We start from the raw sequence: 72089 nt of genomic DNA on the forward strand, positions 1-72089 counted from the left end.
TGTGGGAAAAACATAGTATCTAGGCCGGATAGCTCTGTCCCTCACAGCACAGCCCCTCACGGCTTCCCTTGGCTGGGGGAGGGAGTTCCCCAGCCCCTTTCACTTCCCCGGATGAGGTGATGCCCCACGCTGCTTCTGCTCACCCTCCGTGTGCTGCACCCACTGTCTAACCAGTCCCAATGAGATGAACTGGGTGCCTCAGTTGGAAATGCAGAAATCACCCACCTTCTGTGTTGTCTTGCTTGGAGCTGTGGACTGGAGCTGTTCCTATTCGGCCATCTTTCCAGATCCCGTCTTCATTGTTTTATAAATTCTTTTTTCTTTGTTTTTGTTTGATTTTGTTAATTTGAAAGCCTTTGAGTTCTGAAGTTCTTACTTCTATTTTTTTGATGATATTGTTGAAACTTTCCAGTGTATTTTGCGTTTCTCTAAGTGTGTCTTTCACTTCCAGAAGTTGTGATTGCTTTTTATTTATGCTATCTATTTCTCTGGAGGTTTTTTTGTCCATATGCTGTATTATTTTTTAAAAATTTCTTTAAGTTGGTTTTCACCTTTCTATGATGCCTCCTTGAATAGCTTAATAATTGACCCTCTGAATTCTTTTTCTGGCAATTCAGAGATTTTTTTCTTGGTTTGGATCCATTGTTGTGAGCTAGTGTGATCTTTTGGGGGTGTTAAAGAACCTTGCTTTGTCATATTTCCAGAATTGTTTTTCTGGTTCTTTCTCATTTGGGTAGACTATGTCAGAGGAAAGATCTGGAGCTCAAGGGCTCCTGTTTGGGTTGTTTTGTCCCATGGAGTGATCCTGTGATGTGTTGCTCTCCCCCTTCCCCTAGGGATGGAGCTTCCTGAGAGGTGGGCTGCAGTGATTGTTACCTCTCTTGCGGGTCTAGTCACCCAGCAGAGCTACTGGGCTCTGGGCTGATACTGGGGAGTGTCTATAAACAGTCCTGTTATATGATCTGTCTTCAAGTCTCTCAACTGTTGATACCAGCACCTGCTCTAGTGGAGGTAGCAGGAGAGTGAAGTGGACTCTGTGAGGGTACTTGGTTGTAGTTTAGTTTAATGCTCGGGTTCTCTCAAATGCTGCTTGTGCTAGCAGTGGAGTTGTTGTGTGGACAGACTCAGGACCTCTGGTTAGCCAGGATGTTATAAGTGATGGAATTAGCTGTTGTTTTCTCCTTTCTTGGAGCAGGGTTGTTCTTTTTCTTTTATGAGTTGCTCTAATGATTTGAGTTGGTTGGCCTCCAGCCAGCAGGTGGCACTTTCAAGAAAGCATCAGCAGTAGTAGTACAGGAGAGACACAAGCTTACCACAAAGGTCACCTGGATAAGTATTTGGGTATCTCAGGTGATAGGCAAGGCCATAGAGCTCCCAAGAGATTATGTCCTTTTGTCTTTGGCTACTAGGGTAGGTAGAGAAAGACCTTGGAGTAGGGGCAGGGTTAGACATGTCTGAGCTGACTGTTTTTTGGTGGGGCTTGCTGAAGCCACTGTGGGGGATGGGGTTGTGGTTCTCAGGCCAATGGGGTTATGTTCCCAGGGGGATTGTGGCCACCTCTGCTGTATCATACAGGTTTCCAGGGAAGTGAGAGAAGGCCAGCAGTGATAGGCCTCACTCAGCTCTCACACAGTCAGCAACGCCACTCTCTTTCCCACCATGCCCCACCAACAGCATCAAGTTTATATACAGGCAGCGGGTGAGCAGGGCTGAGAACTTGCCCCAGACTACAAGCCTCCCTGTTGAGAAAGCAAGAAGAGCTTTCAGGCCCCAACCCTCTCTGCATGCTGTGGCTTCTGTGCTTGTATCTGCATTTCCCATTCACCCACCCCTGATTCTGCCCAGGAAAATTTATGCTTGGTCGAAATTTTTAGAAAGTTCAGCTTGAAGTTTCCTTCTTCCTGTGGTCCTTTTAGAATTTCACTGGCAGCGTCTCCCACCACCCGTTCCAAGGACCCCTGTGAGATAGTCTTCCCTGGGGACTGAGAGTGCCTACGGGGCTCTTCCTGCTGCTTTTTCTACTTTTATATTTCTCTCAGCTCTCTCAATCTGTTTCATCTCTAGGTAAGGTTAAGTTCTTATCCCACAATCTAGATTTTCAGGTTCCCCAGTGAGGATGTGTGTTTGGAGGTAGACTTTCTCCCTTCTCACACTTTGGACACTCACAGTTTTTTGGCTGTCTTGCAGAGTTTGCAGCAGCAAGCTGCTTCTTTCAAAGGGTCTGTGAATTATTTCAGTTTTCTTGGTATGTTCCTGCAGTAGTTCTTGGAGCAAAAGTTCATGATGTGAGTCTTCACATGCTGTTCTGTTCATTCCAGTGGGAGTTGCAAGTTAGTCCCTATACTTTCATGGTTACCTTTGATTCTAGGTTAAGTCTGCATCCTTGGCTTACCAAAGTTTAGTATAATCTATCAACTCCATTTCTTTATTTTTAACTTGCATTTTACTTTTAGGGGTATATTTACAGGTTCGTTACATAGACAAACTTGCATCATGCGGGTTTGTTGTACAGGGTATTTCATCACCCAGGTGTTAAGCCTAGTTCCCATTAGTTATTTTGATCACACTATACAGCCATAAAAAAGAATGAGAACCTCTCCTTTGCAAGGACGTGGATGGAGCAGGAGGCCATTATTCTTAGCAAACTAACGTAGGAACAGAAAACCAAATACCACATGTTCTCAATTATAAGTAGAAGCTAAATGATGAGAACACATATCTTTATCTCTAGTTGTTTACTTTTGTCTTCAGTCACATTGCCTTGTCAACTCATGTTTCTTGGTAATTTTGACTGAATGCTAAAGATTATGAAAAACTAGAGATAATATGTAGCTCTAGATGTTATCTCCCTCTCAGGGAAAATTTATATTTGCATTTATGTAGGCTAGGTACACTAGCAATCCCAGCTCTTCTTAATCAAATCAACATTTCAAATGATAAAAAGTTGAGTTTCAACCTCTGCTGATTTGTTTTTAGTTTATTCTTACTCATAGTGGGTAGGTCCTCAGGATCTCAACCAAATGTCAGCTGCTACCCACTTCCCAGTGGACTCTGAATTCCAGTTCTTGTCATCATAGTCCTGTGAGTCTGTTGAAACCTCTGATGAGCTTCTGAGCCTCTCAGCTGTTTCTCCTGGAACACTGGCAGAGTTCTTCGGTAGAAAAGCAGCTCCGAAGTCCTGGCCCACTTCTTGGGTTTCCTTATTCTTCTGTATGATGGCTATGCAATTCTTCAATGCTTTATTATCTCTCTGATGCCCTCAAACAGATTTTTAAAAATACTTATTCAGTTTTTCAAGTAGTTTTCAGCAACATGTTTGGTCTAATCACTGTATGCATTAATGAACTCTCTTTTCTATGCCTTTATTTCTCAAAGGACTATATTCTTTGTACTCAAGAATTTCTGGAGTAAGCACAGTGACAGCTTTAAATTATGATGAGAATATTTATTTAAATATGCTTGAGATTGAATAAAAAGATATGCCAATTTATAAAATAATTACTTTTTACAATTGAACTATCTCCTTATGTCACAAGTTCTCTTTTAAACTTGCCCCAATTATAGGCAAAATAACCCTAAATTTCTTTCCTTAGTCTTTTTTTTTTTTTAAAATGGGACATTTATTTTTGGCACAGTGTGAGTAAATCAAGTCCTTTCCTTAGTCTTTTAGCACATCTGAGATAGGATTTTAAATAAAACAGGACTTCTGAACGAACTACATAAGTCAGCTGGGATCAGGAAACTGTACTTCGTAACTTTAAATATTTTTAGGTTTCTTATGTTTTTTAATTCAACTTAGAAATTAACTTTTCTGGTCTGGGGACAAATGAAGTGGATTTTGGTTTTGTTCACATTTGAGCTACAGTATTAAAGAGGAAATAATATTCTCCTGAATGTCAGAGTGTTGACAACAAGATGGAATTGGAATAAGAGACTCTTCCAGAAAGAGATAGATGAAAGTCAACAGGAAATAAACGAGTTTCCTACAAATCTACTCACCACTAAGAATATTTCCTCCAAGAGCTTATTTCTGCTCCATTATCGTAAAGGTTTTGTCACCTTCATGCTGTTTCTCTCATTTAGTAGACAGAACTCACTGTGGATTATATCATTACTTATCATCATCTATGCCATGGTGTTATATCATCCCCACTTATTAGTTGCATTGTCCTAGCTAAGCATTGTACCACAATGTACCACCAAACCAAGGAAAACTGAACTGATTTAGTCATTCTTCCTGCTCCCCTGAACCTAGAACACTTGGGGTTTGACATTTTTTTTTGGACTGGGAAAACAGTGTAAATTTATGTAGGAAGCAACAATTCTCCAGAGATATGAGCGAGCCAAAATCAATTTCTTTTCATGTTACATAACTAGACTGAAAATGACTGAGTAAAATGGAAGGAAGTAAAGTGAAATATTCAAAGTGGGTTTCAATGGAAGAATTTTAATGTCACAGCTTATCACATATGGGTATATAACCCATAATATTTGGACAGCTATGGTTAGAAAGAAAAACAAGATGTTTCATATTCTATGGGGCAGAAAATGTGCTCACAGTATTTTTTTATTTAGTGAGGTTTGTCGCCTATTTTCTAGAAAATGTTCCTTTATTTAGTGATGTGTATATATGTGTAAAATCCTACACGTTACTTCTGATTATACTGGTTACTTACAACTTTTCATGTGGGGGTTATTATCATTTTGTAGTTTATATATGCACATTATATTAAATATTTCTTTAGTGTCAATGGGAAAATAAATCATTGGTACGAGAGAACACTGGCATTGTAAGGTATTCATCTGGAATTATTCAACCTTTCACAAACAAATGAGAAAGATTATAGGATTAGACCAAATCCTGGATTTCTTTCCCTCTCTGCCCATCTGTATTCATTATAGTTGAAAGACAGACAAATGAAGCTATTGGTAGCTCAGTCTTTAAAGCTTTATTACAATTTAAAAGCATTGAAAGAGAGAGAAAATGGAAAAATCTTATCAAAGGCTGGAAATGATCATCATATTAAGTAGTTGAATATTCCTGTTTAAAGACAATGAAGAATGAAGATAGGTGGTGTAAAGATATGACTTCCTTATTGGTATTACTCTATATTCTCCATTTCAAAGAGATTGAGCACAGAGCTGTTAAAGGCCTGTGCAGAATGTAGAACTTACAATTGGGCACATAAATGAAATGGGTCAGTGGTTTTCAGTTCCATATAGATTGCAAAGGCAAGCCCACAGCCTTGGCTAGAACTCACACCGGAACCCAAGACTTCTCTGGACTGTTGATCTGGCCATTGTTATCCTTCCTGGACCCCAAGAGAGTGGACAGAGAAAAGGACACAGCCAGGGAGCACAAAGTTGCCCCAGGAAATGCAAAAGCTATCATTAGTCCTCTCCCCTTTCCCCAAAGCACCCTCCTTTTAATACAAGAATCCAACGTTTGTCAACACAGTCCATGGGCGCTAGGGGAAGCTGAGCACATCCCTGTTTCCTGGAAATCCCTGAACGGCATCAACATAATTCTCTCTACTGCCACAGTGATTGATTCTGGAATAGACATGTGTCACAATAACAGATGCCTGCTGGGGATCTTGGATAAAGTGGTTTCTTTTTCTTTAAGAGGGGGCCTCCAGGAGAGATGCCTACTCTTCCTCTGGACATGTTTATGATATTAGGCCTGAAACTGCTGCGGCTAACTTTAAGAAGACATATGGAAAAAGAAGAAAGAGAAATGAACCAGAACCCTGACCAGACCATATCTGACCAATGCTTTTAGAGCTGTGAGCTAATAAATTTCTTTAATTGTTCATGCCAACTTAAGGGCTATTTACCTCAGCAAAGATTATCTCTCTTGATAGAGAAAGGAGGTCCACTTTAAACCCAAGTGGTTCCTTATCCAGAGGACCACCCAGAGGGTCTGTTTCAAGGATCCCTTGGCCTATTTGATCTAATAAGAGAGCTATAGAGATGCCCTCCTCTGGTCCAGATTTATTTTACAATTTCACCGTTTGTGGTCATGCTCTTCAAAGTTCTCTGGTTTATAAGCATAAAGTACACCTCCATAGGCCATCCCTGCTAGAATGGATCCTCTGTATGCAATCTGATCTAAATCCTCATGCCTGGGTCCAGAAATGCCTGCCATGGTCACCTCCAGGTTGTGGAATACAAATCAAATGGTTCTTCCGTCTAGTAGTTCCTTATTTCAACACAATGTCTAAGAAGAAAACCTGTTGGTGGAAGATGCATTCTCACTGATAGACTCCTTCCTGCCTTCTCTAATTTCCCATGCCACTTTTGTTTTTACAAAAATACTAGTCTAGGCACATCATCAGTTTCTGGAAGACCAGTTGAGTCCTTCTCATCTGAAAGTGGAAGCTATTGTGATAGAGGCAATTTGCCAGTGGAAAGGCTTGGATAGGTGTGATAATAAAGCTGGCACCTAAATGATCTCTAAGTAGGCCCAGTAAGAATAGCTGGGTTGCTCTCCAAAGGTAAAATATCTATATGGGGTTTTGATATGCTACAAATAAACTTTTACAGTGAGAGATCTGTGATATTCGTGTTGTAGTGTATTATAAGCTTGCAATTAGATAGGTATGTGTTTTGTACTTTAATAGTATTATCAAGTCAAGATCAGTGGTTTTCATGCTTTTTTTGGGAGTTGGGGGTAGAGTAGAACAGAGCATGTGGAAGTCATAATAATTTAGATATGACACCTTAAAGCATGGATGTATTTAATACCATTCTAAATACTAGACAGATTTCGCAGGTAGAATATCTAACTCTATTATGTATTTAATTCCAGTGGCACTGGGCTTCTTTGTTCTAACCATAGGGCCTTTCTCTGTTCATTGTTCTAGCCACAGAAGTACCAGTCTAACATCTAAAAACAATTGCAAAGCAATTACAATTTTTACTGTAATCTCTTCGATAATGCCAAATGGAGATGACATTTATAACACATTGCAAAACTTCTAAAAGCCTTTTACCTGTCTATCTTGCTAATGTCTCATGTATCAGGGTATGGTAGATGACTCTAATGACTCTTATTCTCCCCAAATTCCTTGGAACTTCAAAAGCAGAACTTACTGGCCTTTCTTTTCTTTTTCTTTCTTTCTTTCTTTCTTTCTTTTTTTTTTTAGATGGAGTCTGGCTCTGTCACCAGGCTGAAGTGCAGTGACGCGATCTCAGCTCACTGCTACCTCTGCCTCCTGGGTTCAAGTGATTCTCCTGCCTCAGCCTCCTGAGTAGCTGGAACTACAGGTGTGTGCCACCATGTCCAGCTAATTTTTTTGTATTTTTAGTAGAGAGGGGATTTCACCACGTTGGGCAAGGTGGTCTCGATCTCTTGACCTCGTAATCTGCCTGCCTCGGCCTCCAAAAGTGCTAGGATTACAGGCGAGAGCTACCGTGCCTGGCCTGGCCTTTATTTTCTTGTCCCTACTCTCTTACCTTCTGGATCTATTTTCCTAGAGTAAATTTTGGCCCTTTCCTATAAAAATCAGTCAAGCCAATACAGGATTTTCTGATTTCTCACTGTCATCCATTTTTAAGATCTGCATAGTGAGACCCAGGAATTGTGCATAAGAGGACGTAATTCTCCTTAGCATCACTTAAAAATTGTATTTATTCATTTTTATTTTTTAGCATCACTTTTGACGTGTCCAACATTTGCCTCTCCAACATCTCTTCCCGCCACAGCCCCATTGACATGGCACACTTCTGCCATCAAAGCGTTTTTGAGCGAAGGAGTGACATGATCATACTTGCATTTTAGAAACATTGCTCTGACTGCTATTTGAAGAATAAATTGGGGTTTTGTTGGAGTAGGGAGAAGGAGAAGAGTAGGGAAATCAATTAAGAAACCATAGGACTGTGCAGAAAAGAGATGTTGATAGTTTGGGCCAGGGTGGTACTAGGGGGGCAGCAAAGGAGGTAGAAATGAATTGAAAGGTTTGAGATATATTTTGGTAATTTCTGGCTAGGGAGGAAATAGGGCTGTTATCCAGAGTGGGGAATGTAGACAGAGAGCTAGTTTATAGGGTAAAATATTGAGATTGGTTTGGGGCATGTTGAGCCTGAGTTCTATGGGATATCTAGTTGAAGTGTTCATTCAGCATTTGACTTAAGTAAGTTCAGGGGTGAGGGCTAGAGATATGGTTTTGGGAGTCATCAAAGGCAGCTTTTAGATGGCTTTTGAGCCCATGAATTGTGATGGAGCTATCTTGAGAAGGCATACATACTACTGAGGGTATTAGAGGGCTGACAGCAGAACCCCTGGGAGCACTACCATCTAACAGGTGAACAAAGGAAACTTGAGGGAAAACTGGGAAAAAATAGGACAGACTCAGAACTCCTGGTTTAGACCAAGGGAAATAGAGTCCTTGGTCTGATCAATAAATAAATTAGACCACTGTAGGTACAGTGCTTTCTTCTGAGTGCCAGGCTTTTACAAGGGCAGCGATAACCACTGTGTGTCAGAAGGAAGGCCACCGGATGGTGGGGAATCTGGAACCCATGTCAAAACAGAGTGGCGAATACTTTCATATTGAGATGATATTTATCCTATTTGCTACGCAGGAAAGGGATTTAACTTTGTTTTTTTTTTAGTTTCAGAAGGAATAATGAGGGATTAAGGAAGCACATTTCAATCAATATAAATAATAGTTTTTACCAGCTGTTAAAAAATGGAATAGGTTGACTTGTTTGGAATGAGCACCCTTTAATAGAGGAAGTGGTTGGGCAGGACCTGGGTGACCCCCAATGAGGCATGGTGGAGCAGGGATTCCAGTCCTGAGTAAGAGATTTAACTATTGAGGTAGCTTCTCATTTTAGAAGTCAGTGATTCTGTTAAATTGTTGTCCTTCTATATATACATATTTAATGCATATATTGCAGGCCACCACACACACAGGGTCCGTGTTTGTGTCAGTCAGTAAGCTTAGGGTGAATAGAAGGAGTGACATTGTCTTCTTTGGAGACTAAGTGAAAGTGACATGAATCTTCACCACGTTCATATGGGCACTCATGAAATTTTGTTGAGAATTCCTCTGAGAGAGAACGTCTCAGTATTGAGTCAGTTTTGTGGCCTTGAACTGAGACAGTTGACGAGACATCTTATAATAAGAATAAGAGGGCAAGATGCCCTAAGGGCTTCACATACATTTATATCAAAATGCTGTGAAGGAAAATCAATGTTTTGCTTCTGGCAGTGAAAATCCAAACCTCACCAAATTACTAGGGATGAACATTTTGTTTTCAAACACTAGAGAGAAGAAAAAAGACCCCACTAACCTTAGCAAGAGCTTCACTATGTCTCTGGTTGTAACGTGGTGTGATAGGCTTGGCAATGACCCTGTTTTGGAACTAGAACTCATTCCTTATTTCATTCAAGTGTTTTTTCCTAAATCGCCCTGGTGAAACCCTTCTTGATCACCCAATGTAAAATCTCACATGATGCAGTATTTCATTTCTTCTTTCCCTGAATTGTTTGCCCTTAATATTTGTCCTCTCCAGAAAAAGGATCTTTTCTGCACAGCAAAAGAAACTATCATTAGAGTGAACAGACAACCTACAGAATGAGAGAATTTTTTTTTTTTTTCTAAATTATACTTTAAGTTCTGGGATCCATGGGCAGAATGTGCAGGTGTGTTATATAGGTATACATGTGCCATGGTGGTTCACTGCACCCATCAACCCGTCATCTGCGTTAGCCTTTTGGGAGAAAATTTTTGCAATCTATCTGTCTGACAAAGGTCTAATATCCAGAATCTACAAAGAACTTAAACAGATTTACAAGAAAAAACCCCATTAAAACGTTGGCAAAGGACATGAACAGATATTTCTCAAAAGAAGACATTTATGTAGCCAACAAACATATGAAAAAAAACTCAACATCACTGATCATTAGAGAAATGAAAATCAAAGCTACAATGAGAGACCATGTTGCACCAGTCAGAGTGGCAATTATTAAAAAGTAAAAAAAAAACAAAAACAAAAACAGATGTGGGCTGGGCACAGTAGCTCACACCTGTAATCCCAGCACTTTGGGAGGTCAAGGTGGGCGGATCATCTGAGGCCAGGAGTTCGAGACCAGCCTGGTGAAACCCCGTCTCTACTGAAAATACAAACAAATAAATAAAATAAAATGAAAATAAAAAATTAGCCGGGCGTGATTGTGGGTGCCTGTAATCACAGCTACTTGGGAGGCTGAGGCAGGAGAATCGCCTGAACCCAGGAGGCGGGGATTGCAGTGAGCTAAGATCATGCCACCGCACTCCAGGCTGGGCAACAGAGTGAGTGAGACTCTGTCTCAAAAACAAAAACAAAAAACAAAAAACAAAAACGCAGATGCTGGTGAGGTTGTGAAGAAAGAGGAATGATTTTACATTGTTGGTGGGAATCTAAATTAGTTCAGCCATTGTGGAAGACAGTGTGGCCTGTCTTCCACATACTGGGTCCTGTGGGGGAGGGGCATAAGGAAGGGCAGCATCAGGAAAAATATTATAGCTAATGCTTGCTGGGCTTAATACCTAGGTGATGGGTTGATAGGTGCAGCAAACCACCATGGCACATGTTTACCTATGTAACAAACCAGCACATCCTGCACATGTATTCCTGAACTTAATAAAATAAAATAAAATGAAATACAAAGAAGGATCTCTTTACAAGGGTTTGAGTGCAAGTGGTTTATTTGGGATGTGATTGCAGGAAGCCCAGTAGGGGAATGGGAGGGTGAGACAGGGAAAGGAAGGAAGCCAATTCAGGGTGTGTCAGTCAGCAGGTTACTGGACAGCTGGGATTCAGTCCTGCTGGGGATCTCTGGAAGCCTGCACAGTATGTCTTGGAGTTGCTACATGTGAGGCAAAAGGAAGCTGGAGTGTTTATCTACCCACTGTCATCACTCTGTGGTCAAAGGCTGCTGTGTGGGGGATAGGAGCTTTAAATGCCCAGTTCTTCCAGTCTCTGTGCTTGGATATGTGTCCTCCAGCTGTCAGAGAAAGCCTCCTGCTTTGCTTTGTAGTAGGAGCCCGGGGGTCAGGGTGGATGGGAATGGGGAGTCTCAAGGGAATTTGAGAAGGGCACTGATAGTATCTGCTAGAAAGCTTGTTATTCCCTAATGGACTGGGTGTTTTACTTGATTATCTCTATTGTGTCTGTCTCCCACTATCACATAAGCGTCACGAAGACAGACTTTTCTCTGTTTTGTTCACTGAGTAGTACTAGAAGCATGACCACTGGGTTATTCATTCAATATTTAATAATTATTATTTAGTGCCTACTCTGAGCCAGGCAAGAGTACTGCTCTCATACTCTTTGATGTTACGATCTCCAGCAGGCTAGGTAGATCTCTGCTGTTTTTGCAGCTAATTCTTAGCCTATATTGAGTCAAGAAATTAAAAGGGTAAAATGATAATTAGACAAATACTCTGCCATAATGCACATCTTTGGTAGCTAAATAAATAACCATGACAGCACGACCTCCTAGGCCAGAGAAAGATCAATAGGGTGTGGGAAAAATGCAAACAATAGGTTACAGTGCCTACTCTAACCCCAATTTGCATAGACAGTCTTCTTGCCGACAGGGTCTGGACACATGGAAACCCAAATCCAAAGCCTACCACTGGCCAATGACTGGATTCAGGTCTCAGGAAGTTGCAACCTTAGGATCATAATCAAGGGAAATACTTTTGCTTAAATTTGGCAAATTGCACAGATGAGTCATTGAGTTGTAATTAACACCTCTTCAAGTTCATTTTTAAAAACGATGTACAACTGTTAAATTACATTGCACTTGCCCTGAGCTTTTTTCCTGCTACTGATTTTTTTCCTATCTAAGTTTAGAATATTTATTTAAAAATATTTGGCCCACCTTTTCAGCTCATCAGTGTTCTCTTTCTGAGTCCCAGTTTTATCCCATCTAGCTTCCTATTATTTCTTAATTTACAAGCCAATGTTTAGTTCTCACTTATCTGCTCTATCCTTTGACTGTGATCCATCCAAAACTTACTCCACCCCATACCCATGCCCAAGCCCATATTCCTTACGAACACATTATAGATACAATTAATTATTGTTCTCAAAAACTATTGAGTCCTAGTGTATTTTAAAATTTCAATCAATAGGCAAATGAATTTTGATTACACATTATTTGTATGTAGCCATAACTCTTTTCTCTTCTATTAGTGGTGTTAATCAAGGATTGACCAGGCTGAAAACACTTTCAAGTTACATTTCTACAATTTCTACCTTTGAATTTTTTCTCTGTGGTCAAATCTGTAGGCTGTCAAAGGTATAGATAGACAGCCCATAGTTCTAGTAATCATTCTTGTTAACACTCTTTAGTGATGTTTCTAATGGGAGACTTTCCGGTATCCAGCACAAGAATATGTACTGTTTTTAAATCATTCATGGGAGCCTCTAGAGTGTTTCCCGAAGTGGGGGAGGAAATTTATTTATAAATGCAAATTTGAAACATTTTAAAGTTTAAAGCAGGGAGAAAAATTTAGAGATGTTTGTTTTATGTAAGCACATCTGGCTTGGTAATAAAACTTCAAGAAGAGGCAACTTAGGAGCTTTTGGTAAATTAGGTTATCATCTTTAAATAACATTTTCGAATATTATTTATCATGTGTTATTAAGCTAGGCATTGCATGAAGTAAGGTGGTCATAGCTAAATGCCTGCAGGAGAATTAAATGTGGTTTGGAAGCATCTGTACCCCAATATGTTAAAATTTACTAACAGCATCTGTGAGTACAATAACCAGTGTTACTGGGTCTCTTTTGTCCCAAAGATGGTATTTAGACCACAGCAATCAGCCAAATCATTAGGCCATGTGGGATCCACCAAGGCCTTGCCTGAGACCTTATTCTTTCCATTCCCAGAAGCAACCAACAGCAGTGGCACAAACATGCAAATGAACAAACCATGTGGTTCTGCAAACACTAAAAAATAGATTAGAAAAATAGAGAAAAAGCCTTTACATTATGTTAAAAATTAGGAACAACAAAATGTACATTTTAATGTATGAGCTCCCTTGGTATTCCATAAAGGTTTTCTCTCAAGTAAAATAATGCGCTTGCTGGTGTGATAAATTAGCAGACACCTTTTTCGGCGTGAAGTATTCCTGTATTGCAAATCACTGATTTTATTAGATGGTAGCACTAGCAGCAGTCTAATGCTGCCTCATGAAAAAATCCACAATAATTCAATCTAATTTTAATGATCCTGGAAAGTAATAGTAGATAGAAGAGTCTACTTGCTCATATTCCTAGTTTCTGGTCATGTCTGTGGAAGTGAATGTGATTCATAGACTTTTGTTGCTATTTTTTTTTTAACAATGGATAAAAACAACTCAGTTTATCTTCACCTGTCCAGTTCACACGTCATCTCTCTCCTCAGCATATTTCTTGCATCTTGTGTATGTTTACAGCTTGTTTACCTATTCATTTGGTTTCTAAGCTCGTTGGAGGAAGATCAAAACTAATTCAGTTGAACATTTAAGCCCTTTATAACTCTTCTGCATGGTAAAAATGCACATAATGGTTTACATTTTTGTTTTAGAGAATAATTGAAAACAATTGTAGAGAACATTCTCTTTGGGCATATAACTAGAAATATGAGGAGTCTCTAAGACAAATTAAAAAACGGATCGATGCCCGTCTTGGAGTAAACTGTAACTCTGTCTTATTTGCCTTCTCATTTCATTTGTTTACTGATATGTAAATATTTGTTCATGTGACACCTCCATTGTGTGAAAGTCATGCTATGTACCTGCTAGTGCAAACCCTCTGGGAATTCACAAGAGCTTAATGAGTTCTCTCAAATAGGTCTCTATCTTTTCTCTTTGACTGTAGGGAATGATTTATTCACCACAGGGTCAACATTGGAAAAGAACAGGACATTATTATATTTTTGTATGTTCTGATTCTTGTGTGTTGGGACCACTAGCTCCCCATCAATTAGACCATATGCATTTTTCAAATATCTCAGGATAAGAGAACATGCTACTTCTCAGGTTCCATAGTTGTTTAAATTACTTTTCTAGATACAGATAGTTATATTAGTTATATACAAAGTTATGTTATCAGAATATGTTCTTTGCCTGATTTTGCCCGTTTGAACTATCATTTACCAACAAAAACTGCAATTACTTTTGCACCAACCTAATATTTACTTTAATAAAATATTACTTGATCAGTTACCCATGTTTCTATTACTGTGCATTTTCTTGTACATATACTGTTAGTGTGATGTATATTTATTGGTGTACATTTTACCAGTATGAAGACTGGTATTATTCCTTTGTTTTGTTACATTTTATATTTATTTATTTATTTATTTAAGACAGAGTCTCGCTGTGTTACCCAGGCTGATATGCAGTGGCATGATCATGTCTCACTGCAGCCTCAACCTCCCAGGTTTAAGCAATCCTCCCACCTTAGCCTCCTGAGTAGCTGGAACTACAGGCACGTGCCACCACACCTGGCTAATTTTTGTATTTTTTTGTAGAGATGAGGTTTTGCCATGTTGTCCAGGCTGGGTTTGAATTCCTGGGCTCACACAATCTGCCTTCCTCAGCCTCCCAAAGTTCTGGGTTTACAGGCTTGAGCTCCTGTGCCCAGCCTGTTTTATTACATTTTAATGGCGTTAACCACCATTTGTGTCTGACGCAACTAAGAAATGTATCCTTTAATAGATATATAATACTTTGAAAGTAAGTGGTAACAAGAATTTCCTAAGAGAAAATCTGATTACTAGAATTGTAATAAAAAGGTCTGTTCAGTTTCCTCAGTGAGACTTAGAAAATACTCAGTCTGGAGAAACACAGATTGAAAGTAATGCAGAGTTTGCTTGTTACGTTTGCTTTATGGGTGTGCATACCTAGAACAGACTCTTTACCTGACTCATTGTTCTTGGAGGTTAGAGAGGCCACATTCTATTCTGATATATTGCATAATTACTGCTTCTACAGATATTGATGACCAGCCCTAGAAGTTTTTGTGTTTTCATGGGTCAGATTCCATCTATTTCTTTAGTCCTACATTCCTATACTTTTACAGTCAAATCTACTTGCTTCATCCCGTTGTTCCTCAGGTGGGTAAAAGACTTATTAATTCTCTAAAGATAGAGAGCATATTCCAGATATCCTGTTTATCTGCAAAATAACTGATTTGGACCATACCATATAATAATCTGCTCTCGAAAAACCAAAGAAGAAATAACTGTCTTAATTTATAAATTTTGGCTGATCTTTCTTGTGGCAGATGGAAATGTCAATAACCATTCGTAATCTCTCCAACTGAATTACAAAGAGTATTTTATTCTTAATTGGATTTTGCTTTCAAGTATGAAAATATCTTACTGCGGTACATGGTTTTTGCGGTTGTTGCTTTCCTCCTGAAATATCTGCTAGGACTTAGGCTTCAGGGTAGTTGACTCTTTATCTTCTCCAGCATATATCAGTACTGGTACTGATATCTCCAACACAGAGGCTCAGTCTCTCCAATCCCTAAGTCAAGCTTTAATTGATCCTGAGCAAGGTGGACCTTCTAATGGTGGACTTAGACTCTTGGGCAGGTGGGTAAAGAATTACTGGTGCAGCTGTAGTTTCTGTAACCTGTGTGGTTGGAGTATGCTTGAGTTGTCAGGTGGAGTTGGACTTTGGGGATATGCATGCTTTAATACACATACAATTCTTACCAAAATGGTTATTTCTTTTATAGGCTGATTTATCCTAATACTGGCATATTGCATTCTTCTGGACCACATTTTGAAATGCCCTCACTTGGATCCCTACTTCCAAGAGACCTAAGTTGCCTGGACATAAAGATAAGATAGAAGGAATCCAGTTGTCCAGAAGGTAGTAAAGACCATCTCTAGAGCATGTGGGGAAACTTTTTCTGGTTTGGCCTAGCCCATATCCACTCTCTGAATTCTTATACTCCTCCTTATACCTGTGATGTTTTCTAAATAATGAATAGCCTAACTTGGGAGGCAACTTGTACCCTACACTTGCTGTCTCTTTTCTATTTTTTAAAATAGAGGTGGGGTCTCACTATGTTGCCCAGGCTGGTCTCAAACTCCTGAGATCAAGTGATCCTCCTGCCTTGTCCCCCCAAAGTTCTAGGATTACAGGTGTGAGCCACCATGCCTGGGCATGTCTCTTAACTTTTCCTCAGTTTCTGAAGTTTTCCATAGCATTAGAGCAATACAGGCACTTTCCTGTCTATGATGTTGCGGTGGGAAGATGTTTAATAGCATTCCCAGGCATATATAAAACCACAAGGTAAGTTGGTTTAGTTTCCCAAAAGTCAAGCTATTATTTCCTAAAATTCTCCAGTTTAGCTTGGGCTCAGTGGGGGTAGTTCTGCTGCTCTACCTGGTGACCATTGGAGCTAGAGAGTATTTAAGATGGAGTGTTTGAGATGGATTCTTTCTAATATGTCTGTTGCCTCAGCTTCAAGGGCTGCGAAAGCTGGTGGTTAGCCAGGCATTTCTCTCTCTCTCCACATAGTCTCTCCATTAGGTAGCTGAATCTTTTTACGTGATGGCTCAGGACACCATCCTGAGCGTTCCAGGAGGACAAAACTCATTGTGAAAGTACTTACTAAACTTCTGTTTGCATGGTACTTGCTAATACCCCATTGGGCAAAGGAAGTCACATGCCCCAGCCTAAGGTCAATGTGGAAAGGACTTGAATACTGAAGACATGATTCTCTGGGAGTCACTAATGAAGTAATGTGTCATGAATTTTAAAGATGAAGCATGTAATTTCAAGATAACTTTACTCTTATGGTGGGGCCAGGACTCAACTATACTGGATAGTGCATTTCCTTTTTACTGTTGCTGAGAACCAGTCTAAGCCTGTTTAGTATGCACAACTATTAGCTTCTTTTTGGTATATCTTGGGAGTTGTTAATGATTGGAGGTAATGAGGGTTAATTACTCTCTCATAACCTTGTATCAGGTTACTAGGAAAGCAAGTCCCAGACCAAATTCTGCTATTCGCATAGAGTAGCATGTCTGAAAGCAGGCACAAAACAATCCTAAACTACTCTGTAAACATCATTTAGGGATCTAGCCTAGGGCTCTATTCCTAAGGATGTAGGTTCCAGAGCTCACTAGAATCTTACAACCTCTTTGTGTAAGCATGGAGAACATCCATAAAATATTTCTGATTTCCCAAATGAAAGCCGAATTTTTATCAATTAACCAGCCACAAATTCCACCAATAAAAACCAACATCTAACATTAGGCTGATTAGAAAAGCTCCAGCTTTGATGGAAGAAAATAATGACTAAAGACCTTTTAGTCTTTTCTAGTGTATGACCTTTCTAATAAAATTAGCTAATCATCCCTAGAGAGTAGATTTATGATCAGGGCAATATCCTGTAACAAGAGTGTAACTGTAACTGACACACAAAATCTATACTAAAGAATATTAAAATAAAGTGGGGATAAGTTGGTCAAAGGGTGCAAAGTTATAGTTACACATGATAAATAAATTCTGCTAATCTATTTTGCAGCAAGAGATTAGATACTAAATATTCTCCCCATAACAAGGATGATAAATATGTGAGGCAGTGCGTATATTAATTACTTTGATTTAATCATTTCACAATGTATACATATATCAAAACATCACTTTGTACACCATAAGCATATGCATTTTTAATTTGCCAATTATACCTTAATAAAGTTGGGGTAAAAAATTATAGATACCGTAATATGTGCCTTTAAGGATGCTTTGGTGGAAAAATTGGAGAAGCCTTCACCAACTTCACCAGAAAATTAGGACCTTGAGGATTATGCCTTGTGAATGAATTGCTTCCGAGAACAGATTGGAGGAGCCTTCACCAGCTTCACTAGAAAATTACGACCTTGAAGATTGTGTCTTATGGATGAATTGCTTCTGAGAACAGCAGCATCCCAGTTCTCAAGGAACTGTTTCCAAAACAAATCTAAGTTTCGTGCACATATGAAAAATCCATAATGTTAAAAACATTTTATAAAAATTTTCTTGTATTTTAATTGTTTATTTTCAAACACACACACAAGTAGAAGCTATACCCTTCACTCAGTTCAGTGACTATCAGTATATGACCACAATGCTTTATCTCTAACCCCCTGTCACTTTCCTCCCTGCTCTTTACACTAGATATGTTATTTAAAAGTAAATCCCAGATATAATGTCATTTCATCTCTAAGTACTTCAGTGTATATTTCTAACAAGGGATAAGAGTTCCCATTAGCCTAAGAATAATACTATTAATACACCTAAAAATGAACAATTCCTCCACGTTGTCAGTGTTCAAATGTCTCTGAATTATAAATGTGTATTCATAATTGCAGATGCTCCTTGACTTACAGCAGGGTTATGTCTTGGTAAATCCATCATACGTTGAAAATGTTTTAAGTCAAAAATGCATTTAATATACCTAATCTACTGAACATCATTGCTTAGCCTAGCTATGTGCTTAAATGTGCTTAGAACACTTACATAAGCCTGCAGTTGGGTAAAATCATTTAACACAAAACCTATTTTATAATGGTGTTTAATATCTCATGTAATTAATTGAGTACTGTTCTGAGAGTGAAAAACAGGATGGTTGTATGGGTACTGAAAGTATGGTTTCTACTCAATGCACACCAAAAAATCGTTAAGTCAGGGATCACCTGTAGTTTGATTCAGGACTCAAACAAGATTGCATTTGGTCGATATGTATCTTGGGCCCTTACACATCCTGCAAATTGGTAAATCCAGAGCAGGGTTTTTCAACCTCAGCACACTTATCAATTATTTGGATAATTATTTGTGGTTGGGGGACTGTTCTATATTCTAGGTTGTTTAGCAGCAACCCTGGCCTCTGTCTACTAGATGCCAATAGCACTGGCCTCCAGTGTGACAATGAAAAATGCCTTTAGACATTGCCTAATATGCCCTGGGGGCAAAATTGCCCCAGTTGAGAGCAACTGAATGGGATTTGATCCCATTTGTGTTTAATATTTTGTCAAAAATATTTCACCATTGATATTTCTTGTTGCATCACATTATAAGCACCTCTTTTTGATCATGGGTCCAAGTGCTGGCAACATGATTCATTCATGCCAAAGTTTCCCATTTATCTTTTTTTTTTTTTTTTTCCAGGCAGAGTCTCACTCTGTCACCCAGGCTGGAGTGCAGTGGCACGATCTCGGCTCACTGCAATCTCTGCTGCCCAGGTTCAAGTGATTTTCCTGCATTAGTCTCCCGAGTAGCTGAGATTACAGGCGCCTGCCACCATGCCCGACTAATTTTTGTAGTTTAGTAGAGATGGGATTTCACCATCTTGGCCAGGCTGGTCTTGAACTCCTGACCTCGTGATCCACCTGCCTCAGCCTCCCAAAGTGCTGGGATTACAGGCATGAACCACTGGGCCTGGCCAATTTCCCATTTATGCCAAAGGATTTAACAGCTGCTGATGATCATTGCCCAGATCGATTGTTTTATTAGGGATTTCAGGAGAGATTTTCTAATTTTATCTTCTTTCTTCACTTACTTTCTGAATTCTTCTATATAGAAGAACTTTTCTTCCTTAAGTATCTGATTACCATAAAATAATTTCTACAGGAGTGGGAGAATAAGTTTGGTTCATTCTCATTATTTATCATTTTTCTGAAAAATGAATTGGTGTCCAGTGAGTCTTTCTTTTAGTATAACTCTGAACTCATGGCTTTAAAAAATATATTTGATGCATTTTAATCCACTGTGATCATTATTTTTTTTTGATGCTCAAATTGCCCTGTGGGAAATAGGAGCCCCTTAAAGTTTGCTCTTGTCTCTTTGACAAGACCGTGGTCTTTAGTAAGTATTAAATTTTCTGGTATGACAAGGTGTTAGAGGATCATCTCACACAATTCACTTTTGTAGCCGTGAAGTCAGCTATTTTCCTAAGAAGTCTTGGTTTGTTTCACTGGGAGTTGTTATATAGAGATCATGATCTGTGTGCTAGGGGTGCTCGTTAATTTTGAGTTATTATTGCTTCTAGGTTTTTCTGGAGAATAGAGCTTGGAAGTAAGTTTTTCTTTAAAGGGAAAAATTCAATGAGTTCTCATTGATGTTTCTAATCAAATGTAGTATTGTAAAGATTTTTATTTAATTCCTTTGATATACCATTTGCATTTCATCTCTCTTACACTAAACATTTTATTTCTAACAACTTAATAATTACTTGTTTTTATTATAACAGATAAGTTTCAAAATAATATTATTATTAGTAACAATATAATTATTGAACATAGTTTAGGATTTCCTTGCAGTCATTTTTATTCTTAGGATATATACCTTTGGGGAGAGAGAGAGTGTTTCAAATTCATATGTTGAAACTTGATTACCAGTGTGATAATATTAAGGGTGGGACTATGTAAAGACACAGCGTTGATGTCCTCAGGAGGATGTAGCAACAGGGTGCCATCTTAGAAGTGAAGAGGAGCCCTCACCAGACACTGAACCTGTTGGCACCTTGATCATGAACTTCCCTGCCTTCCAAACTGTAAGAAATAAATTTCTATTATTTATAAATTACCCAGTCTCAGGTATTTTGTTACAGCAGCAGAAACAAACTAAGATAGCTTATCTGAGTTGGAGGGACACATTCAGACCATGGCAGAAGTCTCGCTTCCATCTCTGCCCCCTCCACTCTATTCCCTCCCTTTTCTTAAAGCATGCACCCTCCATGGAGGTGATACTCTTCCCAAGGGGGTAAAAGTTTGTTTGGGTGTTGTGTGAAAAACTTTTAGTAGTCATAATGGTTTGTGGCCCTCCAAATCTCAAAATTACCTAACGAAATCTTGTTTCTTAGTTTTTAATTTCTGTCATTAGAGAGAATTTAAACACTTCAGTTTTTCCTTCAGGAAGATGATAGAAGATTTAGAAGCACTGCTCTACAGGTGATCATCTTGTTATATTCAAGTATCCTTCCATTTAATCAAAATATGTTCATATAAGTAGGCATATGTACAAATATAAGGATTTGTATTTTTTTCTTTCTCAGATAAAAGGGACAAGCCTTATGCATGTGCATACACACTGTCCTGCCCTTGCTTTTTTTCACTTAACAACATATTTTGGAGAAAACTCTATGGCAAAATGATCCCCAGCTGAGAGTAATGCTGTATAACAGTACTGAGAGCTTTCTCGTTTCTTTTTACGGCAGCATCATACCATTTTGTGCAGGTACCATAGTTTATTCAAGCAGTAGCCTATTGATGGGCATTGAGTTGTTTCCAGTCTTTTGCTATTACAAAAGTGCTGCAATAAATGTCCTTATGCTTACTTATATCATTTTGCTTCTTTGCTAGTGTATCTTTGGTAGGATTCTTAAAAGTGGGATTGCTGAGTCAGTGTGTAAAAGTATATGTAATTTTTCTAGATATTGTCCGAATTCCCCTCCTTGGGGATTGATTGTACTTTACATTTCCAACAGCAAGATATAAGGGTGTCTGATTTTCCGTAGCCTCACTGCAGAGCATGTTGTTAAATATTTGGAATTTTGCCCATATGTTTAAGAGACACTTACTTTTCTTTTTCTGTGAACTGTATCATTTACCCATTTTTCTACAGGTATCTTCATATTCTTTTCTAACAGTTCTCTATTAGAGATATTAAGACTTGACAAATGATTTATGTTGCAGATCTTTCCCCAGAAACCTCCACAAAGGTTTGTGTTTGCCTTTTGATTTTACTTATGTTATATTATTTTTCAATGCAAAAGTTTCTTTTTTGTGTGTGATCAAATGTGTCCCTTTTCCTTTATCACGTCTGAATTTTAAGTCAAAGAAATTTTCTCCAGTTCCAGATAATGAAAGAGTAACCCATACTTTTCACTAATACTTATGTAGTTTATTCATTTATTTAACATTTAGATTCATTTGGAATTAATTCTGGCATTTAGTGTAAGAAATGACTCCAGTTTTATATTTTTATATGTAACTAACCAGATGTCCATTAGATAGTACATTTGTTCCCTACTGATTTGAGATGCTGCCTTTATAGCATTCTAAACTTCCATATTCAGTGTTGTATACTTTTGAATTTTAATTTATTTTTCTATTGATCTATCTACCAATTTGTATGCTTATACTGAAGGCTTCATGATATGTTTTAATATCTGTGGGGCTAGCCTCCCTTCCCCATTTATTTTTAATTGTTTCCATTGATATTATTGCTTGTTATTTCAAATAAGATATATAGTTAACTTGTCTAGCTCTGAGAAAAAAGTGATATATACAGGCATACTTTAGAGATATTGCAAGTTCAGTTCCAGACCACTACAATAAAGAGAATATCACAATAAAGGCAGTCACATGATTTTTTGGCTTCTCAGTGCATATAAAAGTTATGTTTACACTATAGTATAGTCTATTAAGTGTGCAATTGTATTATATCTGAATAAATAATGTATATTTCTTAATGAGAAAAAATACTACCATCTGAGCCTTCAGCACGTGGTAATCTTTTTGTCGGTGGAGGGTCTTGCCTCATTGTTGATGGCTGCTGACTGATCAGGGTGGTGGTTGATGAAGGTTGGGGCAGCTGTGCAATTTCTGAAAATAAGACAACAGTAAAGTTTGCTGCATTGATTGGCTCTTCTTTGATGAAAGATTTCTCTGTAGCATGCGATGCAGTTTGATAACATTTAACCCACAATAGAACTTTCATAATTAGAGTCAATCCTCTTAAACCCTGCCCCTGCTTTATCAACTACATTTATGAAATATTCTAAATCATTCCAATTTTAGTATATGTGCTGCCGAAGCGAGCACGAAATATTCTAAATCATTTGTTGTCATTTCAACAATGTTAACAGAATCTTCACCAGGAGTAGTTTCCATCTCAGGGAACCACTTTCTTTGTTCATCCATAAGAAGCAACTCCTCATCTCTTCAAGTTTTTATCGTGAAAGTGCAGCAATTCAGTCATATCTCCAGGCTCCCCTTCTATATAGTTCTCTGGCTACTTCCACCATATCTGCAGTGACTTCCTCCACGAAAGTCTTGAACCCTCAAAAATCATCCAGAAAGGTTGGAATCACCTTCTTCCAAACTACTATTAATGTTGATATTTTGTCCTTTCGGGAATCTGGAATGTTCTTAATGGTACTTAGAATGGTGAATTCTTTACAGAAGGTTTTCAATTTACTTTTCTAAGATCCGTCAGAGGAATCACTATGTATGGCAGCTCTAGCCTTTCAAAAAGTATTTCTTAAATATGAAGACTTGAAAGTTGCAATTACTCCTTGATCCATGGCCTGCAGAATGGATGTTGCATTAGCAGATGTAAAAACAACATTAATCTTCTTGTACATCTCCATAAGAACTCTTGGGTGACCAGGCACATTGTCAATAAACAGGGATATTTTGAAAGGAATTTTTTTTTCCTGAGTAATAGATCTCAAAATTGGGCTTAAAAATATTCAGTAAACCATGCTGTAAACAGATGTGCTGTCATCCAGGCTTTGTTTTTCCATTTATAGAGCACAGGAAGAGTAGATTTAGCATCATTCTTTTAAAATAAACTATATATGAATTTATTAATAATTTTATTAATAAATGTTATTTTATTTTAAAATAAAACTGATTTTACTAATACGTTTTATTAATAAACTTTATGTGAATAAAAGAACTTGAGACAATTTAGCTCAATTTTAATAAAATGTTTCCCAAGCATTACTTTGACCAGGTACCCAGGTTTAAGTTATGAACATTGACAGTGTCCATTATATAACCACACTTGAAGTTACTAAGGACTTAACCATTTTCTAGTATTAGCCTATTTTCTACACTGCTTTTCACATATATGCCCCTTAACAAATGTAATGTCTGTTACATTTATTGGTTTCTGACTGTTTCTGGAAAACTGCACTATGTATGAAGACCAATTTCCATGCTGGCATTGCATGCATCCAAATATTAATGCACAGAGGCACAGAATTAGAGCAACAAGAGAGCATATTTAAACACTAGCATGCTCCATTCCCCCGTTTATTGCTTATTTTGCTTAGTACTTCTTAAAACAAAAATAAGAATCTTGAATTCAACGTTCAACTGCCAAAGAAAGAATAACAGCAGGGCACATACTCAGGGCTTGAAATTGTAAGCACTAGCTGGTGCCATACACAGAGGACATTTATATATGCACACACACACACACACACACACATATACACATGTATATACATATATACACACACACATATACACACACACATATATATACACACACATATACACACACACAACCTTATTATCTAAAACTCTTCTCAACTAGGGCCTTCCAAACAAATTGGTAGCAACATGATTTATGTTGAAATATACACAATAAATAACAGTATGTTCTTTGGGAATTTAAGAACTCTGATTATCCAAATTTGAATTCAGGTCTGTAGGAAGTGAGAAGCTTGTACGAAGCAACTGTGCTACATTTCTGCTGCAGTTAGATTATTTTGGACAATTACACCTAAACTATCCTTGGTTTCATCCAGCAAAATGTATAGTGTACAAACAGGAAAGAATGCCAGCCAGTTAGGGGTTTAATAATGCATGATTTTTATTCTCTTGCTCTGAGAACTTGTATAAAAACATTTAAACTAAGAAAAATAACTCAAGATGTATGGACCTCTTGTGCTTTATAAAAGAAAAAAAGGTACCTACTAATTTGCTCAGATATAGCAGACTTAATGGTCCTATATTTTGAAAAGATTTTAAGAATGGTTTCTAATATAGGAGAGGGAAAACATCCACTATCCCTTTTCAGAATTTAAATGGAGGGCAGTAAACATTCTTTACACCCAAAACCTATGGCAGCAGTTCAGATTTGACCAAGGTAAATGTAGAATGGAGATGTTCTAAACACAGCTAGGACTCAGCAAGTCTAACACACTAAAATCATATGATTACATTTTAAAAGAAAATACACAACAACCAAATAGAAATTTTGAGATTTTTTTTTCATTTGAAGGTAATCTTAATGCTACTAAATTCACAAATGCTAATTTAAATACCCAATCCTATTTATCTAAAACATACATTGCAAACACACAGATATCTATTCTCTCCACATGTGAGCGCCCATTCATATCATGGTTTGGAAATGGGGAGAATAGATTCCCTTTAAACTGCAAGTTGGCAAGTCTTTCTTTACAGTTAACTTTAGCAACATTCATACAAAATAATAATTAACAATGATCTTTACTTGTTAACTCACAAGGAAACACCTTCAAAACTGCATTTTGTTAAAGTTTCTATACTAAAATGTAGAAAAACTGAACTACACAAATATTAAGTTAAAAATTCCTTAATTTTTTATTCTCATTACCACTACCACAATTTACAGGGCAATATACCTGATGTAATGAAAAGAAAAAGACAAAGACAAAGCTACAACAGCTAAAAGACCTCAGGAATGTACAGCTAATTGACACTACATTGCATTAACCAATAGCTCCACTTTGTGCAAACTGTGGCTATGACAGTCCTGAACAAGAAGGGTTTCCTGTTTAAGCTGCAGTAACTTTTCTGACTATGGATCATTGTTCCTTCTGTGGCAGATTTTTACAGTTCCTCTAATGCTTTTGGTGTGACTGTCTCAAAGTAACCTGCAGCTTTCCTGACAACTCCTCACTCTCTCTCTTGCTGAGAACTGTAGCCCTTTTCTGCTGTTTTTAGAACCTTCTGCTACCATATCCACCACTTCCAACACCAGATCCATAACCACCACCATAGGGACTGCCCGAGCTTCTTCCACCAAAACTGCCCTCTTTTATGGGTCCATAATTTGATTGTTGTTGTCCACTCTAATTTCCAAAATCATTATAGTTCCCACCACCACTATAGTTCCCACCACCAAAATTTCCTCCTTCATTGTGACCATCATATCCTCCACCACCGCCACCATATCGACCACCTTGGTTTCCATATTCTGGTCCACCACCACCCTAGCCCCCTCTACTACTATAACCAGGACCACTGTGGTAGTTGCCACCTTCACCTCCAAGTCCATTATATCCACCATCACCTCCTCCATAACTACCTCTGCTGCCACCTTCTCCACCCCTCTAGCCTCCTCTTCCACCAAAGTTTCCACCACAGCCAAAATTATCTCCAGATCTCCAGAGTTTCCTCCACAACCCGTAAAATTGACAGATCCACCTCCACGACCTCTCTGTGACCCAGCAGACTGCATCTCTTGTTTAGAAAGGGCCTTTTTCACTTCTCAGTTATGCCCATTATTAGTATGGTATTTCTGAACAACAATTTTATCAGCTGTATCATGATCATTAAAGTTACAAAAGCAAATCTTCTCTTTTTTCCACTCTGCCTATCTTCCATAACTTCTTATGGTTTCAATTTTGCCATACTTTTCAAAGTAGTCTCTCAAATTATATTCTTCTATATCTTCTTTAATACCACCAACAAAAATTTTCTTCACTGTTAGAACACCAGGCTTTACAGAATCCTCTGTAGAAACAGCTCTCTTTGGTTCCACTGAACTCCCATCAACCTTGTGTGGTTGAGTACACATTGCTGCATCCACCTCTTCAACACAAGAATAAGTCACAAAATCAAAGCCCCTGGAACATTTGGTTTGGGGGTCTCTTATTACCACACAATCTATCCGTGTGCCCCATTTCTCAAAATGTTCTCTTAAACTATCATCTGTAGTTTCACAGCTCAGATCACCAATAAACAGTTTTCTCAACTGCTCTGGTTCATTTGGATCATGGCCCTCCTCCCCCTGGCCACTGCGATGGCTGGAGTTGGGCTGGGGGTGACCTGGCAGTGGTTTTACTTCCATTTTGAGATATTTAGCATCATTCGTAAGGGCCCTAGGATTTTGGAATGGTAAATATGCTTCAACTTCAACCTACTAATTCAACCTGCTGTATTAGCTCCTAACAAGCGAGTCATCCTGTCCTTTGAAACTTTTAAGCCAAGCATTGACTACTGTCTCTAGCTGTAAAAGTCCTAGATGGTGTTTTCTTCCAATGGAAATCTGTTTCGTTTGCATTGTGTTATTCAGTGTCGCTACCTTCATCGATGATTTTGGCTAGATCTCCTGGATAAGTTGTTGCAGTTTGTGATTCGCACTTGCTGCTTCACTTTCCGCTTTTATGTTATTGAGACAATGTCTTTCCTTAAGCCTCATGAATCAACCTCTACTCTTTTGCTAGTTTCCAACTTTTCTTCTCCAGCTTCCTCACCTCTTCCAGCCCAGCCTTTGTAGAACTGAAGAGAGTTAGAGCCTTGTCCTGGATTAGGCCTTGGCTTAAGGAAATGTTGTGGCTGGTTTGATTGTCTACACAGACAGCTAAAACTTTCTCTAGATCAGCAAGAAGGCTGTTTCACATTCTTATTATTCCTGTGTACACTGGAGTAACACTTTTAATTTCTTTCAAGAACTTTTCCTTTGCGTTCGCAACCTGGCTAACTGTTTGGCAACAGAGGCCTATCTTTTGGCCTGTCTTGGCTTTCAACATGCCTTCCTCACTAAGCTTAATCGTTTCTAGCTTTTGATTTGAAGTGAGAGATGTGCAACTCTCCCTTTACTTTAACATTCAGAGGCCATTGTAGTGTTGTTAATTGGTCTAATTTCAATACTGTTGTGTCTCAAGGCAATGGGAGGCCTGAGGAAGGAGAGAGATGGGGAAATGGCTGATCAGTGGAGCAGTCAAAACATACACAACATTTATTGATTAAGTTCATTGTCTTATATGGGCTAGGTTCATGGCACCCCAAAACAATTACATTAGTAACATCAAAGATCACTGGTCACAGATCACCTAACGGATATAATAATAAAAAATTCTTTGAAATATTACAAGAATTACTAAAATGTGACACAGAGGCACGAAGTGAGCACATGCTATTGGAAAAATGCCACAAACCTTCAAGATGTAAAAAGTGCAGTATCTGAGAAGTGCAATGAGGTGAAGTGTAATAAAATGAGGTATGGCTGTCTTTTTCATTGGGATTATGTTAAATTCATAAAGTCATTTAGGGAGAACTGACATTTTCATGATGTTGAGTTTTCCTAACAGAAGCACAATGTGCCTTTTCATTTGTTCAAGCCTATTTCTGTGTCTTTCCTGAGTGTTCTACAGTCTAGACACATTTTGACTGTCATACCAAGTAACAAGGCTGTCTCCCTCCCATCCCACGCACAACTTCCAGTACATATGTTTTCAGGCTCACCCTCTCATTTTTGTAGCCAGGATCATTTAAACCTGATCCTTCCTTTCTGAAAATCTGGGAGATAGGGAGAAGAACTGCACATAGAATGGTGAGGGTATGGGCTTTGCAGTTAGACTGCCACTGGGTTAAATTTTACTCTGTCATTTATCAGCTCTGTGACCAACAGCAAGTCCTCACTGGCAAAATAGAGATTTTTAGCTGTACTAGTTCGTTCTCACGCTGCTATAAAGACATACCTATGACTGGGTAATTTAGAAAGAAAAGAGGTTGAATTGGCTCATGGTTCTGCGGGCTGTACAGGCTTCTGCTTCTGGTGAGACCTCAGGAAACTTAAGAATTATGGCAGAAGGTGAAGGGGAAGTAGGCATGCCTTACATGCTGGAACAGGAGGAAGACAGAGTGAAGGGGAGGTGCTATACACTTTCAAACAACCAGATCTGGTGAGAACTCTATCACAAGATAGCACTAGAGGGGTGGTGCTAATATTAGAAACCACCTCCATGATCAAATCACCTCCCACCACGCCCTACATCCCATATTGGGAATTACAATTCAACATGAGATTTGGGTGAGGAGACAGAGCCAAATCATATCATACCTTTCATGGAAATAAGGATTGGATAGGATAACATATGTAAAGCAGCTAGCACAGTACCTGATATGATTAAGAGCCCAATTTAATTGGTAGCTGTTACTTGCCCTGGGCACTGAATTTTCCCAGTAACTATTCTGGTAGTGAATAATTTCCAGTATGAAATTGAAAGCCCTATCACAGGCCTCCTGATATGTTTGTAACATATCATACACTGTTACATATATTTAAAAAAAAATCTATCCGTCTTCCACCCATGTTAATTTCATTAATTCCGGCAATACCATGCTATTTTGAGGTTTTCCTTTTTTCCCATGAGTTGGCATTTTTCAGACTTTATATTTCATCTCACTTTCACAAAATGCTGGACTAACCTGAACGTAGTGGCAGAAGCTTCACTAGTCTGAACAGTGATGGATCATCTTTTCCTGGAAGCCATCAATCAACAGTAGCTAACAAGAATATGGAGTGGGGCAGGAGTGGGAGGGGGTGCGAAGGTCACTTTACTTGGTTCACTGACTACTTGCTGTGAGCCCTTTTGATTGATGTAGTAAAAATTTCTGCTGATTGCATCACTATTTCAGGAGAGTGTTGACTTGCTTTCCCCAAGCAGATTTCTGATTTTAGTTGAGAATCAGCATTCTAAACTTTTACCGGTTCATGTAGACAACAACATTAATTGAGCACCCACTGTCTGCTGACTGCTGCACAACAGAGTTAATAGTAAGCAGAAGGCCAGGGATGGCTTGTCTTAGGGGTTCGGTCTGGCTGTACTCAGGGGACATGGGCCTGGCCGATGGGCAATTTATTGATTTAAGGAAAGTGGCCTGATGAGTGCTTAGCCACCATGGAGGGTGCAGGCCTGGGTGTGCTGGTTCACCTGACACAAGGGTCACCATAGGGAGGCCAAGGCAGGGGCAGGAATGAAGATTCTTTGTTGTAGAGGCAGGGAGTAAAGCTTGGGGCTATGGCCAATAGACCTAGAAGAGGCAGTCATGTAGTCCTAAAGCTTCGAATGAAAGCTATGGAAATCGAGCAGATGGTGGGGCAGAAGGTAAGCTAAGGTCGGAGGCAAGTAGCAAGCATTTCTCTTGGGAGGTGGGTTGCCCTGACAGGCTGTGAGGGGAGATGCCACCCTTTGCAGAGGACAGGACAGGACAGCCCTGGGAGTCGAGCCAGTGAGCAGAGTCTCAAAGGGACCCTACCTCAGGGTGGGAGAGGCCCTGTGCCTGGAGCTCACAGGCTCCACACTCCATAAGCAAAGCTGCTGTACCCAGCAGGGATGGAATCATATCAGTAATAACAGCACCTTCATTTATTTAGTGCTTTTAATGCTTCAGAGAGCTTTCTCCTCTTTTACCGCACATGTATAAAATGCTGCACTTTCCCTGGGGAGACAATGCCAGTGACTTCCCATCAGCTCTTGCCCTTTGTGTTGTTTTCCCAGAAGTGTTTATAGACTTGTTTGATTAAACCACACTTTCTGGTCTCATGGTAACCCACAGGAGTTGGAAATGTCAGAGGGAAACCATGTATTGTCCATAGCCTCACACTTTTTGAATTTTTAAATTTTAAAAAATACATTTGGAGGATATAAGTGAAGATTTTTTTACATGCGCACGTTGTGTCGTGATGCAGTATACTCACACTTTTGTGAGATATGAACACACACATTCATTTCTTCAACTGAAAATTCTTATTGTGCACGCACAAGGTAGCAGACACTGCTTGGTGCTATACATGTACACATATTTCTATATAAAAGATGTGTGTATTTGTTATTATCCTATAAAATCTCCTCCTACGCGGAGGTCAGACTGGTGGTGGCCTGAAACATTCAGAACAGGAGTTGGAAAAGGGTCATCAGGGAGGCTAGAAGCTGCAGACAGTTAGAGACTTTATTCCGTAGGAAAGACAGAATTGCCCTCAGGCCGTTGCTCAGAACCACTGTGTGTATAACGCAGCAGATGATAGCAGCAGGACTCACTGACCTCGGTGAGAAATGACAGCTGACAGCAGAGGGAGGGGACAGAACTCTTGAAAGCAGAATCGTTTCTTTTGAATTCTCTCTGGCTCTTCAGCACAATGGTCTGAGGCCATTTCGTTCTGAGCAGTGCTGCATTCAATAGCACAATAATTAATAGTCAAAATGCTACTAGCTCCTATTTGCGTAGCTTTTTAGAATTTACAATTCTTTACACTATATGGTCTTATTAAATCAATGCAAAATCCATATGGCGGCATCCGTCAGAATCACCTGAAAGTTGTTAAAACACATGTTGCTGCTTGCTTGTCCCTACCTCCTCCCACCTTGAGTTTTTGGTTCAGTAGGTCTGAAGTGGGGCCCCAAATCAGTCTTCCTGACAGTTCCCCACATGACTCTGCTGCTGCTGGCTGGGGCCACACTTTGAGAACCACTGCCCTCTGGGGTATGCGTGGCTTCTTGTATTATTATTGTCACTATTTTACATAGGAAAAATGCAGTTTCAGAGAAGTTGAATTACATAACCAAGGTCACCCAGGTGGCAGATTTCAGACTTCAGTTTAAGTCTTCAAAGAATAAGCCATACGTTTTTTCAACTACGTGCTATTGTCTCAGATGTTTTTCCTAAAAAATGAGTTTAACACATGTTAGATTTTCTTCAAAATACTTGGAATTAAAACTTTGTCATTGTAGTTTATTTGAAAATTTATGTCTGTGGCATATATTCTTCTTTGATAATACTGGATGGGGTTCTTGGTATGTCTAGCTTCTGGAGCACTTAGAACATTTAAATAAATGCTAAGAAATTAGGGTGACTGGGTGGAAAGGGAACACATGGAGGAAGTAGGATGTGAAGTGACTGGGACAGGTGCAAATCCTTTGGAAAAGAGCCATGAAGTAGTGGAAAGACATGAGAGTTAGCAGATCAGAGGGAAGCTGGTGTTTTAGGAGTATTTCCCTGCATGGATCATTTTGCTAACCCAGAATGATTGACTTTGATTTGATGTTGGTCTTCTCTAGAGGGAGTCTATAAGGGTTTTTTTCCAACTAAACAACTATTCTGCTTCCAGGTTAAGAATGCCTAAGGAAATATCCTATTATGTTCATGGAAACATCCTATGATGTTCAAGAAACTATCCCTTATGTTCATGTTTATGTGTCCATTTTTCTTTTCTGTGAGTGATTTCCCAAGTCCTTTCCAAATCAATTACAGAATTATGAAGAAGCCTCTTAAGCACCTCTAAAGGCATTTTAAAGAAAATTCCAAGATCACTTATGTCATTTCATTTCAAGACTGTGATAGCTGCCATTAGTGCAGAGATGTGACATTAGTCTTTCAGGCTGTAACCAGGCTGGATCAGGTGGGGTTCGGTCAGGAAAACAAAACCCCTATAGGCATTTTAAATATGGAGAGATTTAATACAGGTATTGAGGTGCTTATAAAACCATGGGAAAGACTGAAAGAGTGAAAATCATGGGGACTGACATTAGTTTTGGGTTTACTGCCACAGAAAAGCAGAGAGCTGTTGTGGCTCAGAATCAAGAACCTGCAGGAATGCGGCTGGTGGCCTCACAGCTTTCTTCAGTGCTGAGGGGCTGCAATGGGAAGGAAACAAAAGAGGCCACCGCATAAAAATATCTGTGAAACTCACATATTCATCTGCCAGTGCTTCCAGAGCAAGAAAAAAAGAATGTCTTCTTCGTCTCTTCCACCTTACAAATCTTGCAGGAGTGCAATTTTATTGATGAAATCTAAGAACTTTCAAGTTTACAGGATTCATTTGGAGTAAAATTTATGTCACTGCACAGATGTGGCTTTTTCTTCAAATTACCAACTAGGGGTGGACACATAGAATTTTGCTGGAAGTGGAGGTCTTCACATCTCATTACCAAACCTCTGAGCTACGAAATTTCACTGCATTTGCAGTTTCTATATTTGGTTTTGCTTGACAGATATTAATGACTTATTGATTGTATTTTTATTTATTATAAAACCTTAATTCTTAGGAATCATGCTAAAGCAGAAGCTTCCATTAATTAGATTCCCTCTCCCATAGGCCTTCTTTGGAAAGAAGTTTTATCACTGGAAAATAGGAAAGTGTTAATTTTTACCGCAAAAATTTAACAATATATCCAATTACCCAATTAATACAAGCCTGCTATGGTTTAAATGTGTCCCCAAAGTTCATGTGTTGGAAACAATCCCCAGTGCAACAGTGTTGAGAAGTAGGACCTTTAAGAAATGAGGAGGTCCTGAGGGCTCTGCCCTCATGAGTGAATTAATGTCATTATTGCAGGAGTGGGTCAATTATTGTGAGAGAGGCTTTATTGTAAAGGCAAGTTTGACCCCCTCTCACTCTCTGGCTCTTGAGCCTGCTCTCTTGCTCTTCACCTGCTGCCCTGGGATGATGCATCAAGAAGGCCCTCACCAGATGCGGGTCTCTCGATCTTGGACTTCTCAGCTTCCAGAAACGTAAGAGATACATTTCATTCCTTTGTAAATTACTCAGTCTTGGCATTCTGTTATAGCAACACAAAATGGACTATGTCCATTATAAAAAAGTGGGAAAAAAGATAATATTTTATATATTTATTTAACTAATATGTATTTGCTTAATCTGTGCTCCTTTATTGGAATTCTGATTGGTTGCCTTTTTTATTTTAAACTTTAATTACCAATGCTTATATAAATGCTCTGATATATGCATCCTACGATAAGCAATATCCTTGGATAAATTCCTAGTAGATTTTTAGCATCTAAAATGATGTACTTTTAGAGGATTTTAAAACATATATTTATAAATTGACTCCCAGGAAGATTAGGATGCTTTTAATCTACTAGCTGTGAATAAAAGTTCCTGATTTTCTGAACTCTTACCAATATTGGGTCTTATATTTAAAAAGCCTTGCTAATCTGATAGTTAAACTGTATATAATTGTTTTAACTTGATTTTCTTTGATAACTAGAGAGGATGAAGATTTGTTTATATGTTATTATCTTTTTACATGTATTCTCCTAATGAAATTATACCTTTAGGCTATTTTTCCATTGAGTTGTTAGACTTCTTTAAAAATTGATTTGTAGTAGCTCTTTATTAATTAAGGATAAAATTGCTTATCTCTTATTTATGTTGGAAATATTTTTCTCAAACTGCTGTTTGACTTTTAATTTCATTTTATATTTATGAAAGAATTTAAAGTTTTTAGTTAATCAAAAATTCCTTCCTCCTTCTCTCCTTCCTTCCTTCCTTCTCGTCTTTCTTTCTTCCTTCTCCCTTTCCTTCCTCTTTCCTTCCGTCCATCCATCTTTCTATCTGTATTTTTATCTTTTTCTTCTCTTCCTCCCTCGCTCTCATCCCTTCTCTCTTTCTTTTTCTTCTTGGTCTTTCTCTCTCTCAAAAAAAGGCAAGATACTGGTTAAGTGGGCTCATACATTTTAGAAAGACCTAAACAGAATTGCCAAGAATTGCATAAGAACGTTCAGTTTCATAAAACCCATAGTTCTGTAAGAAGGTTCTACCTAGATAATGACATAATTAGGGATGATTATGGCATTAGGGATGATGTAGGCAAATACAAACTCAGCAACCAAAGTCTACAATAGGCCATGTGTGAAATGTTTAAAAATTACTAAACAAATGTCATAAAAGAATTACTTCCTGTCATTTGGAAGTTAAAAATAAACTAGATGTAGGTTTCTCACTTACGAAAGTAATACATAATTTTGGCAAAACATTAAGAAGGCCACCAGAGGCCTTCTCACACAGTAAGACCTCTTCCAAACAGTTTCTTGTGTATCCTTTTAGAAAGTTTCTACATATGCACAAAAATAGAGAATATCCCTTAAAACACCTCCTCCATAGAGACATGAGATAATACTGAATGTAATATTCTGCAATTAATTATTTTGTTAATTAGCATCAAATTTTAGACCTATTTTTACATCCCTACATAAAAATCTACTAGTCTTTACTGTATACAGTAGTATGTTCTATAACTATATCATTGTTTATTTTACTAGCTATTTCTAGATGCTCATTTGATTGGTTCTAGATTTTAAAGTTTTATTATTATTATTTTTTAAAGAGATGGGGTCTTGCTCTGTTGGTCAGGTTGGTCTTGAATTCCTGGTCTCAAGTGATCCTCCCACCTCAGCCTCCCAAAGTGCTAGGATTACAGTCATGAGCCACCTGGCCCTAGTTCTATATTTTTGTTCCAAGACAAACTGCTGCAATGTGATTACTGTACAGTTAACTCTTTTCTCTTTCTTTTTTTTTTTTTTTGAGATGAGGTATCACTCTGTCACCCAGGTTGGAGTGTAGTGACATGATCTCGACTCACTGCAACCTCTGCCTTCTAGGCTCAAGAGATCCTCTCACCTTGGCCTTTGAGTAGCTGAGACCACAAACGTGCGCCACCACACCCTGCTAATTTTTGTATTTATTGGTAGGTATGGGGTTTTGCCATGTTGCCCAGGCTGGTTCAAATTCCAAATACACCTCAAATATACCTGTCTTGGCTTCCCAAACTGCTGGGATTATAGGTGTGAGCCACTGCGCCCAGCCTATTGTATAGTTAACTCTTGAACAACACAGATTTGAACTCTGTGCATCCACTTATAGGCAGATTGTCTTCCACTTCTGCGACCCATGAGACAGTAAGACCAACCCCTCCTCGCCTTCCTCAGCCTACTCAACACGAAGATGATGAGGATGAAGACGATTATGATGATGCACTTCCACTTAATAAACAGTAAATATATTTTCTTTCTTCTTGATTTTCTGTCTTTCTTTGTTTTTGTTTTGTGAAGGAGAGTTTCACTCTTTTTGCCCAGGCTGGAGTGCAATGGCATGATCTCAGCTCACTGTAACATCCACCTCCCGGATTCAAGTGATCCTCTTGCCTCAGCTTCCTGAGTAGCTGGGATTACAGACATGCACCACCACGCCTGGCTAATTTTGTATTTTTAGTAGAGACGGGGGTTTCACCATGTTGGTCAGGCTGGTCTTGAACTCCTGACCTCAGATAATCTGCCCACCTCAGCCTCCCAAAGGGCTGGGATTACAGGCATGAGCCACTGCACCCGGCCGATTTTCTTAATAACATTTTCTTTTCTCTAGTTTACTTTATTGTAAAAACATAGTGTATATACATGTGAAATACAAAATATGTTTTAATCAATTGTTAATAGTATCAGTAAAGCTCTGGTCAACAGTAGGTTTTTTGGCAAATCAAAAGTTATATACGAATTTTTGCATGGGGGAGTCAGCAACCCTCACCACTGCATTGTTCAAGGGTCAATTGTATTTATATTTACTGTGTCTTGGTCAAGAAATTTGTGGATAAAATCTCTGAAGTAAATTCTTGCAATAGAAAGTATGTGAATGAAAAACTTTGGAAGAGCCCTCAAAATATGGTGCCAATTCATTTCCTTACTGGCAGTGTATACAAATGTAGAGGAAAGCTTAACATGTACATTTCAATTTAAAATTGTTCACAAAATAGATCAGATTTGCCTAGTTTTAAACCAGAGTGCTACACCAGCTTCTAGAAGCAGAGGTCAATGAGAGACTAACATGGAAATTACTGAAAAATCAGAATTATTTCAGAAAATAGGCTAAGTAGACATTAAGTTCCTCTGTTTTCCATGTTTGAGTCATAGCTCTTACATAGTTTTCCTTAGGAGATTGTTTCTAATATTTCTCTTTTTAATAATTTCAGCTTTTATTTTAGAGTCAGGGCATACATATGCAGGTTTGTTACCTGGGTGTATATTGCATGATGCTGAGATTTGGGGTACACTTGATCCCATCACCCAGGCACTGAGCATAGTACCCAATAGTTAGTCTTTCAATCCTCGCCTTGCTTCCCTTCCTCTTTGCTCTAGTAGTCCCCAGTGTTTATTGTTGCCATATTCACATCCATGTAGACTCAATGTTTATAACTTATAAGTGAGAACATGCGGTATTTGATTTGCTGTGTTCCTGTGTGAATTCACTTTGTTTCTAATATTTCAATCACATATTTTGTTGGCTATTCATTTCCCTTCCTTTGAGTTACTTCTGTTTGCCCTGATTTAATTCCCTTTTAATCATAATGAATAATTTCTCTCATTTCCTTTAGGAGTTATTTGTTTTCTCCATTTCTCAGGGACTGCCTAATTATTTGCTGTGTGGATGTGGGTGCCTTCATGCCTGCATGCTTTCAGATTTGCCCACCTCAGTTCAATGATAGTGCCACTTGATATTATCTTCAAATGTTCCAGTATTTTCCTTGATCAGTAGAGTTTTATGCATGTGCAAGATTAGTGGTCAAAGTAATAATTTTTTATAAGACCTAATATGATTAATTTTGTTATTTCCATTATGAATGTAAATAACAATGTGTCTCAATTCAGATGTGATCTTCTTATGTAAGTCTTTTGTTTGATAAAACATAATCTCTATAAGTAATTAATATTCACATTCTTTTCTTTTTTAAAAATCACTTTATTGGGGTATAAGCTGTACATATAAGAATACACCTGTGGGACTGGGCATGGTGGCTCATGCCTGTAATCCCGGCACTTTGGGAGGCGAGGGCAGATCCCTTGAGGTTGGGAGTTTGAGACAAGCCTGGGCAACATGGTGAAACCCCATCTGTACTTAAAAATACAAAAATTAGCCAGGTGTGGTGGCGCACACCTGTCGTCCCAGCTACTGGGGAGGCTCAGGCATGAGAAATGTTTGAACCTGAGAGGTAGAGGTTGCAGTGAGTCGAGATCGCACCGCTGCACTCCAGCCTAGGTGACAGAGCAGGACTGTCTCAAAAACAACAACAAAAAATACACCTATGAAACCATCACCACAATTTATGCCATAAACATACCCATGACATACCCATCTGCGTCATCTCAAAAAGTTTCCTCCTACCCTCTTGATTATTTTTTGTGATAAGAACACTTAATATAAGATCTTAGCAAATTTGTAAGTAGACAATATAGTATCATTATTGTTTACATTCTTTATGAGCATTCACTAATGATTTTTCAAAATAATTCTGACAGCTTTACATTTCATATATTATTAAGCAATGTGTATAATGAGCTTGTTTATTTGGATAAGACAAGTTCAAATTACCATTCATAGTTTTGTGGAAAATATTAGGTTGAGATCTGACAGCAATAAAAATATGGTAACAAATATTAACAATTTTTACCTCTGGATAGCGGGGAGTTCTTTTTATTTTGTTTGCTTACCTATATTTAAAAATGTGTTAATAATAACCACATATGGCTTTATTTAAAAAATAAATAACATTTTAAACACAGTGTGTTTTTCAACAGAGCTCAGAGAAGATACATGGAAAGAAAAAGAAAGGAGTATAGAATATAGAGCGTATGAGATGCTGGCTCACAATTTATGATTCTGTTCCTTCAGTGATTCTTAAGGGAGTTGAGCAAAAATAATTTTTATGTCCTTTATTCTTTCTAGAAATGGATTATTTAAGAAGGTGAACATACTTAATTTTTCAAATTTTATGACCTTGTATATGAAAAAAACAAAACAAAACGTGAACACTGGAGACTTTCCACTTGCAAATAATCTTTTCAGGTTTTCCTGAGCAGAATTCTATGCATTCAAAAATGAATATACTAAGCATCTGTATTAATTTGCTAGGGATGCCATAATAAAGTACTACAAACTGAGTTGATTAAATGACAAATTTATTTTCTAACAGCTCTGGAGGCTAGAAGTCCAAGATCATGGTGTTGGCAGATTTGTTCTGAAGGCCATCTTCTTTTTTATTATTTTAATAGTTTTGGGGGTACAGGTAGTTTTTGGTTACATGGATGAGTTCTTTAGTGGTGATTTCTGAGATTTTAGCGCACCCATCACCCGAGCAGTGTACACTGTACCTAATATGTAGTCTTCTCTCACCCTCTTTAACCTTCTCTCACCCCCAAGTTTCCAAAGTCCATTATATCATTCTTATGGCTTTGTGTTATCATAGCTTAGCTCCCACTTATAAGTGAGAACATACAATGTTTGGTTTTCCATTCCTGAATTACTTCACTTAGTGTAATGGCCTCCAGCTCTATCCAAGGTGCTTCAAAATACATTAGTTCATTTCTTTTTATGGCTGAGTAGTATTCCATGGTGTATATATGCGACGTTTTCTCTATCTACTCGTTGGTCAGTGGGCACTTAGGTTGGCTCCATGTCTCTGCAATTGTAAATTGTGCTGCTGTAAACATGCATGTGTAGGTGTCTTTTTCATGGAGTGACTCCTGTTCCTTTGGGTAGATACCCGGTAGTGGGATTGCTGGATTGAATGGTAGTTCTACTTTTAGTTCTTCAAGGAATCTCCATACTGTTTTCCACAGTGGTTGTACTAATTTACATACTCATCAGCAGTCTAAAAGTGTTCCCTTTTCACCACATCCACACCAACATCTATTGTTTTTTGATTTTTTAATTATGACCATTCTTGCAGGAGTAAGGTGGTATCTCGTTGTGGTTTTAATTTGCATTTCCCTGATGATTAGTAATGTTCAGCATTTTTTTATGTGTTTGTTGGCTGTTTGTATATTGAAGGCCATCTGCTCTTTGTGTCTTCATGTAGTCTTTCACCTGCCTTGTCTGTGCAGAAAATTCCTCTTCTTAAAAGAACATCAGTCGTACTGGATTAGGACCCACCATAATGATCTCATTTTAGCTGAATTCTGTAAACACCCTATCCCCATAAAAGGTCACATTCTGAAGTACTGGGGTTAGGACTCAGCCTATGAATTTGGGGCTGGGGGAACACAATTCAACCCGTAACATCATCTGAAAAACTTTCCTCTCTGTCGGGAAGCCCTTTGGTTCTGTTACCACATAGTGGATGTTATATAGTGGTATTTAACTTTTTTTTGAGTTAGGAATTTTTTCGAAAATGAAAATTAGGGGTCTGGCACCCAGAAAAAAGCACATATATATTAAGTTTCACATCAAGGCATTTGCAGACACCTGCCCCCATCCTCAATCTCTTTCTCTCTATGGACCCCTAGGATTAAGAACCCTGGTACAAATGCTATTAAAATCACGAAGTCAGGGAATTCAGTGATCAAATCCATCAACTAGCTCTTCATAAGTCACACAACTTATCAAGGCTCTTCATTACTAAGTTGCAGTTTTATATCTTTCACCTGACTATTGATAATTGAAGGAATTGAAAGCAGTCCTGCAAAAGTCACCCTCAGTCCAGTAAAACCTAAGTCTAAGCACGGGTCAGGAGCTCTTCCAAATGACTGGAACAGTTCTCTCAGTTTCTAAAGATGTCTCCTGATGCCAGATTTTAAGCACAGATCAATTGTGAGGGATGACAGTTCTGCTTTGGGCATTCCCTGGGTTTGAGCCTACTAAGAGGGAGATGCAGCTATGCTTGGCTACATCCGGAACACCAATGAGGTGTGGTCCAGCTTTGGTTAGTAGTGGATAAGAGAAATGTTGGCTAATTGGGTGGATCTCCCACTTGGGGCTCTTTTCCATATAGAACCCATCAATGCATGAGGCTCAAAAGGAATTTAATATTACTTGAAACTGGGTCAGATTTTCTGGGGCTGGGCCTCTAATCAGTTCCTGAAAATGAGGAGGATTAAGACATCTTTAACCTTGTTATCATTTGTAAATAAAGAAGATGGAAAAATTAAAGTCAGCATTTATAGAAGTGAGCTTGAGATGAGCCCTGTACCATGTCTATAGAGCTTTCTAAAGAATATGTGGACTTGAGTTAATGTTTGGACCTGGTGCTGAGAATATTTGAATGACCCTGTTTTTTTTTGTTTTTTTGTTTTTTTCTGGTATGTTATATGAACGTGTCCATCTGAGGCCAGTTCCTCACTTTTTGTTTTGTTAGTGCAACACTTTGGCAGGGTTTGTGAGGAAAAGTTATTAATATTTGGTTTGATATTATTTCAGTGTTCTGAGACATTATGTAGTTCTAACTTTTGCCTTATAATTCATTTAGATTTAAGTCCATTGTTAAAATTGAAAATGCTTAGTCAAGAATACAGTGAAACTGGAAATCACATAGAATTCTATAGTATATAGCTACATCAAAATTCTGTATATAGGTGAGAAATACAGTAAAACAAACAAACAAAAAGCTTAAAGATGTACTGGAAAATTTTAAATTAAATTATAAATTTTCAATGGCTCTGTAGTTTTATATGAATGTATTTTATTTTCTTTGTCTTTTTATTCATGTGAAAATTTATGTATTTTAAAACCTATGTTGTTTTAATATGTTTTTTTCTGGAAATTAATTGCTCACTAAAAATTACTAACAAAATCTAATTTTACTCAAAACAAATTGATTCAATAATGTATGAACTAAACCTATGTAATACATAAAACTAACTTATTTAAAGAAGGGAATTAGAGATCCTATACTTGATAAATGAAACCAGTATCAATATATTAATATTTTAATTTTTTTCTTAAATATAAACCCTTTTCAATGTACTGGTTGTTTTCTCACTTCATCAACCTGTCTGTGCTATTTAGGTTAAAAAACTCATGAAAATACAAAATTAATGTTTTTTTTTTCCTAACAAGACTCTTAGGAAAAAGTTTATGGGTTTGACATTACATTAAATACTCAAAACAATGCTAATAGACTAAACAATTATCAACTTTTAACCTTACTAATGGAAATAGTATTTATAGTTTTGGGTAGAGATGGCAAGAGTTCCTTAGAATTAATTTAAAAAAAAAACCTGACTTAGGGTTTATTCAGATCTGTTCCAGGAGCCAACCCAAGATACCTCATTGCATTTACATTTTATTTTAGTCATTTCTATTGTTCCCATATTTTATAATAATTGCTAAGCAGCAGAAATCCTGACCTGTGTGTGTGTGTGTGTGTGTGTGTGTGTGTGTGTGTGTGTGTGTGTGTACGCGCGCTTGGATATCTATTTTCCTCTTCTACGACAGAATGGTAAAAGTCATCTTTTGGGATTTATGGGATTTGGAATCAAAGTGATCTGAATTGTTTTAAAGTGACCTGAATTTTAATCCCAATTTTGCTACTTAATGTTGGGGCATTGATTAACTCACCTATGCTCTCTAAATTTAAGTTTCTTCATCTGGAAAATAGAAATAAAGTGATAATAATACCGGTCTCAGTGAGTTGTAAGGACTAAATATGAATATACAATGAACTGTGGTAGTGATTGTTGCTATTATTATTACTTATTGTCTTGTGAAGATACTAAAGGAAAGAGAATTATCTAGAGAACAGATTGGCAAGGATGATTTTTAAAAATAGGGGCGGGGGAATGGCACAGAAAAGCTACAACTTGAAAAATCAACTCTGAAATAATCAAGAATCAATTGCTTGGTAAAATTAAGAAGATTTTCTATTTCTTGCCAGCATATTTATATCAAAGTGTGTAACATGGGGCCTGTTTTGTTACTTGGCATGTTCCGGGCCATTTGTAAAGAACATGTTCAGCAGCTGTTGCTCTGGGAGGCAGATGGATGGATGACATTTATGAATTGTATTTTTCTGATGGAGAAACTGAGGTACCAAGTGATTGATTGTTTTTCCCAACCTTCCACATCCACGAAACATCGAATTTGAAATTACAGTTCATGAATATCTTCTGCCTTCCAGCTCTGCGCTGCGGAAAGGAGTTACCAGTGGATGAGATGGGAAACGTGGTGGGGCTTGCTCTCGGGGGGCCAGCTGAAGAGTGGGGCTTTTGTGTTTGGTACAGATGGCCAACTGGTAGTGCTTACCAGAACTTCCCTCCCCTGCAGCCCCCACCCTCAAGTGACAGCTTTTTGCATCTTCTTGTCTAATTAAACTACCAACAGAGAATGCCAGTTATCTGCTTGTGTGACACCTCTGAATATTAAGTAGCTTTTGTAATTAATTATTTTTTGAAAGGCTTGATCCTCCATAATTAAATAAATCTTTGAGAATTAATACTAGGTTAGCACAGTATATGGACTGAAAAACATCATGAGTGACAACTTGGCTGTGAGGGAAGAATTTTGCATCCAATATAGTGTCTCTATTGATCAATCTTTGAGGCTCTGAATGCTCCCAATACTAACATCACAATGCTTTTTCTTTCTCGATATTCCTGTGCACCCAAGCGGAACCAATAGTTCTGCACAGGGTAAGATATAAAAATGCAGATAGGCTTAAATAACTTACTGTCCAACAGGGCAGTCTGTGTAGTATAGGAGAATACGTCGTAAGCAGCTGTCTGGCTCATGTTGCCCTTAGAGCTGTGACTGTGATGCTGTTCAGTAACTTTTGTGTCTTTTTGTGCTGGCAGTGACAAGGAAACCAGATAATGGATGCTGGCAAGATCTGGAAATGAAAGCCATGGAAAGGGTGCCATTAGTCAGGTGGTCGTGTTCTCTGAAGAGCTTGTGGGGTTTTGCAGACAGGCTGGCTCACCCCAGAGGACAGTCTACTAGTGTGTCACCACTGGTAGACCTAGATGGGGAGCCTGCTTTTTTTTTTTTTTTGCCTTGGTAGGGTCAGACAACTGGGGAAGCAGGACAGACCTGCTTCTGCAGGGATATTCTGTCTCCAGGACCTGGCATCATGTGATTCGGTTTGTTTGATAAAGCTGTTTAATATTAATCTTTAGGGATCTAGGCTATTTGCTACTCAATTTGTATAGCACAAATGTTTAACCAGAAGCAGTGTGGTGGAAGGGACTGTGAGTGGAGTTAGGTGAGCAAAAGGAGCAAAAGTGGAAAATGGGTTATACCCATGTATACATTTACAGACGATTTCCTGTCTGTTCCCTTCACCTTGTCCCCTTCTCTTTCCTCCTTCCTGCTTTCCCAATCCCCATCTTTCCCCTTGTCTATGTGTCCTGAGTTTGTGTTCTTGTTTGGTTGGCATCAGTATTGTCTTGCTTAGATTTTTTCTTTGAGAGTAGTGGGAGTAGCATTATAGAATAGTAGATGTAGATGATGTCTTGGGAGTTCTGGACAAGCCATGGAGATTCTGAAAAGATTCCAGGGTTCCTCCCAGGGGTTTAACTTTTTGCTAGATACACTTAGAGAACCTGTGCAAATGCAAATCAGCAGGAACCCAGGGAGTTCTTACCAGCCCAAGGTAGGCAGGATAGCCTAGGGATGAAGATCATAGCTGACCAAGTTAGACATGGGGGTGATCCCAGCTCCACCATCCTGTTTTGTTTTCCTGAGTAAATTACTCAGCTAGAGCTGAATTCTAGTTGTAAAATGAGGTGATAACAGGTATTCCATACAGGACTGATGTTTACAATAGCAAAGCCGTGAAACCAATCTAAGTGTCCACCAACAGTTGGTTGGATTAAAAAAATATATATATATATGTTGTGTGTATATATATATACACGTGTGTGTGTGTATACCATGGAATACTACACAACCACAAAAAAGAATGAAATCATGTCCTTTGCGGCAACATGGATGGAGCTGGAGGCCATTATCCTGGTGAACTAATACAGAAGCAGAAAATCACTTATCATATGTTTTCACTTACAAGTGGGAACTAAATAGGGGGTGCACATGAACATAAAGATGGGGAAAGTAGACTCAGGACTCCAAGGGGGGTAGAGTGGGAGGAAGGTAAGGGTTGAAAAATTACCTACTGGGTACAATGTTCAATATTTGGGTGATGGGTACACTAGGAACCCAACATCATTACACAGGTAATACCCACGTAACAAGCGCATGTGCCCCCGGAATCTAAAATTAAAACAAAACACAAACCTAGGAGTGCTATCTGGCTCAGAAACTTAGGTGTAAGGATAATGGTTCTCATGATAATTATCATTGTAATAATTAATATACATTGAATAATGTGTACTCCATATATCTTGTCTTTTGACATAGTAGTTAATTTTGAATACGTACTATATCTGTATGGCTTAAAATTTAAAAATTATAAGAGATATTTAGTAGAACTTTCCTTCCTTCCATCTACTGAGTTACCATCTCCCAGAGAAATAATGACTGCTTTTCATTTCTTGTATAACCTACCAGGGATGTTTTACACATAAACAAAAAATATGAATATATATACATACATACATCTAGAGAGAATATATCTTTTCCCCCTGCTTCATGGCACAAATAGTAACGCATTCTACATTGTTCTTCACTTCGTGCTTTGTGTTTAGTTAATCCTCACAGCAGTCCTACATGGAATAGCTGTTATTACCTCATTTCACAATTAGAATTCAGCTCTAGCTGAGTAATTTGCTCAGGGCAACATAGCAGGATGTTGGAGCTGGGATCACCCCTGCTGTCTAACTTGATCAGCTACTATCTTCATCACTGGGCGATCCTGCCTTGCTCAGACTGGTACGGGCTCCCCAGGGTTCCTCCTGATTTGCACAAGTTCTCCAGGGAACCCCATGTGGTATTGATTCTAACCACAGACTCCAGCCAATGGTTAGAGTGGCAAGACTCATTCAGCTCTGCACCAGTTGGCAATTTTTCCTATGAAGTAATGATTTTTAAATGGTTTTTAAATCATTACTTCATGGCATTTACAGTCAAATACACACATAACACATAAAATTTACCATTTTAACCAAGTTGAAGTGTGCAGTTTAGTGTTAAGTACATTCCCATTGCTGTGAAACCTATCTCCAGAACCCTTTTCATTTTGTCACACTGAATTTCTATACTCATTAAACAACTGTCCATTCTCCCCTTCATCAGCTGCTGGTCACCTCCCTTCCACTCTGTGTCGCTAAGAATTTGACTACACTAGGTGCTTCCTATAAGTGGAATAACACTGTATTGTATTTTTGTGACTGGCTTATATCACTAAGTGTAATGTCCTCCGGGGGTTCATCCATGTTGTAGAATGCATGAGGTTTTTCCTTTTAAAAGCTGAGTAAGATTCTAGTGTATATACCACTTTTTGTTTATCCATTCACCCACTGATGTACACTTGGGTAGATTCCACCTTTTGACTTTTGTGAATAATGCTGCTGTGAACATGGGTGTACTAATATCTGTTCGGGTCCCTGCCTTCAATTCTTTTGGGTTATATACCCAGAAGGGGAATTTCTAGATCAGGTGACAATTCCATTTTCAATTTTTGGAGGAACTTACCATACTGTTTCCACAGTGCCCACACTGGTTACATTCCATCAGTGCCTAAGGGTTCCAACTTCTCCACATCCTTGCTTATACTGTTATTATTATTTTTAATAGCAGTCATCTTAATGGGTGTGAGGTGGCATTTTTTATAGCATGCCATTAAACATATTTCTTAATTCTTGTATTGGGCGCACCTGCCATAGAATTCAGAGTTGTTTTCACCTCAGGCCCTCCCCACTACTTTTTTTTTTGTAGAGATAGCTCACCATGTTGCCCAGGCTAGTCTCAAACTCCTGGGGTATAGCAATCCTCTTGCCTCAGCCTCCCAAAGGCCTGGGATTATAGGTGTGAGCCACTGCACCTGGCCAGGCTCCCTCTTGAAGGCAGGGAAAGGGCCTGTGGAGGAACATCCAGCTCAAGGCCCGGTGAGGCTGGCGGCTCAGCCCAGCACACCTGCTCAGACCCCTCCCACTCACCTGGGGCCCTTGGTGGGCTCACTGTGACTTAGTGTTGCTACATCTTTTGCTTGTTATTTCCCAGCAGAAAGGCTTTCCTGACCTTTGCCAAAAAGAGAGGATGGGCTTCCAAATGCAGAGGAGCCATTTCCATCTCATAGGTAACTCACATTCTCCATCCTTCCTGGATGATTGCTTGCTTTGTTAAATTTTTCATTCAATAAGCCAAGTCATTGTGAGATATGTCCACACTGCACTTCACAGTGTCTTTTTTTTTTTTTTTTGAGATGAGTCTTGCTGTTGTCACCCAGGCTGGAGTGCAATGGCGCCATCTTGGCTCACTGCAACCTCCGCCTCCCTGGTTCTAGCAATTCTCCTGCCTCAGCCTCCCGAGTAGCTGAGATTACAGGTGCCTACCACCACGCCTGGCTAATTTTTGTATTTTTAGTAGAGACAGGGTCTCACCATGTTGGCCAGGCTGGTCTCAAAGTCCTGACCTCAGGTGATTCACCCACTTTAGCCTCCCAAAGTGCTGGGATAACAGGCGTAAGCCACCATGCCTGGCCCACAGTGTCATTTTTAAAAATCCTCCCTGAAAGAAGGTGGCAATATTTTTCTCCTGCATTATAATGCTGCAGGGTGTATCATGTGTTATGCAGACTCCCCAGGCCAGTGACTCAGTTGGACCATTTATTTATTTATTTTTAATTTATTTTATATTTCAACAGGTTTTTAGGGAGCAACTGGTGTTTGGTTATGTGAATAACTTCTTTAGTGATGATTTCTGAGATTTTGGTGCATCCATCATCTGAACAGTATACACTGTACCCAATATGTTGTTTTTATCCCTCACCCTCTTCTCACCCTTTCCCCTGAGTCCCCAAAGTCTACTGTATCATTCTTATGCCTTCGTGTCCTCATAGCTTAGCTTCCTCTTATGAGTGAGAACATACAACGTTTGGTTTTCCTTCCTGAGTTACTTCACTTTGAATAATAGTCTCCAATTCCATCAGGTTGCTGTGAATGCCATTATTTCATTCCTTTTTATGGTTGAGTAGTATTTCATGGTGTATACACACACACACACAAACATATATATATGTATATATACACATACATATACATATATACATATACCACATTTTCTTTATCAACTCATTGATTAATGGGCATTTGGGCTGGTTCTGTGTTTTTGCAATTGCAAATTGTGCTGCTAGAAACATGCATGTGCAAGTATCTTTTTCCTCTGGGTCGATAGCCAATAGTGGGATTGCTGCATCAAATAGTAGATCTACTTTTGGCTCTTTAAGGAATCTCCACACTGTTTTCCATAACAGTCGTACCAGTTTACATTCCCACCAGTAGTGCAAAAGTGTTCTCTTTTTACTGCATCCATGCCGTCAGTCAGGCAATTGAAATGAGCCATTTTTTCTCATCTCTGGAAATGTTTCTTGGATATGAGTAGGTGACTTGAATCACTTAGGGACCAAGCATGGCCTACGCTCAGTACCACAGTGAGGTATTTGTCTGTATTCCAAGCCTTCGCCTCTACATCTCCTCCAAGGCTAGTGGTCACTAGGAAGAAGGCAGAGCACCTTAGTGTGTAGTGCAATTTATTCTCAGCCTATCTCCTGTATGTCCCTGAATACGGCCATTAAAAATATATGACAATGTAGAGATACATTTTGATAAGAGGGAGTGAAAAGAGAAGACCTTCCCTTTGAGTTAAGGTGAACAGAATCTAGGCACTGACACCAACTCCAGAAAACTCAACATCACTATTGCTTTGTCAATTTCATTTGCTACCCAGAGTTCTAAGACGTTCAGAATCCTCCTATTTCTCCTTCTCTGCTGTTGACAGTTCTGATTAGTGGAAGCCTTGGAAATATCTAACAAATCCAAAGCCTTTGTTTGTTTTGTGAGATGTTAGATGATCTTAGCAGCCTGTTTCCTGAAGTAGCCTGTATTTCCTCTGGATGTTCCTTTAGTTCTTACGGTACTGATAAAGAGCATTATATCATTGTTATTCTCATTATTATTCTGGCTGTGTCTACCAGACACAGTACAGTTCTGGTAGTACATTCTGGTGATGTACTACCAGAAGTCCTGGCTTTTTCCCCTCAACATGTTCATGGAGACTGTGTCCTCAAAAAGATTTTTTAAAATCCTATTTTCTAATGAGAATAACACTACAATGAAAGACCTACATATTCCTACCAATTGTCTTAGAATTAAATAAATTGAAGGTATGGTAAATAATATGTCATTAAAACAAAGAAATATCTTTCTATAAATTTTCCTTCGAATGCCCAGACATTCCAAGTGGCTCCACTAATTCAGGTCATATAAAGTAAGCATAAATGTATGGCATGTGTTGTTTATTCAAAGAGCCCCAAATATGCATAGAAAGTATAAATAGAGACGATAAAAGCACATCTCTACAGTATGAGAAATTTGGCCATATCTAGACCTCTAGGGTTGAAGAAACCTGAGATCTATCCTGCCTCATGTGATATATAAGGGAAATGAACCCCATAGCATTAAGTGACTTGCTTAAGGTCACCATGCTTACATTAATTCAGATGTAATTAATGCCAGTTTGGAGACTTTCTTAGAACTTAAGTGTAGTGTGGTGTGCTTATCAGAAGCCCTCTGTTATTATGTTATTATATATTACAGAAGGACAAATTACCCCAGCTGTAGGAGTGTTGGCTGTGGACAGCACCCAGCTGAGTCCCTTTCTGGGACTTGCCCTTGGCTGCAGACTCTTGCTGAACTTGCTGACTCTTTACCAAGGTCGCCTTCCTATCCCCAAGGCAGCTTGCGTCTAATGACTAGGGTGTCTGGTTGATGCAGCGGTATAAAGGCTTGGTCCCTTCAGCCTTAACAGGAACAACTCTGAAGAGTCAGTAGGAGTAGCTGAAGCCATTGTCTCCCTGCATTGTGACCCAACTCCTTCCTCTTCCCAATGCTGGTTTCCTCCCTCCCCTCCAGTCACTGATCTTGAAAGCACCGCCTAATAAATGTTCTGCATGCAATTTCCATGCTTCTCAGGGAGCTGAAATGGGGCATTAGACAAACCTTTGAAGGATATTTTAGATCAATGGTTCTTTTAAAAGATTGTACCAAGAAGTTTGAACTGATATCTTAAACTCTGTAAGTTTTCTTGGGGAATGAACATCTATTGAAAGCGGTAAGTTAACTCAAATTTAAATATGTATATATGTATATAAATATGTATGTATTATATATAACATATTATATATATTTATATTTTATTATTGTTATTATTTCTTTTTAGAGACAGGGTCCTGCTCTGCCACCCAGGCTGGACTGCAGCAGCTCAATTGTAGCTCTCTGCAGCCTCCAACTCCTGGGCTTAAGCAATCCTCCTGCTTCAGCCTCCCCAGTCACTAGGACTACAGGTATGCACCACCACACTCAGCTAATTTTAATTTTTTCATAGAGACAGGGTCTCCCTATATTGCACAGGGTAGTCTCAAACTCCTGGCCTCAAGAGATCCTCTTGTCTTGGCCTCCCAAAGCAGTGGGATTACAGATATAGGCCACTGCACCCAGCGTATAACATATTATATACAACATATATTACCTACGAATTTATATGCACGCATATTTCTAGTAATGTTGTCATCATATCTCAATAAGAACTTTAATTGTAACAATTTGGAAAAGATGTATTCTCTTCACTTACTAGTTTTTTTTTTTTGCATTCTTTCCTTTCCTTTAGCAACAAATTCATAGTTATCAAAGAAAGAAGAAAGCTCCCTGGGTTTTGTGTTTGGGAAGAAGGGCAGGACGATTGGTGGGAATAAGGAGATGGAAGATATTTATGAGCTGGTCTTGTAAAAATTAAATCTGAGGATTAAAAAAATATACAGAAAATAAATATTTGTGGATACTATTATCTGGAATTAATATTTATTTTTAAACTGTCATATTTGATTTTTAAACATATGAAGTAAGATATTACAGACACACTACTTAAGATTTTCTCTAACAACCATGTGGAGGCCTTGTCCTGTCTGCCCCCAGAGCTTGGCTGAATCACTGGCCAGCACAGCAGCAGATCCTTGACACCAAGAACACCGATGGGTAAATGTGGACAGGAGCCAAGGCTGGGGGTTTACTGTTCAGCATCAAATGAGCAGAGTGATGAAATCAGTGTTGAAAGCAGAACACACCTTCCCTGTTTATGGACATTCAATAATAATGGAGTTAGGAAGGTACAAATTGAATTCTAGACAATGAAACTTCAGTGAACAAACCCTTTGGGAAAATAGTTCTTTTATGACACTGCCAGTAACATTTTTAAAGTCTTCAAAATTTGCAGGGATTGCTTGGCTTGTGTAAAGGGGTTTGGAGTTCATAATGAATTCATAAATAACTCCTCACATCCCCAAGTAAATTTCTTCTCCTCCTTCCCTTTTCCAGTAAACTCACTGCTGAGTCACATGAGCCAGAAACCTGGGACTCTTCCTAGAATTCTTCTCTGGCATGCCCGATTGGTTAAGCCTCTAAAGAGTTGTTCACATCCATTTCTTCCTCTTTATGCTCGCTTCTGTCCCTATTTGGACCCTCATCAGTTCTGGATTGTTGTATTGCAGAAGCTTCCAGATGGCCTTAATACTTTGGATCTCACTCCCGTGCCACCTACCCCACCCCACCTTACATGCAGGATTTACACCACCACCATAGGTGCTTCCCAAATTGCAGATCTGGCAGAGCATACATTAAACAAAAACCTCCTTGGCAGTTTTCCACTGCTCATAAATTAAATCCAAGACCCCCAGGGAGGGCTCCAGCCCTCTGCCTTCTGGCCTCTGCCTGGTCTTCAGCTTCATGCACCAAGTCTCCAGGTTCATACTTTATATTCCCGTAATGCTGAACTGATTGTATGCCCCCCCAACCCCAAATATTTCACAGCTCCATGCCTTTCATCAGGCCTCTTTTTTTGTCTTGTAATATAACCCTGGATTTGATCACTTCAGTTGGCTAGCTCATGCTTCAAGACTCAATGCTGTTGATTAAGGAAATCTTCCCTCATCTCTTTCAGTGGGGCTGTCTACCCGTTTTTACGTCTGTCCCTCCAACTGTAATGTAAGCTCCAAATCTTACTAAACTCTGCATCCCAGCATCAAAAACAGTACCTACACTTAGTTATGCTTATAAGTGTTCATTGAGTGCCAGGACAGGGTGGCTGGGAGAGAGGTTGAATTACTCTTCAGAAACCAGGAGTGTGGCCAGATCTAAGCAGCATGTGAACTCCCTGTTGCTGGATGGAGCATCAGTGAGACAAGGGGGGCGTGCCCAACACAGGCATGAGCAGAAGCCTTTGCCTTACCTGCAGTGGTCTCCTCTCCAAGAAGGAGGTGGAGGGCTGGGCTCCAGGGATGTTGGAGTATTTGCTGAATCTCTGAGAGCCTCTTGGGATCACATGGGCTAGATTACTGGGTAGTACGGACTTCATGTCATAGGGCAAGTGGCAGGGAAGGGTGAAGGTGGTAGATGTCATTGAGCACTGCTGGAGTATAAAAGAACAGTAGCAAATTTTGCATGGAAGGGACTGGTCAGATGACATGTTCCTCCCTTTCTTTATCTTTTTCCTCTTCTTTTCCTCCTTTTCCCTTTTATTATTCTTTTCACTTCATCTTCCCCTTTTCCTTTAGTTTTTGCAGACATACTACATTTTGTATTCCAAATAACCTTTTGATAGTAGTGGTATATAAAAAGCGTAGAGAACATCTGTAGAAGTGCAAAATAAGTTTGGGCTCAAACAGAAGTTTGAAATTAAAATGATGAAAAATAAAGTAGTTCGTTCAAAGTTTGGCATCACCAGCTTTAAAATCAACTGTAAATTAAGCACTGCATTACACAAGGCACATTGCCTTGATGCATAAATCCAGTATTATTCTCGCTGCTAAAACAAAGTGCAAGTTCAAGATGAAGGGTTGTGAACCCAAATGGGAAAATATGTGGAGTTAGGTGATATGGTACAATGCTTAATTTCCCTTAGCACCTGTCCATCATATATAAGGTATTGAGTGTCTTTGGTCATTTGTGGATCACGATTTGCATAAAATAGTTATGACTTTTTGTCAATGGCTTGAGATGCTAAAGATGTATGCTAGACTTCAGAGCATTTATATCGCAGATAAAACCACCAGTGATAGGACCACATCAGAATTTCTGATGAAATTGAATTTATGGTGTTTTTTGCATTTTCTGTCTTTAGTTTAAAATATGTCCAAAGGCCAGGATATCATTTCAGACTCTTTTCACAGTATAGTCTTTTGACCTGCATGAGAATAATCTGAAATGCTGTTTTGATCCCTGGACCCCACCTCAGAGCTACAAGATCGGAATAGCAGGGAGCAGGCCTGGGCTATGTGGTTTGTTTGAAAGCCATCAGGGCCCATTTTCTGAGGCATGCTTACTTAGAGTCTTCTGATTGTGCATTATGAAAGCGATGGCTGGTATCAGAGTAGCATGGACTGAAGTGATGAAACATACCATAAGCTCCAAATGATATTGGATGGAAGATATCGTTTGCTGCCACAAATGGCTGAATTGGAGTTAGAAAGTATAAATGTGGTACTCTTTGTGCCAGACAAATGGCAAAGCTAGCGAGCTTCAAGGAGGCTGACTTAGTGGTGGGGAAGGGCTCCCGGGTAGCCATGGGAAACTCGTAACGTGGTGAGATGACAAAGCAATGGCTCAAACAGTGTGATGACCCAGGAGGTCATGGGTCTTAACCACTGCCAGAGGGTCTTAACCATAATTGTATTTGGCTGCCTGACTCATGCACGGGAGGTTTTTTTCTGAGCATAGTCCTGACCTTGAACAAAACCGCGCAGGGAAGTGGGCTGTTTTTGTAGGCTGTGAATTGCATCTGAGCCACAGCCAATTTCATGTGCTGCTCTGTACAGCTCCCGGGCCTTCAGCTAGCCAGCCCTTCTGCCACTGTGGTGAGGCAAGCCTGCAGTAAAACTGCGGTGCCAGATGCATATGCACTCGGCCCCTTTTCCTTGGTGCGTGAAACAGAAAGTCATATTGTGATCCCTCTCCATGGCTTTGAACCCATTTGGTGGTATCTCAGAAGCTTTTAAACACATTTTCCTGCTCTGATCCATTCCTTTTTCTGACAACTTGAACAGTGCTATACCTATTACATAACTCCTGTATCTAGCAACATAATTCCTAATAAAGTATATCAGCGAAAAGGCACCCTCTATTTTACTTAATAGAAGCATTGCTGTTCATGATATACTCACATGACATCTTAGAAAAAGATATTAGATTTATTCAAAAAATTTTTCAGGTTACTCAAGCCTTGGGAGTATGTGAACACTCACTACTAACTTAGAAGCTGTTGCTTCCCCACTGCGCTGCCCAACTTCATCATGAGCAGATTGAGAGGGTTATGGCTCACTTGTTTAAGCTCTGGATGTTTCTTTCTGGCTACAAGAGAAAACATTTAGGTGCCCTGAGGACTTGGACTGCCACCATCCTGATCTCATAGAAAGCCTAGCAGCTCTGCTTCTGTGCCAATCGAAGTTAGAACATTCTTGCAGACCTCCAGATGTGGTGCTTACATACACTTCTAGGGGATGCAGCAAGGCTGTCCACACTGAGGTGGGAGGGAGGATAGAATAAGGCAGAGAGCAAAGGGCTTCTACTTCAGGGTCTCTGACAGTGTTGCCCACTGGTTCCTGCCTTGCTGAATCTCTGATAATTCTGGACTCTGGGCCTTGTCTGTCTAGAGCTATGGCACCAATTGGTGCCTCCCAGCTTACCTGACCTCCCTCAGATGCTCCTCTTCTTCTTCTTCTCATTCTCCTTCTCCTTCTTCTTCTCCTTCTTCTCCTCCTTCTTCTCCTCCTCCTCCTCCTCCTCCTCTTCTCCTCCTCCTCCTCTTCTCCTCCTCCTCCTTCTGCTCCTCCTTCTTCTCCCTCTTCCTCCTCCTCCTCCTCTTCCTCTTCCTCTCCTCCTCCTCCTCCTCCTTCTCTTCTCCTCCTTCTCCTTCTCTTCTCCTTCTCCTCCTCCCCCTCCCCCCTCCCTTCCCCCTCCCCCTCCCCCCTCCCTTCCCCTTCCCCCTCCCCCTCCCCCTTCTCTTTTTTTGAGACTGAGTCTTGCTCTGTCACTCAGGCTGAAGTGCAGTGGCGCGATCTCAGCTCACTGCAAGCTCTGTCTCCCAGGTTCACGCCATTGTCCTGCCTCAGCCTCCCGAATAGCTGGGACTACAGGCGCCCACCACCACGCCTGGCTAACTTTTTGTATTTTTAGTAGAGACAGGGTTTCACTGTGTTAGCCAGGATGGTCTCGATCTCCTGACCTCATGATCCGTCCGTCTAGGCCTCCCAAAGTGCTAATATTACAGGCGTGAGCCCCCGCACCCGGCCGCACTTCTTTTTTAATTTAATTTTTAATTCTATGGGTACATGGTAGGTGTATGTATTTATGAGGTATGAAATGTTTTGATACAGGAATGCAGTGAGTACTAATCACATCATGGAAGACAGAGGATCCATTCCTCCAAGTGTTTATCCTTTGTGTTACCAACAATCCAATTATACTCTTTTAGTTATGTTTAAATGTACAATTAAATTATTATTGACTACGGTTACCTTGTGCCATTAAGTAGTAGATCTTATTCATTCTTTCTAACTACATTTTTGTACCCATTAGCCATCCCCACTTTCTCTTCACCTGTCCCACTCCCCTTCCCAGCCTCTGGTAACTGTGCTTCTACTCTCTGTCTCCATGGGTTCAGTTGTTTTGAGTTTTAGATCCTACAAATAAGTGTGATGTTTGGCTGTCTGTGCCTGGCTTATTTCATTTAGCATAATGACGTCCAGTTCCATCTCTGTTGTTGCAAATGACTGAATCACGTTCTTTTTATGGCTGAATAGTATTCCATTGTGCACAAGTACCACATTTTCTTTATCCACTCATCTGTTGATGGACACTTAGGTTGCTTCCAAATCTTGGCTATTGTGAACAGTGCTGCAATAAACATGGGAGTGCAGATATCTCTTTGATATATTGATTTCCTTTCTTTTTAGTATATACCCAGTAGTGGGATTGCTGGATTATATGGTAGCTCTATTTTTAGTTTTTTTGAGGAATCTCCATGCTGTTCTCTATAGTGGTTGTATTACTTTACATTCCCACCATCAGTGTACGAAGGTTCCTTTTTTTTCACGTTCTCACCAGCATTCGTTATTGCCTGTCTTTTGGATAAAAGCCATTTTAAGTGGGGTGAGATTATATCTCATTGTAGTTTTGATTTACACTTCTCTGACAGTCGATGGTGTTAAGCATCTTTCATAGACCTGCTTGCCATTTGTATGTCTTCTTTTGAGAAACGTCTATTCAGGTCTTTTGCCTGCTTTTAATCCGATTATTGGATTTTTCCCTATTGAGTTGTTTGAGCTTCTTCTTTATTTTTTTTCTTGCTCTGTTGTCCAGGCTGGAGTGCAATGGTGTGGTGTTGGCTCATTGCAACCTCCATCTCCCAGGTTCAGGCAATTCTTGTGTCTCAGCCTCCTGAGTAGCTGAGATTCCAGGCATGCATCACTGTGCCCGGGTAATTTTTGTATTATTATTATTATTATTATTATTATTATTATTGTTTAAGTAGCGATGGGGTTTCACCATATTGGCCAGGCTGGTCTTGAACTCCTGACCTCAAGTGATCCACCTGCCTTGGCCTCCCAAAGTGCTGGGATTACAGGCGTGAGCCACCATGGCTGGCCTGAGCTTCTTATTCATTCTGGTTATTAATCCCTTGTCAGATGGGTAGTTTGCAAATATTTTCTCCCATTCTGCGGGTTGTCTTTTCACTTAGTTGACTGTGTCCTTTGCTCATGGGGTGCGCTTCTTATAAGGATGAATCTTCCAGCCTTGTTCACCTGCCCTTGCTTCTCTTGTTGGCAGTATCCATCAGATCCCCACCTAGGAAAGCAGGCCTCAGGTACTGACCCCTCCTGGCTCTCCAGCTTCTGTTTCCATCAGAACCTAGATCTTACTGAGACCTTGACTTAAGCTCTATGTCGGCAGGCACTATGTTGATTTGCTCACTCTCATATTTCCTGTGTAGTAGCTACTCAATTACTGTTGTTCAAATGTGGATGAAGCTGTGCACAGACTTTGGAATTTTAAAAAGAAGATCTATATTTTAGGGTTTGGAACCTTGAAGGAAAATTATTTGGATAAAAGAACATGAAAGCTGTGATGCCATTTCTGTTCACAGTAATTCCTATAGTTCCCTGTAGTTATCAAGAGATATTTCCTACACTCTTTTCAGCTCTTAGGAATAACAAATAAAATAGCTTTGCCATTCCAGAATACTGACTTCATAGCATTATCTCTCCCACAACTTCTGTAACATGAGCTATACACAGAAGGGTAAAAAAAACCTCTCTAAATCATAGACTTAGGTTGAATAATACTGAGGCTTAAAATCTAGAAGAGGCCATTATAATTGATGATTCTAACTCCAAAATAAACACTTTTATCCCTCTCCCCAACTCAAATGTCATAAGAGCCAACTTTTCCACCTAAAATTTCTTGGTAAACAAGACTGAAGAATGGAACCAATAGATACATTTTTTTTCATCCCAATTCTTATATATTATAAAGTGAAAGGAAAATCGCTTATGACTCTGCTGTCTGAACTAAATCTACTTCTTGCCACTATGTTTCTAATATTGGGATGTTAGTGTTTTATCTGAATGAAAGCCCAAGCTGAACTAGCATGGTGCTAATTCATCCTTTTTTATTTTATGTTTTTAACTGATTTAATTTGACTTCTTGTTGGTGGTCACTGCAGCATGGCAAATGAACGGACGCTGATATCACTAACAAAGTTTTTCAAGAAATAAGTTAGAAATTTTCCCCCTAAATAAAAGGAACTACAGAAAGCAAACAGACTCTTAAGACAAAGCCAAACCTGGATAAGAACATATGTTTTTACATCAATTTTAAAGGAGCAGAATGTACCTTAAGATAAGAGGAGCCCAGTGAATCCTTAAGTTGGTCTCTGTATGTGTTTATGTGGGAGAAAGATGGACAGAAAAGAGATTTTACTATCTTTCCTAGGACAGTTTCAAGGAGCAACCATCTTGAGACACTCTCAAGGAGCACTACATCTTACAAGTAGTGATTAGTACTTGTAGGAAGCTGTAAGTTTGCAAATGTTTTCTCATCCGAACAGCTCAGCAATCTTGTGATGTAGTAGGATAAGCAATATCATTTCCTAACCTCATCTTATACATAAGAAATGGGTGCTCAGGATGTTGTAAATCTTAGCAGTAAGTAAGCGATGGAATTGAGAATCATACATCTTGCTAATTTCCACATACCACTTCCTGAAATATTGACTGCCATACTTCTTTGGAGGCCAACCAATCTCATTAGCTATGGATGACCTGAAGACTGGGGTTGGTATGAGATATTTACTTTTCATGCAGTTTTTTTGGGAGTTTCTTTTGTTTCTTTTTCTTTTTCTTTTTTGAGACTGAGTCTCGCTGTATCATCCAGGTCAGAGTGCAGTGGTGTGATCTCGGCTCACTGCAACCTCCGCCTCCCAGGTTCAAGTGATTCTCCTGCCCCAGCCTCCCGAGTAGCTTGGATTACAGGTGCCCACCACCACACCCAGCTAATGTTTTTATATTTTTAGTAGAGACGGGGTTTCATCATATTGACCAGGCTGGTCTCAAACTCCTGACCTCAAGTGATCCGCCAGCCTTGGCCTCCCACACTGCTGGGGTTATAGGCATGAACCACCGCACCCGGCCAACTTTCTTTTTTTTACATGTATTTAGGATGATTGCCCTAACAAAATAGCTTATTTGGTCCAAATTCTGGAATAAACATTGGAATTTTACCTACCTGGAGTTTACTCAACTAAACTGTTATCTTACCTGGAGTTTATTCACATAAATTATTATCTTTGATATAAATTATGTTAAACCTACAATAAAGAGAAATTTGAAGGATGTTTAAATTTGGTTTGATTTTCTTTGGATGCTTTGTGTTCTTGGGTTTAAATGGTGACATAATTCACACTGTTCCTGACAGGAAGTAGAACGGAAATCTCATGGCACTGCCAAAATATGTCATTTTCCTTTTAAACTCCTTACTCATTTGAATTTTGCTTTTTTTCTGTTGGAGAAAGAGACATTAAAGCAGATTTACTCTATAGCTAATTCTTGGTTATATTTGCCCACAATCCATTACCCGCAATTCTGAATTCCAGAAAGCACTGAAAATCCTCATTTTTTCTGTGGTACAAACTTATTTGGTGGAAATACCAGCCCTAAACTAAAATGAGGCTATTTCTGGTTATTATTTATCTCATTTAATGTGGATATTTATGTGTTTTGCTCCAGAAATACTAGTACAAGGTGCTGTTCCAATCCCATTTAGGGTATTACCTAAATATGATTGCACCATAAAATCAAAAAATTCTGAATTCTGAAATGCATCTAGCCCCAGGGTTTTCAGGAAAGAGATTCTAGACTGGTTCTGAAGAAGAAAAGGGAGAATATGTGTGGATAACACAGAACAGTGGAGAAGTGCAGTACGGTAGACTACATTACCTTTCATCCGCATGAGTGCCTTCCGTGGTGGAAAATTACACATCTCTACCCTGTTGGACTCAGATACACCCATATCACTTTCTTCGGCAAATAAATAAGTGGCAGAAGAGATGAGCCACTTTCAGACAAAGTTTTAACAGCCAATATGTAGCTCTCTATTCTCTCTTTTCCCTCTGCCATGAGCTCAGCAATACTCCAGATGAAGGCGGGAGTACCACCTTCTGGGTCCCCAGTGAAGCCTGACATGGAGCTCTAGCTGATCTGCACTGGAAATGTGGCAGGAATGAGAAAGAAATCTGTGTTGTTTAAGCCTCCACAGTATAACTTAGACCATCTTCACTGACACATACAAAATCATATGCCCTCTGGGATGGAGGCATCCATTCATGTAACATCTGTGGGCACTGACACAGTTAAGGTGACCAACACAGTCAGTGTCCTCTAGGGGTCTGCAGCCTTGCTACACAGATGAATGGTTAAGAAGGAGATACCGTATCAGGCTTGACCTGCAACACAGCCTGTTTTCCTTCCCAACCCCAGTTCTGGTTTCCATGTGTAGGCCCAAGGCCAAATGTTCCCCGACTTTATCCAAATACATGCTTAGATATTAATACATACATTTTTTTCTTACCTTACTGGATTTAATAAATTACATAAGTAATTATTATCATAAATCAAACACAAAAGTATACATAGAAAAATTATTCTCCCTTCATCTTCTTCTTCCAAAGCCACCCCTAAGGTAACCAATGTTAATAATTTGTGTACCCTTCCATACCTTTTTCTGTACAAGGCAAATATATATAGATAATAGGGTTACTTTTTCATATTATTCTACTTGGAACATTACTTTGCCAAGGACATCCATCCAATTCAGTTATTGGATCTAATTAGGCTTAATTAAGTCTTTTAATTATTAATAGCTTCCTTTATTGAATGTTTAGGATGTCCAAATTACTCTTATAAAGACTTTACATATATTGAATCCTTTCAGCAATTCTGTGAAGTAGATACTATTATTATTGGCATTTTCAGTTTGAGAATGAAAGTTGAATAATTTGTGAGTTACCGAGCTTAGGAAGTGGTAGAGCAAGAAACAGACAGTCTGGCTTTTAATCTCTGAGTTATGTTGCTTCTCTAATTGCAATATAATCCATGAATGAAGGGGCAATAATTCAATCGTTTCCCTACTAATTGGAGGTTGAGGTGATTTCCTCTTTTTCTTTTTCTTTGCCACTATCGATGCTGAAATAAACCACATGAAATAAACAATGTCAAAATACATACTGATACCCTTATTTCTGTTGAGAAGAAGACCACATTGATTTCTTCTTGTGCCTAATTTGAGGGAATTCTACCCACTCTGGCAGTCTCAGTCCTGGTTAGGCAAGGGGTCCTGATTCTCGTAATTCCTACCCCAAGAACCAGTTAGGAATTCTTGTTTCACCAGATCCTCTGAACACTCTCTCTAGTACAGGGCAGAGTGGTGAACACTGTTTAAGTCAATGCAGCCTGCATTTAGAAACAGGAAGAAGTGAACTGTAAGGGATTATCTTCCCCTAGATGTGTCAGATGCAATCACACGACATGAATTTATGAAGTGAAGTGAAATATTTGTTTTGATTGTTCGCTGATTAAGATTACACTCTAATGCACAATCTTGACAGACATCTAGGGCAGCTACTCGTACTGTAAGAATCTAGGTCAGGTTGCCCAACTTCTAGTGTAGCAGTCTCATTTCATTAAGGAATTATGCAAAGAAACCTCAGTTGGGTCTGTACAACTGGCGGCTTCATCTTCAGTATTTAATATTACAGAAGCCCCAGCAGTTGTCAATGTTATTGTCCATTGATTTGAATGTTTTCTTCCTTGTTGTTCAGTATAGATTTTGGAAAAGTAATTAGGTGGGTACTTAAAAAAATGGACATACATTATTGAAAGTGGACAAATAATTTAATGTTACAATAATTAACATATTTGTGTCAGACAAAACCCCACATTTTGAAGATGCTTAAATTGGGGTTTTGCAAAAACCTGAAAATGATTTAAATGGAAATCATTAAAAATCTCTAGAGGTATGTTTGAAAAATTTAATCTAGAAGCACTGCAGGGTAGGTATTTATCAACGGATTGCTACAATGTGCTACCGTATGAAAATTGGACAGTGAAACAGACTTGGTTACTTTTAGATAAATTATTCAGTGCAATGCAGAGAACAAAGTCATAGCATAAATTGAGAGATTTTGTATTTGTGGCTGGGAAGTGTGTTTTTGTGTTGGATAGGGTTTGGGGGTAGATAAGCATATGTTCTCCTTTAAGTTGGTTCTTTTAGTGTGATGTAGGCTTTAGGATAACCAATAGTCTGTCTCTACTATATGTATTTGAAAAAAAATGCATTCAAGATCTTAAAAATTGATTATAGAATGTTTAAGAAATTCTGCTGTCAAAAGCAAAGCATCACAGGATCTCTGTCCTGGAACGCTAGTTTTTTCATTTCTTCCCTCAGCACTCCCTTCCATTCTGTTTGCATATCTATTAATGTAGGGGAAAGGCACAGGACCATTTAGGTATGAAGCCTCACACAAAGCATTCAGGATGGAGGCCTCAATCAATTGTTTTACTCTGTTCATGTGAGGGTGGGGAAGGTGACAAATATTTTAACCAGTCCACATTATCTTGAGTACCACTATTTTCACTAGCAGAAGCCTGTTTCCACATTCATGGTGCTCATTAAGATGACCCCTACTTTAACCAAAAGAACTCGCTTTCTGAAATTCTTTATTGTAATTAGCAAAGGCCAAGTGATGACCAAGATATGAATACTCATAGTACAAGGAGTAGTCCCTCTGGTGTGTGGACTTTTACCGTATTAACGTGGGTTCCTGATTGGGACAACTGACTTCTTTGAGTAGAGATTAAGCTAACTGATATGGTTTGGCTCTGTGTCCCTATCCAAATCTCATCTTGAATTGTAATCTCCACATGTCAAGGGAGGGACCTGGTGGGAGGTGATTGGATCATGGGGGCCGTTTCCCCCATGCTGTTCTCATGGTAGTGAGGGAGTTCTCACGAGATCTGGTGGTTTTAAAAGTAGCAATTTCCCTTGTGTTCTCTGTATCTCCTGGCGCCTTGTGAAGAAGGTGCCTGCTCCCTTTTCATCTTCTGCCATGATTGTAAGTTTCCTGAGGCCTCCCCAGCCATGCGGAACTGTGAATCAATTAAGCCTCTTTTCTTTATAAATTACCCAGCCTCAGGTAATATCTGTACAGCAGTATGAAAATGGACTAATACACTTACACATTCTTGTGTTGCATCATCTGTGCTGAAGACTTTTAAAGTCTTCTTGAGCCATGATGGTCTTATGCAAGCCCTTAAACTCAGCTGCTCTTCATGTTGTTGCTATCTTTCCATATTTGTGCAGATTTTGCCTTTGGCCACATAGTCATTTCCATTTCTAGCACAGCTCCTGCCCCAGCTTCACTCATGACAACAGTTCTCTTTTTATACCTAAGTGGATGAAGTGCGGTAATCTCATGGTTATTTTTTTGAGTGATAATTTAAGTTACTTTATTTACTATTGCCATTGTGCTAAATGCAGTAAGTTTTGGCCTGAAAGATGTAAAGCTCTGCTGAAACAGAAAAAATATTTAGACGTTTCCCTTTGGTGTGAAAATGTTTCCACCTTAATATTTTGGGGTTCTGCTTCCTTCCACTGTAAAGTTAGGGGTTTGGACCAGAGTAGCTCTTTCTTCCCTGTAGCTTTGATAATCTGAGGTGGTTGTCCTTGCCCCAGCAGAGGCTTCCTTAGGCTAAGCTGGCAGCTGCCTGAGAGGTAAAGCCATAGAATAGGGCCTACATTTTATTTTATTATTATTATTTTTTTAGACGGAATCTCGCTCTGTCGCCCAGGCTTGAGTCCAGTGGCGCGATCTGTGCTCACTGCAAGCTCCGCCTCCCGGGTTCATGCCATTCTCCTGCCTCAGCCTCCTGAGTAGATGGGACTACAGGTGCCCGCCACCATGCCCGGCTAATTTTTTGTAGTTTTAGTAGAGATGGGGTTTCACTGTGTTAGCCAGGATGGTCTCGATCTCCTGACCTCTGACCTCGTGATCCACCCGCCTCGGCCTCCCAAAGTGCTGGCATTACAGACGGGAACCACCACACCTGGCCGGGGCCTGCATTTTAAAAGGCCTGCTGACTTGGGTATGGGTCTTTTCCCTCATAATGGTGAATCAGAGAATTCCTGTCATCACTATTTGATAATCCAGTCAGCTCTGTTCTGGTAGTGACAAATGGATGTGTATGGAAATAGTACCAAGACTCTGCTACAGGTAGGGCATCCTTTAGACAAGGAAGTACATCAAAGGGGGAATCTGTGGGATTCAACTCCCTTCCTTCAGTTTTTATGCAGTCACTGATCAAAAAAACATGATGAGTGTAGTACATCTCTCCATCTTTGCTTTTAAATTGAGTTCTGCTCTCTTAGCAGGTTGCATAATTTGTTCAAGGCAGCAGAGACTCTTTGCCTTTGAATATTGAGAGTTGTCTTAGAGGAACAATAGGGCTGGCATTGATGTCTCAATTTAATCTTAATTAAATATCATTTTATAATAGGCCTTTGCTTTAATGGCCATTTATTCTTTAATGATAGAGTTATTCCTCATTATACATAAATTCATAGTGAAAATTGAAAGAACTTACAGATATTTTTATTTTACATACAATATCTGTTGATTAAATTCAAGGAATGTGCAGATTCCTTGTCTATGTTCTGATAAAAGAACTCTATTTGTTCATTTGTTTCTGTATTTTTTTTGTTGCTTTTCTCTGTGTTGTCTCTTCTTCAGTTCCTGTGATTTTGTTCATTTCAAAAAAGAGAGCAGCTTAGACCATGTGGTTGGGTACTGTCTGAGCCCACTAGTCACTAGAAAATATAGGGAGGAGGATTGGCAGAAATTGGCTACCTTTCTAGTCCATTTTTTTTTTTCTGGAGAGTTTAGTTTAACTCTCTGCTCTTTCTTTAAGTCATCAAGCCATCAGGTTAAGCAAAGACAAACCACATACACTTATAGTCATATTTTGATTATTCTTAATTTATCAGATATTTAAAAATCAAGGTTTTTTTTCTATAATATTAAATTGTATTTTTTTTTTTTTTTTGAGACGGAGTCTCACTCTGTTGCCCAGGCTGGCTGGAGTGCAATGGTGAGATCTCAGCTCACTGCAAGCTCCGCCTCCCGGGTCCAAGCGATTCTCCTGCCTCAGCCTCCCAAGTAGCTGGGATTACAGGCATGCGCCACCAGGCCTGGCTAATTTTTGTATTTTTAGTAGAGACAGAATTTCACCATGTTGGTCAGGCTGGTCTCAATCTCCTGACCTAGTGATCCGCCCACCTCGGCCTCCTAAAGTGCTGGGATTGCAGACGTGAGCCACCATGCCCAGCTTAAATTGTAATTTTTATTATGTCTTAATCCAAACTTTATCTCTCCCCACCTCCTGCTCTTATCTTTTGGAGGAATATTTCTTCATTGTTGCTGACTGAAGATATCTCATGATGCCACAGTTCTTGCTTAAATTCATGTTTGGTCCATCTGTTTGCTTTCTCACGCCTACTCTTTGCCTTTTCCCACTGTGTTCTGTGCCCTGGCTGTTGGACTACTTCAACAGGCTACCTCACATTCTAGTGTTAGGTTGGCTTGGCCAATGCGAGCGTTGGCAGGCATAGAGAGAGGAAGGAGCCTGAGGCCTGAAGATGACCCTCCTTCTCCCTCTTTGTAGTGTCCCGTGGGTTGGCTGTATTTCTGGACTGGGTTATTTATAGTTTCTGAAAGATGCCCCTTGCCACACACCTTGTCTCCAGATTCTAGTAGCCACATTGCCCCTTTAGGCTTATGGGTATTAACAGGGACCACTGATGCTAACTCTGCATTGTCTCTAAAGGTTTCCCTACCTTCTGTAGACAGGCCCTTTATTACACTTTCCAATTGGAGTTTGCCATCAGTTTCTTGCAGGGGTCCTGATATGGTTTGACTGTGTCCCCACCCAAATCTCACCTTGAATTGTAGTAATCCCCATGTGTCAAAGATGGGCCAGGTGGAGATAGTTGATTCATGGGGGCAGTTACCTCCATACTCTTCTTGTGGTAGTGAGTAAGTCTCATGAGATGTGATGGTTTTATAAATGGGAGTTCCCTTGTTCAAGCTCTCTTGTGTGTCTCCATGTAAGACGTGACTTTGCTCCTCATTTGCCTTCTGCCATGATTGTGAGGCCTCTCCAGCCATGTGGAACTGTGAGTCAATTAAACCAATTTCCTGTATAAATTACCCAGTTTTGGGTATGTCTTTATTAGCAGTATGAGAATGGGGATAATATTACCAACTTTACAGAATTGTTACAAAAATATGTATGAGTTCTCAAAAATGTTATTATATTAGCTTGAATACATTTAATGTAATGTGATGTAATATAATATACTATAATAATATAATGGTTAAGTTCCCCCTCAATATACACTGAATACCTTCCTACTGGTAAAGTCTGGTCAATTACCAACCTTTTATTTTATTTTATTTTGAGATGGAGTCTTGCTCTGTCTCACCCAGACTGGAGTGCAGTGGTGCGATCTTGGCTCACTGCAGCCTCTGCTTCCCAGATTCAAGCAATTCTCCTGTCTCAGGCTCCCAAGTAGCTGGGACTACAGGTGTGCACCACCACACCTGGCTAATTTTGTATTGTTAGTAGAGACAGGGTTTCACTATGTTGGCCAGACTGGTCTTGAACTCCTGACCTCAGGTGATCCCCCCACCTCGGTTTCCCAAAGTGCTGGGATTACAGGCGTGACCCACCACTCCTGGCCCAAGCAGTCATTTTTTCTTTTTAGCTCCCCCACACTTTGTGCTGCTGATGTTGTGTTTCAAATTGTGTGGACCCCTTCCACCCACTGTGCCCCACAAGTTCCTGCTTATCTAAATGGCACTGTATTTCCCATGGGTGGTGGCAACTGCTATGGTGATCTTACCTTAAATCTGTGGGATTTTCAGGTGAGTCTTCTTCAAATGGTGAGTGGTGGCAGCAGGAGTCCCTGGTGAAGTAGAAGTCTTTTGCTGGTGTCTTAATTCTGAGCATTGGCTGCTGACTGTTCAGGTACTATGCATTTTTGGGTAATCCAACTGCTTTAGAGGATAGCTGTTTTTTGTCTCTGTCTTTAAAACTATATATCTCTAAAATATTATGAGACCACTTGCCAAACCCTGAGAGGTGTTGCAAGGATCGGCTAATTGATTATTTTAAATGTTTTGAAACTGGCAGAGTGTTAGTAAGAAAGGCAGGCTCAATAATTTTAGCAGGCTCAAAGGGAGTACAAACTGTACAAAATGACTCTCTTAATTTGCTTTGGTATCTAATAGAATTTGCTTATTGTATAACGTGTCCCATTAAAATGAGTTATGTGGGTTATTACATTAAAACATGACCTGGGAAAATGTTTTAAGATAAAAAGAGCTATTTGGAAAATATACAAAGCTTTTGTCAAACGGAGTTGCAACTTCGAAAACCACTTGGGTTTTTCTGACTCAAAGGAAGCCCTGTGAAGCCTGATTCATTTGTTAAGAGCCTATTGTGTGTCAGGTGCTGGAGATATGTTACCATAGTTCCCAGCCTCAGAGGCCCATGGAGTAGAAGAGGCAGATAGACAAACAGTCAAAACTCCTTAACAGTGTGTGATAGGGTTACCATGGATGAATATACAAGGTACAGAGTGATTAAAAAAAAAAAAAGTGGTAATTACCTCAATCTTGGGGGAAATCAAGAAGGATTCATAAAATAGGAAAGGCTTGAGTTGATCTTTAGGAATAAGGAAAATTTGCCACCTGATAAAGGGGTGAAGAACATTCCAGACAGAGGGAACAACATACGAAAAAATTTCTCTCTGTGTCATTCAAAATATTTTAAAGAATTTCAACTTCCTTTATATCCAGCTTCTATCTTATTCTTTGCACATAGTAGATATTCAATTAATACTTGTAAATGAATGGTAGTGGGTGGTAGGATTATACATAGTGAATTCAATTTTATTCATTGGGCTTGTCTATATTTTTTACAATAAACATGTCTTTCTTTCATAATTAGAATATTTAAAAATATTTGGGGTATGGTTGTCAGGGCCTGACTGCACTGGAGGTGAAGGTTATTGTAGTGAAAGAAGTCAACAGACTTTGAGCTTTGGTGTTTGGGGACAGCAGTGGGGCAGAGGCTTGACTGTCAAGGATATTGTTGGAAATGAAGATAGAATGATGGGTTGTGGCTCATATTTTTGGACTTTATGTTGTAGATGGGAAACCATTGAAATTATTAGGCAGGGGGACCATAATAAGTATACTCTGGCAACACTGAAAAGCATAATTTGGTTGTGGGAAAGATTTGAGGGAGGAGGACCAGTTGTGGCACTTTTACAATCCAGGTGGGAAGTATGGAAAGTTTTCCTGTTTGGGTAGGGGAAGAAGATATAATGCATTTGGTTTTAGGACAAATTGAAAGTGTTGGTGAGATTGTCTGCAGGAAGGCTACTAAGTCCTCAGAACTGCTTGTGGGGATAAATCAGCACCTAAAACATCACTGATGCCAGAGACCTGGGAGAACTGAAGGAGGAGGGCACCTAGGATGTCACAAAGGCAAGAGAAGAACAGAAGAAAATGGTCCTGTAAAAGCCAGGGGAGAAAAGGAGGAGAGGTGGTTCAGAAATGAGCAAATTAGTCAGGAATGAGGTTATTTTCTTTTCTCCAGACGTTCCTCTTCCTCTCTGCCTTCAGGTTTCTGCTCAAAAGACCTATCTTCAGAGATGTCTTCCCAGACCACCTACCTAAAAGAGCACGCTTCATCACTTCCTATCACCTTCCCTGAGCACTGTTTTAAAATGTAGATTTTAGCATTATTCAGATATGATGAGGCCAACAGATTAGGAGAGCTTTGCCCTCAAAAAGAGAGTTGGTTACTCACAGTTCTGAAGAGGAGGGTACCTGGCATGCTGATGGCAGGAGAGTGTCACTCAGGGAAGGACCTAGAGAGTCGGGAGGAAGAGGGGAGTGAGCGACAAAATGAGCAGGAGCCTTTATTGTGGTTTTTGTGGGAAGGAATAGGAGAAGCAGGATGAGCAGATTTAGGATTGCCTAGTTGGAATAATTTCACTGCTTCGGGGCACAGGGCTTGTCCCTAGCTGTTTGGTACCTGGTTCTGGGGTGATTAGGGCAGGGTAATAGTGACCTGAGTGTGACAGCCCAATAAAGGAGGTGATTGGGGTATGGACTTCCAGTTGGTTGGTTTGCACATGAAAGACACACTCTAAGAATTGAACTGCTCCGGGACAAGCAGTCTCTCCAGGATCAGTACAGCCCCAGATGTCAAAGCATCACAATAAAAAGACTGGTTTTCTGTTCCTGAATTAATTCATTTAGGATTATGGCCTCCAGCTATATCCATGTTGCTGCAAAGGACATGATTTTGTTCTTTGTTTATGGCCGCATAGTTTTCCATGGTGTATTATGTACCACACACATTTTCTTTATCTAATCCACCACTGATGGGCACCTAGGTTGATTCCATGTCTTTGTGGAAGCTAAACATTGAGAACATATTGGCATAAACAAGGGAACAACAGACACTGAAGAATACTAGAGGCAGGAGGGTAAGAGGGGACTGTGGATTGAAAACCTACCTATTGAGTACTATGCTCACTACCTGGGTGACAGAATCTGTGCCTCAAACGTCAGCATTATGCAATATACCCATGTAACAAACCTGCATATGTACCCACTGTATCTAAGATAAAAGTTGAAATTAAGAAAAAATGAATAAAATAAAAAGTCATGCTTAGTACGAGCACCACCTGACATTATACTACACGTTTATTTGCTTATACAAAGTGGTGCCAAGGCTGGGACTAGGGTGAGTGAGTAAGGCACTCCCCTTGGGCACAAAATGTAAGGAAGGCCCCAAAGCTCAGTAGTCAAGATTAAAAAAAAATCCATTTATTTTAAGAAGCACAATTAATACGAAAATATCTATAATGAACAAAATATTAAAATTTCATTTATTATGGAGTTTTGCTCTTGTTGCCCAGGCTGGAGTGCAATGGTGCGATCTCGGCTCACTGCAACCTCCACCCCCTGGTTCAAGTGATTCTCCTGCCTCATCCTCCTGAGTAGCTGGGACTACAGGTGTGCGCCACTATGCCTGGCTAATTTTGTATTTTTAGTAGAGACAGGGTTTCACCATGTTGGCCAAGCTGTTCTCAAACTTGTGAGTGATCTGCCTGCCTCGGCCTCCCAAAGTGCTGGGATTACAGGTGTGAGCCATGGCTCCCAGCAAAATTATTAAAATTTTAAATAAAGACAGGATTAGTAGTAGTGTTGTGCTGAGTCATGAAACAGAAGAGCCTGAAACAAAAAGAAAAACCATTATCTTTTGATTTTTAAAAACTGTTGTGTTAAAATAGTGTTTATCTTGGTTACTGAGTTTTTTTGGCGTGCCCTTACCTTTTGCATGATGGGCAAGTGCCTTGCTTGCTTCACCCTCCTCCTGGGCCTGGGGAACACCATGGGGGACCCCGGGGTGGGGTGGAAGGTGGGAGGGGAATTAGGAGCTGAGGTTTGGCTGTTCTCCTTCGGAGGAGGTGTGCCTTTTCCAATTATCATTGGTTTAGAACCATTTATTTATTTATTTTTTGAGATGGGAGTTTCACTCTTTTTGCCCAGGCTGGAGTGCAATGGTGCGATCTTGGCTCACTGCAATCTCCACTTCCTGGACTTAAGCCATTCTTATGTCTCAGCCTCCCGAGTAGGTGAGACTACAGGTGTGCACCAGCACATCCGGCTAATTTTTTGTGTTTTTAGTAGAGACAGAGTTTCACCATGTTGGCCAGGCTGGTCTCAAACTCCTGACCTCAGGTGATCCACCCGCCTCCACCTCCCAAAGTGCTGGGATTATAGGCATTAGCCACTGCACCCGGCCAGAACCATTTAATTTTAATGAGAAGAGGAACTGTGTTAGTGAAGAATATGTTTAGCAGCAAATAACATAACACTTTGGCTTAAGCAAGAAATGATTTATTTTTCTCACATTGCAAAAAATCTGGAGGTGACCACAGCTGGAGTTGTTTCAGTGACAGTGTGGTCGGATCTGATGTTCCTCTGGGTTTAGTTTTTGTTTTTAGAAGAAGGAGCACCAGCACCATCAGCATCTGTTCTTCACATCAAGAAAGCTCAATTCTTAGAAGGAACATGATTGGAAAAAAAGAAATCAAAGAAAAACAAAAAGAAAGCTCAATCCTTTTCAGAAACACTCTTCCCAACAAGTTCTTCTTAAACCTCTTGCTCAATCCTGAGTCAAATGACACCCCCACCCCTAGCCTCCAGTCACAAAGGAGGCTGAGAAAGTGAGGAGCAGGACTGTCGAGACTGACTAGGACCAATCTTGCTCTGTTGCCTGTGGCTGGGCATTTTGTCCTTTGCAGAGCATTGAAGTTCTTAGCAAGAAAGAAAGATTACGAAAGCAATTAATGGTATCTGCCACAGGGCCTTTGACTGCTGACATCCTTGTTGTTGGTACCTTGGCATATTTACATATTTGTCTCCTTTCAAGTATAGTAAACATCTTCCTTACTGTCCTGCATGGCATCCAGCCCACTGATTTTTATGGACTTAGAACCCTGTAGTATTAAAGGGTCAGTCTGTGGTACCCCTGGGGATCAAGCCCTCCAACCCTGAGGAGAAGTGAACATGAAGAGTGTTACAGTCATGGCCTGCTTTCTCATAAATGACTCTGAATTGGCTGTGTTTAAGTCTTTACTCCCACTGGGCCTTCTGTCCAGGTCCCTTACCTCATCACTGGAGACATGCCATTCCTGTGGTGGAGACCCAAGGAAATGGATCATTACATTTTTCTCTTTAGCTACACACTGAATAAGCAATCACTATTTGTTGATTTAGAAAAGTTCCTGTCTGGGATTTAAGATCCAGTAGAATGCGATGGAGGTGTCTGGGATTCTTATAGTATCTCATTAGAAAAAGAAGAGCATGCAAATTCTATGGTCTAGGTGTCCAAAGGTCAAACCGTTGTCCAGCTACTCCCCACATATTTTAATATGGAAGAAATGAGTTTATTAATACTGTTTGGAAAGAGAAAAGAAATGGAGAACACATCTGAAGAAGTAATATGTAAGTTTAGATGTGTGTATGGAAAGCAGACCCTGCCTGGGTGGGTGTGGAAGAGTCTGTGTTGATGATGGACGTGCCCTGTGGGTCTCCATATTAGCATTTACTGCCACTTGCTTCTTTACCTTTTTTTTTCTCTGCTTCCCTGAGCCACAGTAAATCCATTACTTGTTCCCATGATTGCCTTCTTCAGTACATTTGCAGAGGAAAGTCTTCATTTTACGCACACATAGCACACTTTTAAGTTGAACCATGTTTTATTCTAGATCCCTAAAGTTAGATGAATCCTAACTGAGTAACTCAGTCTAGAATTTCTTGCCTTGCCCTTTGAAAGATCTTTCCAGAGATAATGTCTTCATATGAATAGTGAAGACGACTTTGGCAGGGCTGATCCTAACTGCATTCATTGGAAACCAAATGTGAAAGCCTTGATAAATATGAAACTGCACTTGGTTGTTTTCTAGGTAGTGTTCAAAGAAAGGGGCCCCGGTCCTGTATTCTGGATACTTATTATCTAAAATTTTTAAAAAGTGTAGAATAATTGATGGGGTTGATTGTTCTACTTCTTAGCTATAATGCAAAAATTTATTATCTTTATTATTATTATTATTTTTTTCAATAGTGAGAATCAGAGGAACTGTCCTATAAACTCTGTAATTACAACCTTAGATTGCCTTGCCCCTTGCTCAGACCCTTCCTTGCCTGCATTGACCGACCTTAAGAAATCAGCCTTCCAAAGATGCACCTGCTTTTCATACCCTATCTAAGTACTCTGAGCCTAATCTGTAAGCTGTGAAAAATGGACACTCACTTCCCCTAATGAGACAGTATTTCAGAACCTACGTGGTGTTCTTTCTTGCTTCAGTAATTCAAAAAAATTCAAAATAATACTCA

At 39.4% G+C, this 72089-nt stretch overlaps 1 long non-coding RNA gene and 1 pseudogene across 1 annotated transcript; one reads left to right on the forward strand and one right to left on the reverse strand.

The window, feature by feature from the left end:
- Nucleotides 1-25499: 25499 nt before the first annotated feature.
- Nucleotides 25500-26843, reverse strand: LOC106998331 (heterogeneous nuclear ribonucleoprotein A3 pseudogene; annotated as a pseudogene).
- Nucleotides 26844-29488: 2645 nt separating this feature from the next.
- Nucleotides 29489-50273, forward strand: LOC114678156 (uncharacterized). Its single transcript, XR_013417873.1, has 4 exons — nt 29489-35262; nt 35439-35568; nt 49668-49791; nt 50115-50273. It is a non-coding gene; the product is annotated as an uncharacterized LOC114678156 (long non-coding RNA).
- Nucleotides 50274-72089: the final 21816 nt, after the last annotated feature.

This window comes from Macaca mulatta, chromosome 5 (genome assembly GCF_049350105.2).
Source record: "Macaca mulatta isolate MMU2019108-1 chromosome 5, T2T-MMU8v2.0, whole genome shotgun sequence".
NCBI lineage: Eukaryota > Metazoa > Chordata > Mammalia > Primates > Cercopithecidae > Macaca > Macaca mulatta.